General features: G+C 33.6%; 3 protein-coding genes across 6 annotated transcripts in view; 2 read left to right on the top strand and 1 right to left on the bottom strand.

Annotated features, from left to right (window-relative positions):
- Positions 1-45,918: 45,918 nt before the first annotated feature.
- Positions 45,919-49,150, top strand: LOC112773129 (axial regulator YABBY 5). 2 transcript variants are annotated; one of them, XM_025818172.3, is made up of 7 exons: positions 45,919-46,383; positions 46,834-46,953; positions 47,678-47,828; positions 48,167-48,215; positions 48,346-48,421; positions 48,671-48,742; positions 48,844-49,150. In XM_025818172.3, the coding sequence occupies exons 1-7, from the start codon at positions 46,300-46,302 to the stop codon at positions 48,895-48,897; spliced, it is 606 nt and encodes a 201-aa protein (XP_025673957.1). In that variant the 5' UTR covers positions 45,919-46,299; the 3' UTR covers positions 48,898-49,150. The 2 variants fall into 2 exon arrangements, with proteins under 2 accessions (XP_025673957.1, XP_025673956.1); XM_025818171.3 differs by having other exon boundaries at positions 45,934-46,383; positions 47,678-47,834.
- Positions 49,151-67,953: 18,803 nt separating this feature from the next.
- On the top strand, positions 67,954-70,890 carry LOC112772387 (equilibrative nucleotide transporter 8). 3 transcript variants are annotated; one of them, XM_072225473.1, is made up of 4 exons: positions 67,954-68,090; positions 68,374-68,470; positions 68,767-69,310; positions 69,810-70,890. In XM_072225473.1, the coding sequence occupies exons 3-4, from the start codon at positions 68,815-68,817 to the stop codon at positions 70,505-70,507; spliced, it is 1,194 nt and encodes a 397-aa protein (XP_072081574.1). In that variant the 5' UTR covers positions 67,954-68,090; positions 68,374-68,470; positions 68,767-68,814; the 3' UTR covers positions 70,508-70,890. The 3 variants fall into 3 exon arrangements, with proteins under 3 accessions (XP_072081574.1, XP_025673106.1, XP_072081575.1); XM_025817321.3 differs by lacking the exon at positions 67,954-68,090 and having other exon boundaries at positions 68,245-68,470; XM_072225474.1 differs by lacking the exons at positions 67,954-68,090; positions 68,374-68,470 and adding an exon at positions 68,511-68,628.
- Positions 70,891-71,117: 227 nt separating this feature from the next.
- The window catches only part of LOC112772388 (uncharacterized), a 1,673-nt gene continuing 701 nt past the window's right edge, over positions 71,118-72,089 (bottom strand). Inside the window, exons 2-3 of the mRNA XM_025817323.3 lie at positions 71,846-72,018; positions 71,118-71,559 (exon numbers count right to left, since the gene is read on the bottom strand). Coding sequence (XP_025673108.1) covers positions 71,412-71,559; positions 71,846-72,018 — 321 coding nt within the window. The 3' untranslated portion in view covers positions 71,118-71,411. The remainder of the gene's footprint in view (positions 71,560-71,845; positions 72,019-72,089) is intronic.

The following is a 72,089-nucleotide window of genomic DNA, read 5'->3' as shown; positions in this document are numbered from 1 at the left end:
TAATAGAAGTATTAAAGTTTAAGATGTTAATCTGTAATTAATACTAAAGTGTTAAGTTAGTTATAAATTAGTTTAGGGAGTTATGCCAGCTGGCATAATAACCAGCTATAAATAGCTTATTGAGTACAAATATACAAATATATTGTCAACTTTACCATTTCTCCCTTATAATAAAAATATCTCATTCTCTCTTTCCTCTCACCTAACTTATCACTTTTTTCTTTTTCACCCTCACTGTGCCTGGTACCTTATATGGTATCAGAGCTACAGTTTCTTCTCTATGACTACACCTACACACGTTCAAGATGATGAATCCCACAGCATTTAAGCTTAGTCCTCAATGACTCCGAATTTCACATCATCGCCAATTTCTATGAAACTAGATGAAAATAAATTTCTTCAACGAAAGGAACAAGCTGAATCCACAATTGAAGGTTACGGTCTACTCAGTCACATAACAGGTAAAGGAATTCTAAATCGGTTCAATATATCTAGAAAAGTGAATCCAGAATTTGTGAGATAAAAAAGGCAAGATGCTTTGTTAAAATTGTGGTTGCTAACTTCTATGATGAAGCCATTCACAACGAGGATAGTTGGATGCATATACACATACTAGATCTAGAAGAGACTGGAGGATCATTTTGCGTCACAAATCAGAGCAAAGATTATGTAGCTCATGAATAAGCTTAGTTGTATCAAGATTGGAAGGTTAGTGAATACATATGTGCTGGAACTAAAAGAAATAATGGATGCACTTGCTTCAGTAAGTGAACCAATGAGAGAGTGTGACTATGCCAACGTAATTCTTCATGGATTGAATGAAGATTATGCGCCATTAATCACTTCAGTTGTTGCCAGATCCACAAGCATTTCAGTGGGAGAATTGAAGACGTTTCTTCTCACACATGAAAGTATGTTAGAGATATTTAGGAGGTTAGATTCAAGAATACAAGTTAATCTAGCACAGAGTTCGAATTATAGCTCTAGAGGTGGCTTTCGAGGTGGATATCAAAGAGGATTCCGGGAAAGAAGTTCAAATAGAGAAAAAAACTTGATAATCAACAAAGATATAGTTCAAGATTTAACAATCAGTAGAGTTTTAATTCAAGATTCAATGATCTGCTTAACTATGGGTCGAGATTTAATGATAAGCTTGTTTCTAGTTCAAGATTCAATGGAGGCACCAAATTTGATAGCAGGTATCACAACGGAAGATGACTATCAAGTTTTAGCGGCAATGAGGGATTTGAAGCTCAATTAAGTAATGGAAGAGGCAAATCAGGCAATGAAAGTCATGTAGTATGTCAGCTGTGTAAAAAGATGGGACATACTGTCGTGAGGTATTGGTACATGTATGAACATTCATATGATGAACAAAACACTCACAACAACTCTAATTTTGGGTCATAGCAACACCAAGCACTTCAAGCACACCAAACAAATGTTGAAACCAGCATTGCTATACCAACCGCAATTTATTATCAGAGTTGGTATCCAGATTCGAGAGCAACACATCATATGACACTAGATCCACAAAATCCAATGGAAAGAGAGTGTTATGAGGGAGGAAATCAAGTTATTATTGGCAATGACTCATGTTTGCACATATCATCTATTGAAAAAGTTTATTTTGAATCTGATTTGAGCACTAGAAAATTTTTATTACAATTGCTTCATATCCCTGAAATTACAAAGAACCTACTTAGTGTGCATAAATTTTGTTGTGACAATAAACTTTTCTTTAAATTTTACTCTGACAAGTGCTGTGTCAAATCTCAAAAAATTAAAAAACTCATCCTTCGTAGGAGATACAAATAAAATGTATAATTTTCACAGTTTCAAAACTACAATAACTGTTGCTGCCTACATCATTACCATGACCACAAGTGAGGAATTTTTACTTTGGCATGCTAAACTAGGCCATCCAGCTTTTTTAATATTCTCTATAGTTTTAAAGTATTGTAATATCTTGTTTGATTTAAATAAAATTCCTTACACAACTTGCTGTATTGGTAAATCACACCAGTTACCCTTTCTTGTGTCATCTAATGTGTATACACAACCGTTAGAACTTGTGTACTCAAATATTTGGGGACCTACACCAGTCTCGGATCGTAATGACAATTACTATTTTGTAAATTTTAGAAAGATGAGGAAGAGGAGGGGGAGGAGGATGAGGTGGTGGTAGTGTTGGTGACGACGGTAATGAAAGTAAAAAATAATAATAAAAAAAAGGAGGAGGAGAAGACGTAGCATTAGGGGTGATGAAGAAGAAGAAGAAGAAGAAGAAGAAGAAGAAGAAGAAGAAGAAGCGCGAGGGGAGAAGAAAGCGGAAAAAAAAAGCATGTCACTCTAAATCACTTGGATAAATTTAGATGTTAAAATTGTTTGGATGTGGAGAATAATTCTTCATTTATTTATACAAAAATTTAAGTTTATTGATTGTAAAAGTTATATTATATCATAAATCATTTTTCTTAAAAATTTATACTTTAATCAGATCAACTAGTTATTAATATTTTTATTGTTCTCTTGTATTTATGTTATCATAATACTAATCACATACATAGTTACTGTACTAGAAGTTTCTGGTACGAGTTATGAGATGAATCGAGAACTTGCGAATCGAGGCGATCGCTGAATTATCTGGCTGGAGCACTGAGAGGTGGTACCTACAAAGACACTTCGACGCTCAAGTCAGAATGGATCTGAGAGGTATAAGGTGTGTAGAATAAATGACGTACCTGAGGGGCATCTGGCTCCCCTTTATATAGCTGGTGGTAGTTATCTCATCTTATCTTATCTGGCTAAGATAGGGAGGTATTTGAATTCGAATGTTGGTTAGAGATTGTAGGGCCGGTTTGCATTGTCATCATCTTATCTTATCTGACTAAGATAAGAGAGGTATTTGAATTTGCATATTGGGTCAGAATATCGGAAGTTATTGATCTGTCTTTGGACTATGAGGATGGCCCAATCTTGGGATTACCGGGTTCGGTGACCGTTTCGAGGAAGGACCCGAAGATCGGGTCCAGAATAGTTGCCCCTGGAGCATAAGAGCATGTTTGCTTGGTCTCAATTCTGAGTTGTTGGGGAGCCCGGTTCTCTGTAGTTCGGGAGACTGCAAGGGATTTAGAACGGACGTGACGTCATCCTACGCCAATTGGCAGAATGTTGGTGAGTTCCGCTTTCTATGAGTTGCAAAGTCATTAGTTTAGACCTTAATGCCGCTTTTGTTGACGAGTTTACTTTCTATTATTGAGATGCCGTGAGGGACTTGGAAAGAGTGTGATGTCATCCTGTGCTGATTGGCGGAATGTTGGTGAGTTCGGCTTTCCGCGAGTTGGAAGACCATTAGCTCATGCTTATTTTGTATGGCCTTTTTAGGTCATTATTTTGAACTTATTTTAGGACTCTTGGTGGGCTTTATTTATCTTATTTGGATATTCGTTTTATTGGCATCGGAAGTGATCGGTTTCTGGGGGTAGCCGTTTAACTTATTTGGATATCCTCTTTGTTGACTTCGTAGGTGATCGATCCCGGGTCACCACTTTTTGTTATTTGGATATTCATTTTGTTATTTGGATATCCATTTTGTTGGCCTCAGGGTGATCGATCCCCGAGTCGCCATTCTTGTTATTTGGATATCTGTTTCATTGGCCTCAGGGTGATCGATCCTCAGGTAGTCGTTTACTTATTTGGATATCCGTTTTGTTATTTGGATATCAATTTTGTTGGCCTCGAGGTGATCAATTCCTGGGTAGTCGTTTACTTATTTGGATATCCGTATTGTTCGCCTTGGGGTGATCGATCTCCGGGTAGCCGTTTACTTATTTGGATATCCATTTTGTTATTTAGATATCCGTTTTGTTGGCCTCGAGGTGATCGATCCCCAGGTAGCCGTTTACTTATTTGGATATCCGTTTTGTTATTTGGATATCCATTTTGTTGGCCTCAGGATGATCGATCCCCGGGTCACTGCTTTTGTTATTTGAATATCTGTTTTGTTATTTGGATATCCATTTTGTTAGTCTCGGGGTGGTTGATCCCCGGGAGTAGCCGCATTTATTTCGTGCCGTAAGATGGGACAATGCTTTTAAAAAAATGAAATTCATCTGAGGTTTGGGCCTCCTTAAAACCTCCTTATGTAGATATGAAAGAGTGCCTGATAAGAAAATATACGTTTAAACAACTTAAGCAATAAATAAAAGTGAAAAAAGAAAAAAAAAAGGTAAAGAGATAATCCTAAACGACATCAATCTTGTTGCTTTAGAAGGATGTTTTCTACGTATAGTAGTGCCATAAGTTGGTGGCATTCTAGGATCTCAGGAACTTGGTCTCATCTAGTCTTTCGAGCATGTAGGCTCCTTTTTCGATTACCGTCTTAATTCGGTAGGGACCTTCCCAGTTGGATGTGAGTTTTCCTTCTCCGGGAGTGGGGGACCGATGTCGTTTCATCGTAAAACGAGGTCTCCTCATCCGAAGTCTCGTCGTACCGTACTACGATTGTACCTTAGGCTTATTCTCTGTTTTAGGGCTTGCTCCTGTAGGTGTGTTATGCTCCTGACCTCGTCTGCAAGGTCCCGCTTTGCTTCTTCGTCGTTTCCTCCCACAGTTTTGTGCGGGCTGGGGTCTTGGCATGTATCGAGGTCGGTGAGGAAGATGCCTACCGCATCTCGGAATCTTTGGGACAAGATGGTGTTGTCACACTCTATCGTGACTTATCGATCCCCATGTATCATTTCGATGGTGCCGTTATTGGCCTGGAACTTCATGATTAGGAACTTGGTGAAAGTGACGGAGGATAAGTTGTTGATCGTCTTTCTTCCGATGATGATGTTATAGGTAGTAAAGTCCTTGAGGACCACGAACTTGGAGAGGATGGTCTTCTTCTGGCTTCCAATTCTGATGGTTAGTGGTAACACTAAGGAATTGTCCGGTTTGATGAAGTTGTCTCCGAGTCCGGTCACCCCGTTGCGGTGGGTTTGCAGATTTTCATTTCGGAGACCCAGCTTGTCGAAGGCTGCTCTGAAGAGGATGTTGAAATCACCTCTGGTGTCGACCAGTATTCTTTTCACAAGTTCGGTTCTAACTTTTGCCGAGATGATAAATGGGGCGTCTTCTGCCGAGGTGCCGTGTTAGCAGTCATAGTGGAAAAATGTGATCGTGTTATGGTGATCTTTCTCTTTCAGTTCTCCTAGGTTCTCAAACAATTTTGGCAAACTCGGAGAGTTTTCCATCTTGGATGGCTTGTTCAAGGGCGTCTTTTAGGTCGAAACAATCTTAGGTTTTATGTCTGTATCCTTGGTGGTAATCGCAGTATAGGCTCTTGTTGTCGCCTGTCCGTTCCTTCAGTTGTCACGCCTTCGGAAGGATGCCTCACTCCACTATTTGGTGGTAAATTTCTATGATAGGAGCAGGTAAAGGGTGTAGTTCATGAACTTTCCTACCCTGGGTGGTTGCTTGGGAATACGGGTCTGGGGTGTTCTTTCGGGGTATCTTTCGGTGGTGGGTTACTACAGGGTGTCGTGTTACAGTGCTGCCGTTTATTGGTGGCCACGACTTGGCTTACCTCTTCGTCGTTTATGTATTCTCTCGCGGCACTTTGGATTTCGTGCATGGTCCAGACTAGCTTGGTGGTGAGATGCTTTCGGAAGTCTTTGTTCACGAGGCCATTGGTCAGACAAAGACTGGTGACCAAGTTTGTGAGTCCATCGACCGTTAGGCACTCATCGTTAAACCTGTCGAGGTATTTTCTTGTGGATTCGCCTTGCCTTTGGGTGATTCCGAGTAGGCTAATTGTAACACCCTAATTACCCTAAATCTTACCTCATGCCGTAAAGCAAAGGATAATTAAAGGTCACGACAATTCTAAGGCTTATACAATAATATATATATATATATATATATATATATATATATATATATATATATATATATATATATATATATAGAAAGAAATAGTAATTCTAGAAGCCCAATGAAGAAATAAGCTCAAAAACAGAGTTTCGAAAGTGCATAACATTCACACGAAGCTAAAAGCATAAAGGTACAAGGTATAGATACAAGATAATAAGGCATATATAGATATAAGAGTATAATAATCATAAGATACTAGTCTCAGCCTGCGGAGTTTAGGCCGACTAGTTATATACAGACGTACAGAGTTTTAAAAGTTAAAACAGTATACAATATATCTCTCTCAAAGTAAGCCTCTAAGGCCAATATAAATACAAAAGTGAGAGTACTAAATAAAATATCCAAAATGACTCCAAAATGAGATAAAGATCCTCAGCTTTATCACCATCATGTAACTCACCGAGGTGGGTTACGACCTGCATTTGAAAAAAATAACAGAATATGGTATGAGAACCGTAGGTTCTCAATATGGTAACAGTGCCCAGTAATGTAAGATATAGGATTACGGGACACCAGAGGAAATCCCAAAACTTCACATCAATACAGAATATTCAAAATTAAAACAAATAATTAACTTAAACCGTAAACAGGGTATTCTAACTTAAGAAATTTCTAACTAACATGGCACTGCTGTCCCACAGCCTTCGCCATCCTAACCTCCATGCGATTCCATCGCCACCGCCTACCGAACCTCCTCAATCCCAACAGAAAATACAAGTAATGCAGACAAGTAAAGCACAAGTAAAGTACATGTACAGCAAGTAGAACAATTAGCAAGTAAACATGTGGGTCATTTAGGCATAACAGAAATTAAGCCAAGCAAACAAACAGGTAGAAGATACATATGATAAATGTCTTTCCTATTGGCTCGTGATATCACTTGTCGGTCTATAAATGCCAACCTGACACATCCTCCCGGATGTAGCCTTTTTGCCACGCCAGGGATATAAGCCCTGCACACTCATGCAGCAGAGAAAGTTATGCGAGCAGGATACCACCCCAGCACTCACATCTCAATGTAAGCAGGATTAACCACCATCTTTACGCTGGCGCTGCGACCTCGACAAGCGGGATTAACCAATCGTCCTTGTTAGGCGCATAACGTCTCAACAATACAAGTAATAACAGTACATCCATATTTCTCAGTGATCGCTTTCAGTATTCATAAATTCATTATTTATCTTCGAGTCCCAGACTCGTTACAAACATCATCAATTCTCAGTTTCATAGCTCATCCTGCTCATCATCAACATAAGTACTCTTCCAACCCACAAAACTATTCTATCCTCAGTACTCCAAAAACCTAAGGCTCCATTTTCTAAACTTTTTATCACAAAATATCTAATTAAACTCACTTAGAGCATTCTCTATATTTCGAAGCCTAACAACAAGTTAAGAAATCTTATATAAGTGTTATAGAAGTTTACAAGCTTGCCGGAAAGATAAAACGGTTAAAAACAAGGTTTTTATTGAAAAAGAGGGCATTGTGTGTACGCATAGGGGTGTGCATACACACGCCCAGAGGAGTTTTCTCAACTTGTCCGAACACATAGAGGTGTGCATACGCACACAAAGTAAAATGTTCTGTTTTGTGTGTACGCATGAATACATGCCGACGCCCCCAACAGAAGGCTCTTCCCAGCTTGTGCGTGCGCATGATGTTGTGCGTATGCACAACTTGCAAATTTCACATAGTGTGCGTGCACAACAGAGTATGCAAACGCTCTCAGCAGTAGGTATACCCCTGTGTGTGCATGCACACCAGAGTGTGCGTATGCACGTTTTTCTGAAAATTAAGGGTGTGTGTGCGCACACAAGTGTGTGTACGCACAAGTGAAAATATGGACCCTACTCAGAGCACGCGCACAGCAGCGCGTGTGCACACAAACCAGAACTCAATTTCTGTAACATCACAGAACTCAGATTTTTGACGCTAACTTCCAACGATTATATCTTTTTCTACAAAATTTCAATTTCCACAAAATCTATACCATTTTAAAGCTCATTGAATTATCTTTTGTTTGATATAAAATTCAATCTATTTTGAAAACTGAAGCTCAAGATATGATCCGCCAAAGTTGGCCCAAAATTCGTTTTTACCAAAAGCCTTAAAAACTCAATTTTACCAAAACTCTCAATTCACAACTAATTGCTCTACATCTAAACCAGTGCTAATGTATCTAAATTGTATTCATATACTCTCCAATCATTCCACAACCTATCAACATGCAATCTCATCAATTTCATCCAAAATTTCTCAATTACATACCTCCAAATTTCAATTACTAAAACTCAAAGCATCATTTCACCATCCTCAACAATTATCAACATCAACAAGCTTCGTAATTTATTATCAACACTCATAATCATCAATTTTCAACCCTACATCATAATTCAACATCAACATTCATCAAAATCATACACTCATCAAAATCATCATACATCATAATTATCAACAATCAATGTCAATCCTATCCTATGGTTCACTAGCCTAAGTGTCTAGAAATATTACATATTACATAGAGAAAACCGAAACCATACCTTGTCCAATTTCTAATATGTGCCAAACACCAAAATTTGACCTCAACCAAGCTTCCACAAGTTTTCAAGTTCAATCAAGCCACCACACCAATCCAAAAGCTCCAATAATCATAAATTCCAAGCTATATACAATTAATTCATCTTAATTAATACCTAGGATTTATTAAAATCATAAATCTATAAGGATTTAGGGCATTCTTACCTTATCCAATAGCTTTGGAGGTAAAACCCAATAATACTTCAATGCTACAACACCCCTAAACAATCAAAATCACAATCTATTCAATATCAAAACCTAAATTTTCGAAATTCTTATGACTGAGAACTGGGCAGAAATTTTCAAAAATCTTACCACTTTGGTTAGATGAAATTAACGGGCTCGGCAAGAGTTTCGCGTGGCCGCAAATTGTTCACGAATCGGAGCATCGTAGCTCAAGTTATGAGTGAAAGAGTGAGGAAGTGAATAGTGTTTTGTTCTTCTTCTCCCTTCACCCTTACCAGCTGCTAGATTTCAATTTTGTGAAGTTATGGGGCTGAAATGGCCTCACTAAAGGTTATATATGTGTTAGACTTGGGCCCAACTTAGGCCCGGTCCAACCCGTTAGCATTTTTGGTCCGTTTGGTCCAACTTTGGGTCAAACCTTTAGAATTAGTGCTCGGTTTTCAATTCTAAATATTTTCCTAAGATTTCTACTGCTTTTATTATTATCACGCAGTACCGATCAGACTTAAGCCGGTACTTCCGACTAACTTATCAGTACAAGTTTTTACGCAATTTTTCGCAGAAAATTATATTTTCCAACTCAGAAAAATCTACTGAGTCTAAATATCATATTTAAATTTTCTAATTAACATTCTAAATTTTTTTATTCTATTTTGGGTAATTAAATTATTTTAATCAAGCGGTTAATTAATTACGATTCTTGCACTGATCGGATGCTTTGCTTTGGTGATCTTGGTGGTAAACTGGGCCATAAACTTTTTGGAGACGTCGTCGAAACTGGCTATCGAACCGTTCGGAAGGCCGTTGAACCATTTAATTGCAAGGCCGGCTAAGGTTACCGGAAAGACCTGCCTCGGATCACACCAGTGGCTCCTTCCAAGTTCATCATGGCCTCGAAGGTCGTTAGGTATTTTTGGGGATCTTTGGTGCCATCATACTCCACACCGATAGGTTTGTCAAAACCTTTAGGAAGTTTGGTTTTCAGGATTTTCTCGATGAACAGAGTAGCTTCCATTATCACGTGCTCGCTCTCGTTCGCTTGGCCTCCCGATGGTTCCTTCGGTCATCCTCGTTGCGTCAGCGCTCCGGATCTCTGGATTCGCTCCGGTCGCGTCGTTTCCCGTGTCGCTCTTCGGGGGACCGGTCATTTCTGGTTTCTCGATGCGACCGAGTTCTGGAGGTTGCTTGGCTTGCGTGTTCGGGATGATATCACTCCTTGGAAGTAACTCGACCTTCGAGATTTTGCACTCTAAGACATAACTCTTGGATTATCTGGATTGCTTTTTCTTCTAGGCTGTTGGGGGCTCGGGCCTCAGTGGGTGGCCGGTTGTCCACCTTCGGTTGCTATCGGACCGGGATCGATTGGCCGTGCACGGTGCTTGTTATCCTACCGTGGATGGGGGGAATGCTATCCTAGAGTTTGGGTGTTGGACTTCGCCGGTCTGAGTCGTAGTGGTGGCTTGAGGATTGCTCTTCGAGATTCTCCGTCATGCCGCCACGAATTGGCTGTCCCCACGGACGGCGCCAATGTATTAGAAGTCTCTAGTACAGGTTATGAGATCGATCGGAGACTTACGAGTCGAGGTGGTCGCCGGATTATCTGGCTAGAGTAATGGGGGGTAGTACCTGCAAAGACACTTCGACGCTCAAATTAGAATAGATTTGAGAAGTATAAAGTGTATAGAATGAATGACGTACCTGAAGGAACCTGTGACTCTTCTGTATATAACTGTTGGTAGTTGACTCATCTTATCTTATCTCGCTAAAATAAAGAAAATATTTGAATTTAAATGTTGGTTAGAGATTGTAAAACTAATTTAGACTGTCATCATCTTATCTTATCTAGATAAAATAAAAAAATATTTAAATTCAAATATTAGATCAAAATACTAAAAATTATTAATCCGTTTTTGGGCCGTAAAATGGCTCAATCTTAAATTTGCCAAGTTAGATTACCACTCCGAGAAAGGACATAGAAATCGAGTCCAGAAAGGTTACATACTGATTTGTCATACACATAATAATTTTTATATCTCGGGGTCTTTTTAAATGCAGAAGCAGAAATATACAATAAAAATGTTAATAAACAAACTCACATTAATTGGGCCGCATATAAATGAGGGGTAGGGACCGTGGGGGGCCAATAACGTCTGGATAATGTTACATATCCAAATAAACTACTATAGTTATTTATATCAGAAAAAAATAGAAAAAATGAAAAATATAAAAGTTAAAATATTTATAAATTTAATATTTTAATATTGTGTTAGATATGTAATTTTCTCATTTTATGTATTTTTACTTTATTTTTTAGTTGTACATACTTTAACTTATTTTTCTAGAAATTGTGAACATAATTAGTTTCAATTAAAAAAAAAAACATTTACTTTCTTGGAAATAAATTTTACAATTTTCACATCATCACGCAGCAACTGAAAAATTACACCATGTGGAAAACGTTGCATGGTTTGTAATCAGTTATTTTGGTACTCAATATCAATAATAGCTGATAGGGATTATTGGGTGATTTGGGAATTTGATTATATATATGTTTTGTTTCCTCGTGGCTCTCATGCAATTTTTTTATTTTATTTCTTTCTTCTATCTTCTCTTTTCTTTTCATTAATTCTATTTCTTCTACGTCTACTCTCTAGTTGTTCCAATAGAAAAAAGGAGAAAGAATATTAAAAAATAAAAATGACATTTTTTATGGTTTGGTTGAAAAAACAAAAAACCAAGAGGTGAAATGTCTGTAGGACTCAACTCCAAATTTTTTTGCCGTCAAGGAACTAAAATTATTAGAAAAAAAATGTTCGAAAATTATTAGAATGTATTGTTTTTTTTTTTTGTTATTAATTATTTGTTAATATTTAAAAGTGTGGACTAAATTATGTTGTTGAATTACTAAATTAAAATAATTGGATTTATGACTAAAAGTGATAATAAAAAATAATAAATTCTAATGACGCTTTAACATTTTTCTTTAGAGAGCTAAATATAACTTAAATGACAATTATGCCTTCTCTCATAACATTTATATGTTATTTTGCTATAAGATTATATATGTCAATTTTAATTTTTTTTTATTATTTTTATTCTCTTATCTATTTTTTTATTTTTTTACTTTTCATTTTCTTTCTCTCAATTTTACCTTTGCAACCAATCAAACTCTTAATAAAGGTTTTATGCAATTCCAAATTCATATACATTCTTTTTCCCACGATATCCTTTAATCCATCGTTTAAGTGTTTATCTCCAACCAATAGATTACTTCATATTTGCATATACAAAGCAAAATTCCACTTAACTAACTACTTGACAATCCAAATTGGTTACTCACATACACTCTTGTATAGTTGCGTGTATTTTTGTCATTTTACTCTCCTTAGCAATCGGCGTTTAGTATGGGCCTAAGAAATTAAAGCCCAAGTCACAGTAATCGGTCAGTGCAAAAAGAGATCCCTGAAAACGGGCTTCTTTTTCTTTTTGGGTCTGCAATAGGCATCTTACAATGATCTGAAGTTTAAATCTTAATATTCCAGAAATAGTCCAGAAATAGTCCAATGATGCGCATATTAAAAAAAAAGAGTGAATATTATAGATTTAGCTGATGGATGTCCAATGATATATACTGGTTAAAAAAAACTAATTTGGATTGATCGAGTGGTCAGCTCACTCGTCCGCTTAAACAAGTGTCGGAGGTTCGAATCCTGCCTTATGCATACAGCAATCCATTGGCCAGCGGCAGACCCTTAAATAAAGTTCAGATCCACGACGGATTAGTTCTTCATCTGTAGGGTTGGGAGATACCATAGACAACCAAATAAAAAAATATATACTCGTTAATAAAGAACATGGTTAAAAATATTAAAAAATTTTTATCACTCAATATATATTCAAAACTTTAAATAGTCAGTTTTCGATCAACTTTTTTTTTCTTTTTTAATTTTCGTATTAAATATTCCATAAAAAAAATACTAGAAACCAATAGAATTTATTATTTTCCGCTAACAGTTAATCAGAAATTTTTAAAAGTGTAAACTAAAAGTAAGTTAGATTACTAAATTAAAAAAATTAAACTGATAACTAAAAATACTGATTAAAAATAATAAATTTTATTAGCCCTTAAATTTTTTTTTCATAAATATTTGTTTGCAAATTTCAAATAAGTATAGAGTAAAAACTCGTCATTCATAAAAATAATTATTGTTCCGCATAAACTATTTTTTAATTGCCAACAATTAATTTTGTGCATATAGCTTTTTTTTTTCTAAAAAAAATTTTAACAAATTTGAAAAACTAATAATGTGAAAAACTAAAACGTATTCGAAAAGGAGAAAGATTAATTAGAGTGTGTACACACAGAATTCCATAATCAAACGAGATATATACACATAAGATTAATCACAAAGCTGTGTGGACTAATCAATTCTGCATGGCTAGCTATAATTCTTTATGCTCTATTACTATTATTTACTAATACAATTATATTATTTATACAAAAGAAATTAACTACTAATCTATCACCACATATAGAAATACATTTTTAATATCTCAAACTTTTTTTTATTAAGAAGGCATTCAGATAAAAAACGTCTAAAACGTTTTTTTTTAAAGATATTTTTTAATAATTAAAATTTAATAAATATAATCAATTAAATCATATTATTTTTGTTAAAATTAAGCCAAACAAATTAATTTGACCGAAAAAATGATGAATCAAATTTTAAATTAGTCTAAATTAATATTATTTTTTATAGAAAATGACTACAATCTCCCTATTATAAAAAATGACTAAAATACTTCTATTATATATATTAATTTTGAAAATTCTAAATTCTAGCCTTTTTCATCTCCGTCGTCATAGGGTTAGAATTTAAAATTTTAAAATATATATATATATATATATATATATATATATATATATATATATATATAATAGAGGTATTTTTGTTAATTTTTTATAATAAAAATATTGTAGTAATTTTTTATTAAAAAAATATTAATTTAAATTTGTTCAAAATTTAATTTATTTGTTTTTTGCCTAAATTAATTTGTCCGATCTAATTTTAATAAAAATAACATAGTTTAATCGGTTATATATGTTAAATTTAAATTATTAAAAAATATCTTTAAAAAAGGATGTTTTTGACATCTTTATTTGAGTAGCTCCCTTTTTATTATACTTGCTTAAACAAGTATAATTATGTAATTAAAAAAATGTGAATATAATTAATTTGGTGGCAATATTTTTTATTCTACACGTACCATTTTTTTTTTTTTTTTGGAATAACATAAAAGCTATAAAGCTCACATTAGTGTATACACAACAGTAGCTTATTGCATTTTGAATTTTGAATTTTTCATAAGTGACCCCGACAACAAAATAATAAAGATGTATGTGAAGTTTAATTTGAACCTTAAATTTGAAGAAAAAGATGTGAATTGAAGTTATGAACATTATTGCAGCATGGATCTTGTTATGTACGAAAGACACGGTTCAATGTTGTTGTTGCGTTGCACGCACCCTTCCCAGACAACTCTACATACCTATCATATCAACAAGGTTTCTATGTATCTCTTAAACGGTGCAATCAAGAGAAATTAATGGCTACCCTTTCACAATTTTCTTCACATTTCACATCATCACACTCAGACCCTACTACCCTTTCACATGCATATATATCATTATTCTTTAATTTTCGTTTCTTGCAATGTTCATGTTTATAAATTTTTTTCCAATGGTGAAAAAAATAAAATAAAAGATAGAATTGAAGTTGTATGTGTTTATGCAAGTTTGAATGAGTCATTGATGTTGATCGTGTTGTTGAAGTAATTCCGAAATGCTTGCTCTAGAAACATCAAGAGGCAAGTAGCCATTTGTATAGAAAAAGAAATTAAATCACTTTTTCTTATTTGAAAGGTCATTATTTCAGGAATGCTATTCCTTCTAGCTAGCTTGGATTCCTCTGTTGAATTCGTAGCTTAGAGATTCCAAAGCAACATTATATATGTGACTACTAGCTAGCTAGCATTAGCATTATTTTTCATACAAGAAACATATATAGTACGTATAGGGAGACAAAGGTACCTACATGTGCTGATTTTAGTTTTCCATGGTACTTCACTTTTCCACAAGTTAAATATTAGTTTATCGCCAATCCAAACTTCATGGTCTATCGGTATTAGACTGCGTTTGTTTATACTTTACAGGCATATGACAATAAAATATGAATACAGACACATAAAATTGTGTTTGACAAATAAGATATAGATAAAAATATTATATTTAAAAATATTGTATTAGTGTATTTTATGTTTATTTAGAAATGATACAAAGATATTAACAAAAAATATAATTTATTTTTTATTTTTTATTATTTTTGTTAATTTTTTTATTATTATATTTTTTTTCAAATTTTTTGAATGAAAAAAAAATGAGAATAAATTAGACTTTTAAAATTTACTATAATTTATCACCAAACAAATAAAATACAAGAACACTAATTTTTGTATCTTTGTCGTTTGTGTCTTATTCTTAGGATCCGTTTGGATAGATTCATAAGTTACTTTTTTTTTAACTTTTAACTTATGAAAATGTATGGTATTAATGTATGGTATAATTTTCAAAACCAAATTGCAACTTTCTAAAAAGTTATTTTAGTGCTGATAGAGAAGTTAAAAAAAATGACTTCTTTCATAATAAATAGCTTTTTATAACTCTTCTTTTAAAATAAGTACTTTTAGAACTAAAAAATCAAATACAAAATAATTTATTTATAAGTTACTTTTAATATAAGTATTTATTGTTTAAGCTATTTTTTAAAAATGAGCTTAGGGCTTGTTTGGGTGAGCTTCTAAGAAAATATCTTTTTTCGAGTTATCTTTTTTTGAAAGATCTTATAGAAAAGTAAAAGTAATTTTATGTTTTGATATCTCATGCAAAAAAATCTTTTTATCTATCAATTATGTTTGGATATAACAATATAAAAGTACTTTTTTGTTTATTTATTACATAAAAACATCTTTTTTTAAGGAAAAAAGATATTTTAAAAAAGATGTAAATTACAGCTTCTCAAAAAAGATGTTTTTCTGATTTTTCTAGTACTTTTACTTTTATTATTCGAAATTTGCCAAATACGCTAAAAAAAATATATTTTTTTATTGAAAAAATATCTTTTTTTATCAAAATAATGGCGCCTAAACAAGCACTTAATTAAGTTGTTTACTCAAACTGGACCTTAGTGTCTTGTCTTATCCTGTTTGAAGAACCAAACGCAGCCTAAATTATTGTATACATAAAATAAAATTTAAATTTCCGACATTTATTTAAATAGACACAAAAATTTACTATTCGATTAACTTAAATTGGTTATATATATATAAAAGGGTTTTTGTTATTTGTACTTTACATTATATTAAACATTTAAAAATGAAAACTACATAAAGAAATAGAAGAATTCAAATTTAGAAAGTCTTGAATGTTATATTAAAAAAATGGTTTTTCAACATTTAGATATTTTATTCTATGCTAACACATTAACTTCATAATAGTTAGATTTTATAGCCTATTTTCATTCTCTCTCAAACTCTTTTTTCTTAATAATTAATTGGATCTTAGATGTCACTAATTTTTAAATGTTGAAATAACATTATTGTAAAACAAAGTAACATATTTTTACTACCAAAAAAGTAGTATTACAATATAATCGACCATCATGAAAGTTACTTTTATCCGCTTGGTATAAACTTTAGGTAAAATCCATGCTCAAGAGCTGTTCCATTGGTTCTTCAGATTTCCCAAACATATAAACAAAGAGAGGCAATATCAATGTTTTAATTTCTCACAATGTGAAAGGCAGAAAAATTTGGAATAGCTTAATTCAGGCTATTCTAGTTCCTATATATACAGAACTTAGGCTTGCATATTGCTGGTTAAATTATCGAAAATTTTTTAAATATTTTTGGAACAGCGATGTTTTAGTAATTTCAATAAATAATTTTAATTAATATGTATTATTATTATATATATATATATATATATATATATATATATATATATATATATAAAATATATTTTTTTATAATTAAAATTAACAACTAAAATTATTGAAATACCAGTGTTCTAAAAATATTTGAAATTTTTCCAAATATATGAGCAAAGCTATATAATCAATAAGTTTATTATTTTTAGTTAATACTTGAGTAACTTTAAACGTTAAAAATTAAAATTAAAATTTTAAATTCTATTAATACAAAAATAAGGATAAAACACACTAATAAATCATTTTAGTTTTAAAATTATATTAATGCCCTATTTTGATTTTTGTTACAAGCATGTCCTGAATGATTCTATGTAAATTGAATCAATTAGATTCGATCTATACTTTTTCAATATAAATCGAATCAATTGGATTTGATTTACTACTGAACAACACATATATAGTAAATCGAATTAGCTTGATTCGATTTAGTATTGCTATAAATTATTGAAATTTACTACCTTTTATAAACTTTAGATATCAATAATCTGTATTAGTATTAAATTAAATCAACTAAATTTGATTTACATGTATATGCTCTAGACGTAGTAAATTGAATAAAGTTAATTCGATTTACTATTGATATAGCATATATAGTAATTGCCAATGAGTAATAGCTCAAATGACATAGTTTCCCCATACTCAATTAAGAGGTTGCGAGTTCGAGTCTCATATCTTTGGTAAAAAAAAAAATAGCATATATAGTAATTTATATTGAAAAAACGTAATTCGATTTACATAGATTTATTTTAGGATATATATAAAGTAATTTATTTTAGGATATTGGTGTAATATTAGAGGCCATTTAATTTGTTAATATCATTTAAAAGTAAAGTATTAGATAAAATTAATAAAAAAAATAATTTCTAACATTTTTCGTTACATAAATGATCTTTCCTAAGGAACTTAAGATTATTATTACGCTCTACCTATTGAAGAAAAGGAGGAGCTAATTCAGAAAACTAAATATAATCTATATTTTGCAGCTAACTAAATTTGAGAATATACCTAGTATACCATCTTTTTGAAGCTAAATATACCGAGTTTTTAATTTGATATTGGATTTATAATAGTGTTTTTTAATAATATGTGAAATTTGATTTTTTTTTTTATACAGAGATCACAAATCTGATTTTTCGATTTGTGAAGTTTAATTTTTATTTTTAATTTTTAAAACACAAAACTTATTCTCCAATTTGTGAAGTGACACAAAATCTATCATCTGATTTGTGAACTTTAATTTTTTAAAATTTTTAAAACATAAAACCTAACATCTAATTTTTATTTTAGTGTTAATTTTTTTTTAAATGTGCAAATTGAATCTCCAATTTATGATTACTTCCATACTAAATTAAAATACACCATTTTTTCATAATAAAAAATAACACAACAATAATTTTTATATAAAAAAATAGCCAAATATACCACACTTTTAAATGTTATCAAAGTTTATTATGTTTTAATTAGTAGTATTGAACCGCTCTTTTTTATCTTAAACCTTTTTTTCTTTTTTGGAGATTAATAAAAACTGAATTTTAACTTTTTTATCATAAATTTTAATATTATATCATAAAATCAATTTTTAAAAAGTTTAAACTAATAAGTACATATAAATAATTATATTATAATTACAATGATAAACAATGAAACAATATAATGTAGGGTTGACTTAGTTTGAAAGCCTACGCAACCTATTAGTAGTGCTAAGTGCTAATAAGGCTGTCCACGGATCGGATCGGATCGGATATGGACGAAAATTCGATCCGATCCGCACAATTTCTATCGGATCGGATCGAATACAAGATTCGCGTTTTTTAGTGTCGGATCGGATTGCGGATATATCCGCATGATTAAGCTCATTTTTTTATTATCTTTTTAAGTAAAAAATTCAATAAAAAATGTTTCTTTCACACTTTTAAATTTATTTGTTCCTAAAATAATTTTAATCAATTTTTTTCTAAATAACAAATAAAACAATACAATACATAAATAACAAGTTTAACAACTACTAACTAAAACATACAAACTAACAAATAAGTAAATATAATAACAAACATTTCAACAAACACTTCCAATAAGTGAAAACAACAAGCACTAAAATACTAAAAGCCTCATTTAAAATAAAACAGCAACATTATAACACACTAAAATCTAAACAATCTGCAAATGCTTATCAACCATCAGCAGAAATAAAACAACTTGATCCAAGATTATAACACACTAAAATCTAAGATTGTTGAAAGAACATTGAGAATGAAGTTTCTTGCTACTTAAAAATAAAACAACTTGATCCATCCCTTCTTAAATCAGCAGGCAGCAGACATCAGCAGCAAGCATGAATCGTGTAGTCCTATTAAAATAATACATATTGAAAAATTAGTGAAACATGTTAGAATAAATTGAACAAAAAAATAGTCTAAGTTATTATACACTAATACAAGTACTTAGTTATAAACTTATAATACCTAAGATGGTTCAAGAGGATGTAATTGACTTTGAACTTCAGGATCTCCAGCACTAGTAACTCCAGAAAATTCTATTCAATTAAACAATCAAATATGTCAAAGCCAATGGGATAAAATAAAGAATAAAGAATGACGAAAAATAAATGAACCAATTTATTATATACCTGAATCAACCGCAGCATCTCCTTCATCAAGTTCAACCAAAATCTTAGCAGGTTTTAACCAATTTTGAGTACAAATTAAAGCCTCTACAGTGGTGGGACTCAAAGCACTACGATAAGGGTCAAGGACACGACCTCCAGTGCTAAAAACTGACTCAGACGCCACAGTAGAAACAGGAATGGCTAATATATCTCTAGCCATGCAAGACAGAATTCGATACCTTAGAGTCTTTCCTCTCCACCATCTCAATATATCAAATCCACTAAAATCTTCTGCCACTTCATCTTCCAAATACCTATCCATCTCATTCTTCTTGAGCTCACTTAACTTTATCCTTTGTGTTTGTTTCCACTTGCTCATAGGGTCTTCAATCATAATGCTATCAATGTCACTCGTGTCTAAACTAGGATTTGGTGTAGTATCGAAAAAAAAGCTAGTATCTTGAGTATCTTCAGGGGGGCAAGGATTCCATAAGGTATATTGCTCAAACAATTTAGTAATAATATCCTTCAATTTTTTGAAGATCCTTGAAGACTTTTCACCTTCAACATACATTTCAGACAAAGTGAACTGAATATATTCCAACTTATAACGGGGATCAAGGAACACAGCAACAAGCACTAGATAATTTAAAGATGGTTTATTGGCTTTGTCACTTGAAGTGAAAGAAGAAGAAGAAGAGTAACGGTGATCAGAATCATCCCAATACTTATCAAACTTAGCTTTCATAGCTGATGCCATCTCACGCAACACCAAATCATCACTTACAATCCATTTATTTAAAGTGCATAATATCTTACACAATACATGGAAAAAAGTATTTGAAGTAACATTCAAAGAACTAGAGAATGAAAGAGTTGCATGATAGAAAATTTGCAAAAACCGCATGAAAATACGAGCTCTACTCCAATCTTCATCACTAGGAGGCCCCCCTCATCGTCAACATATCTCTCAAAATGAGCATCTTCTCTCGCAAGACGAGCAAATGCCTTTTCGAACTTTTCAGCCACTTCCAACATCATATAAGTAGAATTCCACCTAGTTGGCACATCAAGAATAATCATTTGACGACTAGTAATGTTTGCCTCAAGTGCGCACCTCCTAAAAGTTGCTAATCTAGATGGAGAGGACTTAACAAACTTACAAGAAGTTCTTATCCTAGCAATAGAAGAGCTTAAATCTTTTAAACCATCACAAACAATTAAGTTCAAAATATGGGCAGCACATCTCAGATGGACAAATTTCCCACCCAACATAGTACAACCATTCCATTCTCGCATAATTTTAACCAAAGTATTCACAGCAACAAAGTTGGCACTAGCATTATCTACAGTTACAGTACAAAGCTTCCGAATACCCCAATCTTTCAGGCACTTCTCTAACGCTTTTCCTATGGTAGCACCAGTATGATCAGCAATCAAGTTAAAAGACAATATTTTCTTATTCAATGTCCATCCATCATCAATGTAATGAGCAGTTACACACATATTGTAACAGCCCAAACCACCCGCTATTCAATGTCCTTCGGAACTCAATGGTTTGAGCCGGCTGCAGAAGCTTGACTTGTCCAGAAATAACCTCTCTGGATCACTGACATTCCTTAACAGCAAACTACATCATCTTGTAACTATGGTTCTGTCGGATAATGCTTTAACAGGTAGTATCCCAAGTGGCTTCTGCTTATTTCATATAAACAATAACATGAGCAGAATTCTTTAAGAAACACAAATACACAATAACAGTAAGGGTAATTACAACAGGTTACTATTATGTATTGAAAATAAGTCAAAAAATTGAGTCCAAATACAGAACAGAGAAATAGAGCATTTCAATTTAGCAGGTTACTCATGAAAATTACCTGAAGTCCTGAACACGGTGAAGACTGAAGAGATTAGGGCCTAGGAGTGAGAGATTGGGGGTTTTCCACCAGAGAATCCAACCAGCTGCTGCTAGTATTGCTCTGGTTCTTGAGCATCAAGCTTTTCCACCAGAGCTCGCCGTCTTCGATTTTATCCAGATCCAGATCCAAGATTCAACACCATAACAGCCTGCTCAAGGATCTGAACATCGTCGTCAACGTTGTCGACAACACCGACCAGCGCAGGCAAGAACGGCGGGGGTGAACGCCGGATTGAACGGGGGGTGAACGGCAGAATATAGGTGAGAGTCTGAGAGATTGGGGGGTCAGGGGGTGAACGACGGGGTGAACGGCAGAATAGGTGAGACTCTGAGAGATTAGGGGTCAGGGGGTGAACGGCGAGGTGAACGGTTTCAGAAATTGGGGGTGAATGGGTGAGATTGGGGGTCTGGAGTTTTGGTTTTCACTTTGTTAGGCTTTCACATTTCAACGCCGTGAAGGAAGGAACAAGGAAGGGAAGGGACGAAGGGTGAAGACGTGAAGTGCAAAATGTGAAAATGAGATTAGGGTTAGGTTAGGTGGCTGCAACACAAAGTAACTAAGGTATATATATTTTTTATTTTTTATTTTTTAATTATTTTGTGCGGATCTGCGGATCCGCGGATATAACACAGAAACCCGCGATCCGATCCTTAATAGGTGCGGATCGGATCCTATCCGATCCGATCAGTCTGCGGATCGGATCATATCCGCAATTATCGGATCGGATGCGGATAAATACTGCGGATCTGCGGATATGATCCGATCCATGGACAGCCCTAAGTGCTAATACTATAGCTATAGTTGTGGAATGGGGATAGCAACCAATAAAACTATAAAAGTCAAAAGTGATCCAATAACATGGGTATTTTAATCGATAAATCTTAGTATCACCATGTTCATAGGACTATAGTACTTATAAAATATTGTTAATATTATAATTATATTTTTTATATTTTAATAATATTTTTTAAAAAACGTTATTAAACAATAAAAAAAATTATTTTAATTTTAATAATATTTTTTAAAATACTATAATAACCTTAATCATCATAATATAGATATATCAAAATGACCCATTTTAATTTCTAACAATTATTATTATTATTATTATTATTATTATTATTATTATTATTATTTGGTTTAATTATTTTATTGGTCTTTATAATTTCACAAAATTTTTAATTAGGTCCTTATACTTTTTTTTCTTTTAATTGAGTCTTTGCACCAAAAATTTTTTTTAATTGGATCCCTACACTTTTTTTTTTCCTTTTATTTAGGTCTTTGTACTAATTTTTTTTTTAGTTGGGTCCTATAAAAATAAACTAATTACTACTAAGAGGGACTTAATTGAAAAAAAAATTTTGGTGCAGGAATCCAATTAAAAAAAAATATAAAAATTTAATTAAAAATTTTATTAAATTATAGGATCAACTGAGTAATTAAATTTTATTATTATTATTATTATTATTATTATTATTATTATTATTATATAGCACGCACAATTTAACAACGAGGTTTCAAATCTATCTATCAATCTAGTCACGTAGTTGACTCAAAAAGGAAGGGACGAAGGGTAGTAGATTACAAGCTAAATTGATTTAGACAGATCAAACTTTCTGATAAGATCTAACTTTTTTGAGTTTAGCGGCATATTATTACAATGACTAGTTTTCAGGTGGTTAAAGCAATTAATAACTTTCTAAATTCTACTAATTAAGGAACAAACAAAACTGTCGTGATGATTGATGAATAATGCACAAACACATGCCAATGCCATCAAGTATAGTAGGTATTTTTTAGTTAAAGAAAAAAAATGGAAAAAAAAATAAGAAGAAGGATCTAATTGAAGTGGGTCATTAAATTTGAAGCTAGAGAGAAAGGGTTCTATTTATATGTGTGCTACACACTCAGTTGGATAATGACAGCTACTCTCCATAGACCTCATCAAAAGAACAACAAACAAAAACATCTCTATTCTCTTTCCTCCATTTTCATGTATCAAACAAAACACTAACTCACAGAAATAGTGAGAAGTCCCAGCAGCACCCCCCCAAAACAATTATTCCTTACATATATGCTAGCTAATTCAAAACATAACTTATTAATTGTTAATATATAATTTTAATTATACTATTATCTAAAAATATAACTTATTAATTGTTAATATATAATTTTAATTATATTATTATCTAATAATGAATTGAAGAAACTTATGATAATAATAATAATTTAATTAAATGAGCTTTTATTTTTTAGCATGAATTGCATTGAAAGTGAAGAAAGTATATATTATAGTTAGAATTTTCATTTAACTCTTAAAATTTTTTAATATTATAATTTTAAATGAGTTAATCGATTTTATAAAATTTATATTAAACTCAATAATTTTACAATTTAAATTTTAGAGAAAATAATAAATAGGTCCTTGACATTTTGACCCGTAGACATTTAAATCTTTAAAAATTTAAAAATATATTTAAACTTCTGACTTTTTTAAAATCTGGACATATTGATCTCTCATGTTCACTTAGGTCTGTCAGACCCAACGAAAAAATCAAACGTAATTCTAGTTATATTCCAATTGTACTGACCTAGTTGATATGGATACACACGTGAGATAATTTTTAAAAGAGTAAAGTATCGTTTTTGTCCCCAACGTTTGGGGTAAGTTCCAAAGTTATCCCTAACGTTTCAATCGTCCTATTTAAGTCCCTAACGTTTTAAAATTGGCTCAATGTTATCCTGCCGTTAGGGATCCGTTAACAGAATTGACGGCGGACAAAATTGAGACGATTTTGAAACGTTAGGAACTTAAATAGAACGAAAATGTTGGGGACAAAAACGATACATAGAAATAAATTTTAATTTTATCCTTCAATAATATCAATTTTTTACTGTATATAATATTCAATTATTTTTTAATCACATGTAAGTAAATTACACTTAATCACACTACTTTCATTCTAATAAAATTTTTTATATTTTCATATTAACTTATAACTTTAAGTGTAAAATTATAAAAAAATTAATTTATTTAGAATGAAAGTTATGTGATTAAGTATAATTTACTAAAATGTGATTAAAAAATAATTGAATACTATGTACAGTAAAAAATTGATATTATTGAAGGATAAAACTAAAATTTATTTCTATGTATCGTTTTTGTCCCCAACGTTTTCGTCCTATTTAAGTTCTTAACGTTTCAAAATCGTCTCAATTTTGTCCTGCTGTCAATTTTGTTAACGGATCCCTAACGACAGGACAACATTGAGTCAATTTTGAAACGTTAGGGACTTAAATAGGACAAATGAAACGTTATGGACAACTTTAGGACTTACCCCAAACGTTGAAGACAAAAACAACATTTTACTCTTTTTAAAATAAGACGAATTAGATTCAGAAATCAATATATCCAGATTTTAAGAAAGTCGAAAACTTAAATATATTTTTAAATTTTCAAAAACTTAAATGTTCGTGGACCAATAAATTAGAAATTGATTTATTCTTTTTTTCTAAATTTTATTATAATTTATGTTCGGTAAGTCGGTTACCGATCGGTTCGGGTGAGGATCTTGGGAGATGATAGGGGCTCGTCAGGTCGTGGACTACCAGTCAGAGGTGTACGAGGTCCCGAGTACTTCGTGTGGAAAAAGGGGGGGGTGCCACCTGCAAAGACACTCCGACGCCCTTGTCAGTAAATGTGCAGGCGGAAAGGGTGATGTGATATGTGACGTACCTCGGGAGAAGAGCCAATCTTCCCCTTATATATTGTCAGAGGTGGGCCCTGTGAAGGCAGGCCCACTATTCCCGAGACGTTTCCTTCATAGCCATGGGTGAGCTGTCACGGACGCGTGTCTGGGTCGGCGATGGAGCGCCCTACCCCCGACCGTCCGGGTCGGGTGGAGCTCGGGTCGGTCCAAACCAGCAGAGGGTTTGGGCCAGGCCGTAACAGTGCTCCCACGCGCCAGTGGTAGTCGTGAGGACTATTGGCGGCGCGTTTTTCTTTCTCTACACGTTGTCGCCAGATCGGCCGCCCGTGGGGGGACGTGCCCTCCTGCGCGCGTGTCTTTTGGTTACTGAGGTAACCGTTCATCGCTTCGTTCTCCGTGCTGAGCATTGAATGCTCATAATGGGTTGGAAAACTCCATGCGCAAAGACTATTTTGCCCCCAGTCTTTCGCGCTTCCTGGGAGGCAGTTTTAAATAGTTAGCCTCCCCCTTTTTTCTCTTTTTACGCTTTCATCTCTTTCATTCCTTTGCTGTCTCCTTCCTCTTCCTTTGGGAATTTCAGCATGTTGTTGCAGTTTTCTTTGAGCATCTTCCTCTCATTCCTCCAGCTTCAACAAATTCAGGTAATCCTCTAGCTCCTCTCTTTTCTGCTCTGTTTATTGTGTGTTTGTTGTATTTGCTTAGAATTTGTTGTTATGTGGCCTTTCGATGCTAGGTAGATATGTTAGGGGAGGGGTACCATTCCAGGGTAGGTTTTTAGATGACTTGCGGAATAGATGTAGCTTTGGCCATGCTTGATCTTAACTGTTGAGTGGGGTAAACATGGTTTTTGGGTTTTATCCGGGCTCCCGACCTCATAGACTAATGGAGTGGTACTCCCACTGTAGGTATGCCTCGCGTCATCTCCCGGACTTCTACCTCGGGTGCAAACTACGACCCCTACGCCTGGGTGACCTCAGACATAAAGGACTCGCCTAACCAGATGGATCTGAAAGAGCTGACGGAATTCCGGCAAGCCGGGTACTTATGTGGGGGGACAAACGAGGAGACCAACTATGAGACCTTCGTTCCTGCCCCCAACGAGCGGTTGTACGAGATCAACCTCCGTTCTCCCCGGGTCGCCGACTGGATCTGGTTTTACAAGGCCATGTTCACCCAGGTCGGCATTCGCCTACCCTTCTCTGACTTTCAGATGTCGCTCCTCAATCGGATATCCGTGTCGCCGTCGCAGCTCCATCCGAACAGCTGGGCTTCTATCCGCTGTTTCGAGATGGTCTGTGAGTATCTCGAGCTGCTGGCGTCAGTAGATGTCTTCCTCTTTTTCTTCAACCTCACCAACCCCTCCAAACAAAGGAAGGCGAGAAAAGGGTTCCTTTCTTTCCGGTCTACCCAAGGTCGAAGGATATTTGATCTGTTCGAGGACTCTTACCATGGGTTCAAAGACAAATTCTTTAAAGTTCGCCCCGCTAAAGGTCGCCATCCCTTTTGGTTATCGTTAGAGGGGGAGCGCCTCATCCCAACTTATTGGAGTTTTGGGGCGGGGTCTAATTCTTTTATTAAGGTTACGTACAAAGGGATGTCCCCTGTAAATAAGAAAATAGCTGATGTGTTGTTTGCTCTCTTCGGGAAGAACCCCGTGAACCCCCATCTCCTCATGGGTGAACGGGAGGCTGCCAGGAGCTATATCCGTGAGTCGTTTTGTTTTGTGCTTGTACTGTTTATCATTGCTTGTTTTACTTGATCTAGCGACTGATGTGTTTGTCTGTTTGCTGTAGTGGAGATGTCTGCCTCAGTAACGGGGCTTGAAAATTTGATGAAGACCTTCTTCGAGGATAGTGATGAAGAGAAGGCCGAAGAGAAAGATGCCGGGAAGTCGGAGGGGCCTTCCGGGGAGAAGGAGGATCAGGCTATGCTCTCTCCCCAAGATACCGGTACGTCGGATAAAAACCCAGAAGGGGCGCAGGCTTCCCCCTTCCCGAGGTGGTCGTTGGCGGGCATTCGTCCTCTACCCATCAGGAAGATGATGATGTGGAACTCATCCACACCTCTAAGAGGCGGAGGGCGTCTGCGAGCCTGGAAGGGACTCTCACCATTATGGAAAGAAATTTTGATGCTACAAAGTTTATTGACTCGCAGTTGATCCCTGGGACGGAGGAGCATTTTCATGGAACCGACCTGGATGGACAGGCGAGATGGATGTACCGGACTTTGCTCTGGGGGGCCGTGATAGCTCGAAAGGCTGAGTTCGAGTTGTCGGGAATACAGGCTCTCCGGAGGAAGCTCGAATCCTCTGGCAAGGCAAACAATGATTTCAAGGTACAAGTCGAGCTGCTCCAGAGCCAGTTGTCCGAGATGGGGGAGAAGCTCAAGGCTTCTGAGGAAAAAACGACATCTGCCGAGGAGAAATTGAAGGCTTCCAACGAGACGTTGGCCCGTTTAGCCGAGCGGGAGATGACCCTGGAGAGCCAGCTGAATGCCGTTCAAAGTCGGGTGGCGGTCTTGGAGCAGGAGCGTGACCAGACCGTTTCGTCGGTTAAAGCCGCTAAAGCCGAGGTCGAGGAGCTCAGGAAGAAGCTGAAAGCAACTAAAGAGTAAGGGAAGAACGCGATCTCCATGACTGAGGACGCCCTGAAGGCCCAGGTGAAGATCGTGGCTCCTGATTTCGACACATCGGCTATTGGTGTCTTCAAGATGATCCAGGACGGCAAGATTGTCGATATGCCTAGAAAGTGATTTCTTGTAACTTTGGGTTGTTGTGGGTTTGTTGAACATTTCGTTGTGAACTTGTTACTTTATGTTTAGTTGGTCGCTTGGTCGTCTTGTCGTTATTGTTGTTTATCTTGTTTGGCGTTTTATTTTTGTTACCGCCTTTTGGGGCGGGCTTATTGCTTGTGCCCGTTTTGCCGTTTGCGTTGGTAACCCGATTAGAACCGTTGTGGTTTTATTTACAAAGCCGCTTGATATGGCCATGGTTCTGTTGGCTTCCCGAGGTGATCAGTCCCGGGTTGCCGTTTACGAGTGCGATTTCGTGAGGTACGCATTGGAGGATAAAAGATGGAAGAATTTGGACAAGTAAGAATTAGTCGTTAGCTATACAAGTTTATGAACACAATAGGTATTTGATAAAAGTAAATAATTGGGAATTAACATTTGACCAAGGCAAAACTCTACCCAGCTTTTCAGGCTGCTTGGTTGGTAAGCCGAAGCTACGAGTAGAATCTCCTCAGGTTACCTGCGTTCCAAGTTCTCGGGATCTCCCTGCCATCGAGTCTTTCCAGCTTGTAGGCGCCTTTGCCGAGTGCTTCTTTGATTCTGTAGGGACCTTCCCAATTTGTCGCCAGTTTTCCTTCTCCTGGGATTGGTAAACCGACGTCGTTGCGTCGTAGGACGAGGTCTCTTTCCTCGAAATCCCTCCTGAGGACTTTAGTGTTGTAACGCAGAGCTATTCTTTGTTTTAATGCCGTTTCTGACAAGTAGGCCATCTCTCTGGTCTCTTCCACCAGGTCCTTTTCCACCGCCTCGTCTACACCTGCGAGTAGTAGCCGTGGGCTCGGTTCACCGATTTCGATGGGTATCACTGCATCGACCCCGTATGTTAGGCGGAAAGGGGTTTCCCCCGTAGAGCTTTGTTCAGTTGTTCGGTAGAACCAGAGGACCGATGCGAGTTCGTCGGCCCATGGGCCTTTTTTGTTGTCTAAGCGCTTCTTGAGGCCGAGCAGGACGACTTTGTTTGCGGCCTCCACTTGCCCGTTTGTCTGGGGATGTTCCACCGAGGAAAACTTCTGTTTTATCCCTAGGCCGGTGAGGAACTCCGTGAACTTCTTGTCAGTGAATTGCGTCCCATTGTCCGACGACTTCGGGGATACCGAAACGGGTTATCACCTGTCTCCACATGAACTTCCTGCAATTGGAGGAAGATATGCTGGCTAATGACTCAGCCTCTATCCATTTGGTGTAGTAGTCGATGGCGACTATGAGATATTTGACTTGTCCCGGGCCAACCGGGAAAGGTCCTAAAAGGTCAACTCCCCATTGAGCGAAAGGTCGTGTAGACGTCAGCAGACTCAGCTCGGAAGCCAACGCTTTGTGGAAGTTAGCATTTTGTTGACACTTTACGCACTTTCTGACAAATTCCCTAGAGTCTTTCATCATTGATGGCCAGTAATATCCAGCTCGGATGAGCTTTCTCGCTAGGGCCTTGCCCCCGATGTGGTGGCCGCAACATCCCTCGTGGATTTCTCTAAGTACATAGTCCGTCTGGTCGGGGTGTAAGCACTTCAACAGGGGTTGGCTGAGCCCCTTTCTGAACAGTTGCCCTTGTATGACTGCGTATCTGGCTGCCTCCCTTCTCAATGTTTTGGCCGCCTTCTCATCGTCGGGTAACTTGCCAAGTTCCAGGAAGTTCGTGATCGGGTCCAGCCAGGAGGGGCTTAACTCCGCCAGATGGAGGGCGACGGTCGGTTCCTTCACCATGCCCTGGATGAGAGATCGGTTACCCGCTCCTGGCTTCGTGCTTGCTAGTTTGGACAGGAGGTCTGCCCGTGTGTTCCTTTCTATTGGAACGTGTTGGACTGTGACCTTTTGGAACTCTCTTGTCAATTCTCTCACCTTTTCCAAATATTTTTGTAGAAGGGGGTCCCTTGCTTGATAGCTTCCGTTTACCTGTGAGGTGACGACCTGTGAGTCGCTGCATACCTTCAGTCTTGTTGCCCTACCTCCCGAGCTAACGTCAGTCCTCCTAAGAGGGCTTCATATTCCGCTTGATTGTTCGACACAGGGAACTCGAACTTGGTCGATTGCTCGTATATGACTCCCGCCGGGCTTTCTAGGATGACCCCGGCTCCCCCGGACGTCTGGTTGGAGACCCCGTCTACGTGGAGCCTCCACCGTGTGCCCGTTTCCTCGGGGGGATCACCGGTCACCTCTACCAAGAAATCTGTCATTGCATGTGCCTTAATTGCATGCCGGGACTCATACTGCAAGTCATATTGGGAGAGCTCGATGGCCCAGGTCATCATCCTGCCGGCCAAATCAGGTTTTTGGAGTACTTGGCGAATTGCTTGGTCCGTCCTCACGACTATACGGTGACCCTGGAAGTATTGCCTCAACCTTCGGGAGGAAGTTAGGAGTGTCAGCGCCAGTTTTTCCAGTTTGCTGTACCTCAGCTCTGCTCCTTGTAGTGCCCTGCTCACGAAGTAAATCGGTTGCTGAGCTTTCCCTTCTTCTCTTACGAGCACTGCTGCAAGTGCTTCCTCTGTTACTGCTAGGTAGAGGTAGAGTGGCTCTCCGTCCTTGGGCTTTCCGAGCACCGGAGGCGTTGCTAGGATCTCCTTGAAGTGGTTGAATGCTTTCTCACACGCTGGGGTCCATTCGAATGCTATCCCCTTTTTCATCAGATTAAAGAAGGGTAGGGCTTTTGCTGCCGATGCGCCTAGGAAGCGGGATAACGCCGTCAGCCTTCCTGCCAACCGTTGGACGTCTTTGATACAACCCGGGCTCTTCATCTGGAGGATCGCTTGGCATTTTTCAGGATTGGCCTCTACTCCTCTTTGGGTGATCATGAATCCTAGGAACTTCCCGGCCTCCATGGCGAAGGCGCATTTGAGCGGGTTGAGCCTCATGCCGTGTTGTCGGAGGGAGGCGAACACGCTCCCCAAGTCGCTCAGGAGATCGTCGGGCTGTGCGGTTTTTGCAAGGATGTCGTCCACGTAGACCTCTATTGTCTTGCCTATGATCTCATTGAATATCTTGTTCATCAGTCTCTGGTATGTGGCCCCGGCGTTTTTCAGACCAAATGGCATCACCTTGTAACAATAGATCCCTCCTAGCGTTATGAACGCCGTTTTGTCCTCGTCGGGTCGGTGCATCGGTATTTGATTGTACCCAGAGTAGGCGTCCATGAAGCTCAGATACTGGTACCCCGCCGCTGCGTCGACGAGTGCATCAATGTTGGGCAGGGGATAGCAGTCTTTAGGACATGCCTTGTTGAGGTCGGAGTAGTCTACACACATTCTCCACCTCCCACTGCGTTTTTTCACCAAAACCACGTTCGACAGCCAAGTCGAGTAGTCCAGTTCTCGGATGAACCCTGCTTCAAGTAGGCTGGCCGTCTGCCTGGCCACCTCCTCTGCCCTTTCCTGTGACATCTTCCTCCTCCTCTGGGCCACTGGCTTGGCCTCCGGCTTGACGGCCAGATGGTGTGACATGAGCTGGGGATCTATTCCTGGCATGTCGGCTGGTGTCCAGGCGAAGAGGTCGGCATTAGCTCTGATCATCTCCATCAAAGGTTCTTTTAATCCGTGGGGGAGGTTTCTGTTGATGAATGTGAACTTCTCGTCCCCGTCACCGACCCTAATTTTTTCCAAGTCCCCTTCTGGCTCAGGTCTGGGCCTGTCATCTATCCTGGCGTCCAGGTCGGCAAGAAAAACCCCCGTTGCTTCTTTGGACTTTTTCCTGAGAGAGAGGCTGGCGTGGTCGCAAGCGACTGCCATTTCTAAGTCTCCTCTGATGGATCCCACGGATCCGTCATCAGTAACAAACTTCATTACGAGTAGCTTCGTACTGATCGCCGCCCCAAGGTCGTTGATGGTTTTTTTCCCCAGGATGATATTGTAAGCTGTGGAGTCTCGTAAGACAACAAAATCGGCCATTATCGTCCTTCGCCTCTGTCCTTGTCCCAGGGAGGTCGGGAGTGAGATGATTCCATCTGGCTTGATGAAGTGGTCTCCCAGCCCTACCACGCCGTGCTGATGGGTCGCCAGATCGGCATCACGCAGTCCCAAGGCATCAAAAACGTTGCGAAACATGATGTTCGAGTCTGCCCCCGTGTCTACTAGGATCCGTTTGACGAGTCCGGTTCCGACTCTGGCCGTGATAACCATGGGGGGACTTTCCGATACCTCGTTGAACCATTGGTCCTCGGGGCCGAAGGAGATTGATGGGAGTCCCCGGGAACTTCTAGCAGATGAGGAGGAGACCGCCAGGATCTTGGCGTGTTTTTTCTACGCCGATTTCGAACTCGGGGCGGAGTTCCTCGCTGTTACTACGTTCACCACCGTGAGACCGTGGTCGTCCCCCTCGGGTTCTTGACATCGTCTTGTCGCCCGGGACCTGTCCTCGCTATCTTGATCCCGATTCCGTCTCCTCGGTTCCCTTATGAGGTGGGAGAAGTCGGCGAGCTTTCCATCCCTGATTGCTTGCTCCAGGGCATCCTTTAGATCGAAGCAGTCTTGGGTCTTGTGCCCGTATCCCTTGTGATATTCGCAGTAAAGGCTCTTGTTTCCCCCCGTCCTGTCCTTCAGAGGTCGGGGTCTCGATAGTATCCCTTTCTCGGCTATCTGTTGGTAAACTTCCGTGATCGGAGCCGTGAGGGGGGTATAGTTGGTGAATTTCCCTACTCGGGGAAATGGCTTTGGCGCCTTGCTCGGACCGCCGTCCCTGGCGTGTTCCTTCTATTTTTCTCCACCCTCGTAGTGTCGGGCTTGGTTGTAGGGGGTTGCCGTTTATTGGCAGCCACGACCCTGCTGACTTCTTCCTCATTAATGTACTCCTTAGCCACGCACTGGATCTCCTGCATGGTCCATACCGGCCTCGTGGTAAGGTGCTTTCTGAAGTCTTCATTCAGGAGCCCATTCGTTAAGCACAGACTCGCCACCGAGTCCGTCAGCCCGTTAATTTCCAAGCATTTGTCGTTGAAACGATCTAGGTATTTTCTGGTCGGCTCCCCGGCTCTCTGGGTTACTCCCAGCAAATTGATCGGATGCTTGGCTTTGGCGATCCTGGTCGTGAACTGAGCCAGGAAGGCGTGGCTGATGTCGGAGAATTGGGTCACCGAGCCCTGCGGGAGGTTATTGAACCACCGTATTGCAAGTCCCGCTAGGGTGACCGGGAAAGCACGGCACCTTACCTCGTCTCCCACTCCTTCTAGGTTCATTCTGGCCTCAAAAGCCGTGAGGTGTTCCAGCGGGTCTTGCGTTCCATCGTACCTCATGTCCGTTGGTTTGTCAAAGTGTTTTGGCAGCCGGACTTCGAGTATGGAACGGTGGAATGGGGTCGCTCCCATTATTACGGGTCCCCGTGTTCCCGTCGTTCTTCCCTCGTCGCTTTCCCGACGAGTGTCCTCGTCTCCGCGGTTCCCGGTACGCCGCCCCTCACGTCTGGCGTAAATGATGGGGTCACAACGTCTTCTCGCGCGCCCTCTCCCCCCGGTGCTTTCGGATTCAGCTTGGGGGCTAGGCGTGCGTCTGGAGCGACTCCTGGAGCGAGAGCGGGAGTGACTCTGCTCTGGGGTGCGTTGGTCGCGTTCCCTATCTGCTAGCCGGCGCTCCAAGTCTTACATCCTGTGGCGTATCTCTTGCATTATTCTGGCGTGGTTGTCTCCAGTCCCCCCAAAGGGGCGTCTCTCATGTGATTGGGTTGCGTCCCTCGGGGGTGACCTTGGATGTTGTCGGGTTCCCGTCCCGGCGGCGTCGCCTCCGGGTACGGCCTCGCGGCCTGTCTCCGTTTCGACTAACACGAAGTCCATGGACGAGTCCCCACAGACGGCGCCAATGTTCAGTAAGTCGGTTACCGATCGGTTCGGGTGAGGATCTTGGGAGATGATAGGGGCTCGTCAGGTCGTGGACTGCCAGTCAGAGGTGTACGAGGTCCCGAGTACTTCGTGTGGAAAAAGGGGGGGGTGCCACCTGCAAAGACACTCCGACGCCCTTGACAGTAAATGTGCAGACGGAAAGGGTGATGTGATATGTGACGTACCTCGGGGGAAGAGCCAATCTTCCCCTTATATATTGTCAGAGGTGGGCCCTGTGAAGGCAGGCCCACTATTCCCGAGACGTTTCCTTCACAGCCATGGGTGAGCTGTCACGGACGCGTGTCCGAGTCGACGATGGAGCGCCCTACCCCCGACCGTCTGGGTCGGATGAAGCTCGGGTCGGCCCAAACCAGCAGAGGGTTTGGGCCAGGCCGTAACAATTTTATATTTTACATACATAATTTTTTTTTTATTTTACATAAGATTTGGATTTTTTTTTTTCCCTAGCTTGGAAGGGAGAGCAAATGCGACCCACGGCGAAGGGCGAAGGCTAATGCGAAAACAAAATAAGTAGCTAGGCAGAGATCAGAAACCCTACTGCTATGCATTAAATGACTCTCTGAAACCCTCAATTCTCTCTTTACCTTAGCTTTCACCACCTACAACTCATTCACCCCTATATTTTTTATTTTTTGACTTTTGATTTTCGTGTCTAAAATTCTAAACCATTACAGTTTCATTTTAATAATTAGAAAATTAAGCAAACTATTATATAATTAAAGATATTGTTACTACTTATAATATTTGTAAATTACGAAAAAAATTAATTAATTATTAATCATGATCGATTGAACTTTTTAGAAAAAAAAATTGGTAATTTAGCAATTCATTTAACAACCATCACCAAAATCATTTTAGTTAGTTGCTAAATTGATTACTCGGTAAATTAAAAAAATTAGTGGTTAATTTAGCGATTAAAAAAAACCCAAGTTTTCGAGACTTTTAAAAATGTTTAGCCACTAAATAAATTGTTAATCTTTTATTTAACGATCAATTTAACAACGACTAACTCAATATTAGATTGAAAAATTATTAGTAAATCGATAGTTTTTTCAATAATTTTTTGTAGTAGCATTTCTTTTTTTTATTTTTAATATTTGTATTTCTGAAATTTTGTGATAAATGAAAATAAAAAGTAATTATTTCTATTATTTTTTTCTAAAAAAATATTAAAAATGAAAAAATACAAATTAAATACACTTTAGTATTCACCATGTTTTCAGTGTAGATGAACACATACATACAATAAATATTTGCATACATGAGTATATGTTTCACAAGTTTGTTAGTTGAAGTAGCTTTAAAGGGCCTACACATTTTCCAACATCCCTTAAGAGGTCCTCTCCGATCACTTTCTTATGAACTAGCAATACAGCTGCATTATAACATTGGAAGAGTTTCAAGTGTATCGGGAACATCGGTGTTCTAATTGTTTTAACTGTTGATTTGAATTATAAAAAATATATATAATATATATTAATTAAAATCAACGATTAAAACAGCTGAAATATCGGTGTTTCCGATACACTTAAAATTTTTCTTATAACATTAATTATATTTTTTATATTAGAAAAATAGAAAAAATAAAGTATTATTTTAGTTCTCAGTATTTAAACTAAATTCTAATTTAATTCATAATATTTTAAATTAATATTTTATTTTTATCTAAAAATTTTTTAAATAAATTTAATGTTGTAGAATAATTATAAATACATTAGTGTTCTAAAAAAAATTATTTACGTACTGAACTCTTAAATATAATAATTATTCATATTAAAATTTTTTTAGGACTAAAATAAAATATTTAAAATATTAAAAAATAAATTAAAATATAATTAAAATATTAGAGAACAAAATAATACTTTACAAAAAAATAAAATTTTATGCATGTTTTCTCAATTTGGCCACCCACCCTTTAATTTTACTGATCAATCATGCAACAACAAAAAATCCCCCACATACATTGCCCTCTGAATCATTCAATTCTTCCGTACTACTTACCCCCTTTTTAATTTTTTCTTCTTGTGTTTGGGGGTCCATTATTTTCATTGTTACCGTACCTTGTTAATTAATATCATTTACTTTACCTTTCTCTACCATTCTATCTGTTTCATATCATATATTTATATATGAATAAATAAAAATAGAGAAAGTCTAGAAAACCAGTAAATTTTGTGGTTTTTAATCATCAATTAGTTATCAATGATGTTTTTAATGGTGTGAAATTGCATCTAATAGTATAGAATTATTCAATTTCCTTTTAATAATTAAGTGTTGACCAAAATTTAACGAAAGTGCTAGTCCCTAACACTCCTCAAATAAATATATAGAATAGAGCTAGTAGCTAATATATAAGAGTCTCCATCACGCATGCTACCTGGCTTGGCTGCTACTTATCAGTGATCTCTTCTGCGTTATAGTATAGAGACAGTGCTATGTATATGTATTATTCATGCATCCACATATTTATCTATAAAATTGTGTTCCCGTGAGGTTATTTTGGTTAAATTCAAATAAGCTCCAATTACATAATGTGATGTGGTTTTACATCTTTAATCTCTAATCATTATATTGTTTTACAATAAATTGCATTTTGACATTAAACATATTAACGTAATACATCTTAATACTAATATATTTATTTCTCTCTTTTGTTTCTTATTTCTAAAAAGTATAAATTTTAAATAATTATATTTATTAATTTTTAATAATTAATTGTGATAAGATTTATCAACAATCATAATATACTTTATATCATACATTTTTAATAATTATAATAATTCTTTTTTTATATCTCAATGAGTATTATATATAGAATATTTTATTTATTGATAAGAATAGAAGTCTTAGTGTCAAAATTTTTTATTTTGTTTTTGAATTTTTGTTTCTTCTTTAACTATTTTAATAATAATACATTTTTTGTTTAATTGATCATTTTTAAGGTGTAAAATAAAATTTTGTCATTTTTTGTTATAAATATAACCTTACTTTTATTCTTCTAATTATATAATGAGTGTTTTTATTCAATTTTTTTCTTTTGTCATTATAGTAAAATTATCTTTTATTGCAATCATTTACAATGCATCACATTCATCATGTTCCATCCCAAGTTGTTTTTGTCGATTTGGATATTAATTATATGGATGTAAGAATTCAACACAATAAAGACAGTGAACTCCATTTTACTAAAGGATGGTTGGATCTCCTTAATTATATACTATGACCAACTTAATAAAATGTGGATGAAGTTATCTTTGGTAGGGAGCTAAATTTATCACTGAGATAAATGTAGTTATTCTTGCCTTCCTGCCTTACATGAATGATGAGGCTTATTTAACAAGAGAATAATCTAAATTCGTAAGAATTCTACGTATTCAATCTGATCAAACTATTTTCATTAGTTGTCGTTACGAAAATAATTTTAATGTATATGCATCTAAAATCTAGAATTGAACATCTTAAATATTAATTAAATAATTTAATTCTAATATTAGAATTTGATTAATTGAATTTCAAAGAAATTTAGAAGTCGATCTGACTTTATTAGTAAAATCTATTGAATTTAAATATGTAATATTTAATTTTTTTTAATTTTGTTTATTAGTTATAAAATTATTTTATGAGTAATATATCTAAATAATTGAGTAAAAAAATATTGCTAATGTAATAGTATGTCATATAATTTTAATATACTTTCGATCTATCAATAATTAAAAATTAAATTATTTAAAATAATAATATTTCTTTATCAATAATACTAAACGTGTATAAGAAAAAAATGCTTTAAATAAATGTCTTATATAATACTTTATGTATATTTATATATTATATAATATTTAATAAATGTGAATATTAAAATATTATTATGAAAAAGATAATATTTATATATTCATTAAAATTAAAATATGTATATTAATATTTTAAATTTAATATATATGATTATATTATTAGAAGAAAGATAATATTTAATTTAATACTCATTATACTAAATACAAATTATACTACGATTATAAATTGTATTATTTTACAACAGATTGCATTCTAACTTAAAGTATGCTGATGTAATATATTCTGGTATCAATATGTTTGTCTCTCTCTCTTCTATTTTTTATTTATGAAAAGTATTAATTTTAAATAATTATATTTGTTAATATTTAATAATTAATTATGATAAAATTTGTCAATGATTATAATATTTTATATCATATATTTTTAATAATTACAATGATTATTTCTTATATCTCCATAAGTATATAAAGAATATTTCTAAAGTTAAAGTTTTTTGTTTTGTTTTTGAATTTTCTTTTGTTCCTTAATAATTTCATATAATAATAATATATTATTCATTTTTTAATCAAAATTAACCTTTTTAAGGTATAAATTAGAATCTTGTTTTTTTAACTAAATTTAACCTTATTTTTATTCTTTTAATTATATAATATGTGTTTTTACTCGTTTTTTTCATTTGTTCTTGCAGTAGAATTATTTTTTACCATAATTATTTATAATGTATTACATTTCTCATGTGTTTATGAGTTTATTTCGAATTGTTTTCGTTGATTTGGATGCTAATTATATAGATATAATAAGAGTTCAACATAACAAAAATAGTGAATTTCATTTTATCGAAGAATGGTTGAATTTTCTTATATACTATGACCAACTTAATAATAGTTTCATAACATGGTATTATAATTCTATGTCCGAAAGGTCAAGAGTTCGATTCTTGGTGAACTCCAAAGTTAAAAAAAATCGCATAAGGTAAATAAAAGAGAAAAGAAGGCCTATGCAAAATCAAACAAACTCAAAAAGAGGCTCTTGTTTGAGAAGGAGTGTTAAAGATATAACTATTAATGTTGTCTTCTCCCATCAACTTAACCTTTTGGGATGAGTGGTTTCATAACAAATAGAATGTGAGTGAAAATATTTTTTATAAGAATAAACACATTAGTCTATCAAACATAACTAAATATTTATTATAATTACATGGTAAATACATTAGTCTATCAAACATAATTTTTAAAGTGGGAACTTTGAGAATAAAATAATGATTTAATTTTTTTATTGTTAAAAATTTTGTAATTAATTTGTTTTAGGTAGTTATTATTTTGAAATTTTTTTCTGATGTATTAAATATAATTTTATTTTGATATTTATTTTTTTCTAATCTTAAAAACACTATCTTATGCATATTAATATATGATTATAAAAAAAGATAATATTTATATACTAAAGTCAAAATCTGTATATTCATATTTTTAATTCATTAATAGTGGTAATCTATATGGTTATATTATTAGAAAAAAATAGAATATTCTAATTTATTGTTAATTATACTAAATATAAATTATACAAATTATATTATAATTATATAAAAATATTTATTCTTAAATTAGATAATTAAATTATTATATCATTAATTAATAATTTATTTTTAAATTTTAAAATATTATAATTAAATACATAAATTCTAATTAAGAAGTAAATATATTAGTCTATTAAACGTAAATTTTAAATTAAAATTTGAGAATAAAATAATATTTTAAATTTTTTTATGGTTGAAAATTTCATAATTAGTTTGTTTAAGGTAATTATTTAGAAATTTTATTTTAATATTTTTTATTATATCAATAATTAATATTTTTTCTTTAATATTAAAAGCATTATACTAATGAAAAAAACGTGTATATTAATATAAGACTATAAGAAGGAAAATATTTATACATTATTAAAGTTAGATTACGTATAATAATAATCTAAATCAATTAATGATAAAAATGTATATGATTATATTATTAGGAAAAATATAATAGTCTAATTTATTATTAATTACAATAAATGTAAATTATATAAATTATACTACAAATACATAATTATTTGTTATTAAATTAGAGAATTAAATTATTATATTATTAATACTTTTTTTAAACTTAAAAATATTATAATTAATTTTTTATTATAAAACATTCTTTTTAATTATAATTTCTTTTTATAAAATTTAGTATTTAAAATTATGATTTAAAAATTAGAGATCAAGCTTTAAAATTGAAGATAAAACACAATTTTTAAAAATTGCCTGTTAATGACCGAAAAAACTTAATCACTTAACTATATTATTTGCCTGCTTTAACTTATTAGCTTAGTTATATGTTGAAATTATATTACTCCTCCTAAAAATTTAAACAATTTAAACTAATAAAAGAATACAGATATCTCAAATATGTCTTTTCACGCAAAAAATTTTTTTAGAATTTACGTAAATATTTTAATTTGCACAAAATCTTTTCTTTTATTTGTCGTATATTATTATTTTTTTTAGGATAACGAAGATCAAATTTTAAATTTTTTCGTAATAAAAGTTTTAATATTATCTTTTCTAAAAAATTTAACCTAACAATAAAAGACACGTAAATAATTATATCTCTAACAATTAATGTGGGCTCCTTGCACTATGATATAAATGATATGATGATGATGATTACAGGATATGGACTTCATCATAAATTACAGTACCTGCAAAAAACAAAGAAGTTCAACGAAATACGAATTAATTTTTAATATGAAAACTCTTAGGTAACAAACAATGCAATAAGCCAAAAAGTACAGCAAAGTATCCATGTGTATGTTAAAAGAGATAAAGAAGAAAAGTTGTCCTTGTGCTATATATAGCTCTTTTAATTTATTTCAGTTCATCACACTGACAATAATTAATTAGTCAAGGGAATGTGATCATCGACCAACTTTTGGTGATTCAAGATTATGTAGTTTACGCATTTCATTCTGATTTAGGAGGCCCATCCATATATTCATTAGTTCTTTCAAATCACCCAAATATTATTGAAGTTGGATTTTCATTCCCTTAATTATTGCTTTAATTTTGACCTATATATGAACAGCCAAATTAGGAAAGAAAATATCATCATGAATTATGGTAGCCATGAGTGCATGAAGGGGAAGATAAAGTCATAGATATACCAGAACATTAAGGAAGTGAGCACAGCCATTAAGAAAAATAATTAGTTAGTACTAAGAAATTTTATAGAAATTATATGTATTGTATCTCTAGCCCAGGATACTAAGGATTAATCGAAACTCCAATTAAAAATTTGTCATTGATAAATGAGTTGTTACATATAAAATGCAGAATTCGTAGAAATTATATTTATTTAAATCGCTCTTTGATATAATATATATAAGATAATTCTTTTATTTTTATTATTTTATCCGTCACTACTTAGCTTTAATAACGAAAATGAAAAATATAAGTGATGATGTTTATAACAATCTCAAACTTCTAACTTCTGAGCATAGTTTGGATTTGGTCATGAATTCATAATTAAGTTCGCATTCCTATACATTGCATGCATTACCGTAATATATTAAAAAACAAAAAAAATTAAAGAAAGTAAGCGGGGCACATATATATACTTGGACTAATCACAAACAAATAAAAGAGTTTGTTTGTTACAATTTAATGATTTGAAAGACTTTAAGAAAAGAAAAATCTAATTATAAGTACTAGTTTTTTAATCAAATATTTTTTGTCTAGATTTTATATTTTCAATAAATCATCTAAAGATTTTATTTTTGAGAAATGTATAGTTTATAATATATTCACTTGTTCAGTAGCTTAAATAGTCTAATAATATTGGATTGGATATATGCTGATATGATATTATAATTGAAATTAAGTGGACTTATCTCAACTAAAAATTAATTTATAATATAAAAGATGTTTTATATTTATAAATTATTTAAAAATTTTATATTCAAGAGAGGTAAGATTTATAATATAATAATTGAGTAATTTTTTAAAATACATATTTAAAAAAATAAGGAATTGAAAATTAAATAGCATAATATATATTAATTTTTTATTAAAAATATTATGAAATAAACTAATTATTAATATGATATAACATGATGATCCAAGTGAGTTGGATATTAGAATGCGGAGCAAAGAAAATGAGAGAGGGAGGTTGTGAAGAAGGTGCATAGAGTAGCATCTATCAATAATTTATAATATGAAAAGGAGGGTGACGAAGCAAATTAAAGTGAGTTATGTAGAATTTATTACACCAGAGACATGGAAAGGGACTGAAGCTAAGTGGGCAATGAAACAGTATTATTATTGCAGTATTAAAAAATTTTGAAGGCCTAAAACGACAAACAACATATCCTAATTAATATTATGGAAAATCACTCTCTTTTCATCGTGAACATCTTATTTGTCATATGTCTTATAAACTCTTTTGCAATAATAGAATAATTATTTCTGCAATGTAACTGTTTTACTTTATGAAGAATAATGTTAGAGAGTTAATATTTTTGGTTTGTAATAAAAGAATGAAAATTGATTAGTATTAATTTAAATTTAAATGTAAGATAAAATCAAGAGAAAAGTACTTATCACTTAGCATTTCTTCTAAAAAGATTAGTAAAACATTTTTGATACACCAAATTTAAACCCATTTTTTGTTCAATATGCGAAAATGAGTTTAATTTTGACGTACTAAATTATTATTATTTATATAGTTAATATAAAATATAGTTATTTTTTTATAATATCACATTTTATATTTAAATGTATGTATAAAATTATTTTATTATTTTATATTGATAGTATATTAAAATTAAATTTTATAAAAACAGCCAAAAATAATATTTTTATAAAATGAGATGAATAAATTAACAATTTATTAAGAAATTAATTTTTTTCTAATTAATAATCAACCAACTAAATAATAGACAAATAAAATTAAGAGGACGAAAAAGAGAAATTCGTAAAACAAATTAACTTATTCAAAATTGTCATATCAAAGGAGTTTAAAACTTAAATCTAGATCATTATTTTAGCAACCTTCATCAAATATATAACATTATTCAACAACAAAAGACGACTAAAGACGCTTCTAGCTAGCTAGGTCCCGGGTCTATAACAAGAGTTCAAAACTTTTGTTAAAAAAAATATGAAAAAAAAAAAGCAGCAACAGAAGCAAAAAGCAAGATGTATAAATGAAGCATTTTTTATGGTGGTCCTTAGGGTTTTGAGTGTCATATTTATATATATTTGATGTAACTGTTCCAAAGTTTTATGATTGATTTGCTTAGCCCTTGGAAACAAATAAAGCTGCTAGAAAAAAAGTCGTTAAAGGAAACGAAAGACATCCCTCACTTTTTACCACCCAAATTGACAGCAACATTATAGTACAATTATCTAATATGGGATATGAAATTCAAACACCACATACGGTATGCACACACAAACTCTATTATTACGGATAATTTAAGGTTTTAGTAGAACAAAAATGCCTTTTTATTTTTTCTACTTTAATTTCTTTTCATAATTTTAGAAACATGAAGTAACAAAATTATATTATTTTCTTAATAAGTAAGAGAAAATTGTCATTCTTTTATTTTGCTTTATTTACTAATCTATCACATATAGTGTTGTACCTTGTACGTGTAATAAAAATCTATCCTATATAACTACTTCAGAATGGATAATTTGGACATTTTGTGTGATATGATCAAATTAATTGTTAAGAAGCTGAATTTGAAATTCTTGAATTCAAGTCTATCTATTTAGCTTTTTTTTTTTTAAGAAATAAAAGAAAAAAAATAGAAGGTATATAATTAGAGTATAGAAGAAGTGAGACTGTAGTAATAAAATTTCGCCCCCCTCGTCCGCTGTGGACTTTGCAGGTGTGTCTTCTGATCGAGTAGTGCAAGTGGTCACTCTCATATTCCAATCCTCAATCATAATAAATTCCTACTTCATAATATTATTATATATTTAAAAAAACCCCTTTAAATTTATTCATATTTTTACATATTTAATTAAATATTTTAACGTAACACTACACGTATTTAAATCTTCATGTAAAAATATTTTCAAGTGAATAATCATCATCTCAATCTTCACTTTTATTTTAAATATAAGTTTATGTATTATTATTCACGCAAAACTTTTCCTTTTTTTAATAATTTTTTACCGGGCTAATTTTAAAGTGTTTAGAATGGGTCTGATTTTATTTGTCATAAAAAGATTTTTGTTTTAAATTTAAAGGTGGTGTTGTCATTAGACAGACTATGATATATAGAACAATATTTTAGATAATAAAAAATGGACATAAACATAAGTTAAATGTACGAAAAATAAAATGTTAAAAGGGATGAATTGTCAAACTCATATGAACAAAATAATAAACGAAGATATAAGAGAAAAAATTGAAATAGAATTATTGCTAAAAAAATGATAGAATCTTATTTTAGGTGATTTAGATATGTAAAAAGAAGATTGATAGAAAATCTAATAAAAAAAGTAGAATAGATGAAAGATAGATATGTGACGAAAGATAAAAGATAGAAGAAGATAAAAAAATAGCTATACATATACAAGATAGTCATAAAAAAAATCTATTATAAACATGACAAATAATATGGTTTAATAACGTATTAGTTTTATTCGTGTCTTCCATAATTGGATAAAATTTTAAAAAATAATAAAAAATTAAACTTAGTGTATAATAGACATAGATATGTTAAAAAATATTGTTTATATTTTTATTTTTAAATTATTAAACCATATTAGTCTTTTTATTCCAGAAAACAGAAGTTGATTTTTAGAAATATTTCTTAAAATCTCTCTACAGAAATCAGTTAATAATCAATCAACAAAAATTTTTCACATTTCAAAGAAAGTACACATTCTAAAACTAAAAATGACACATCTAAACTCATGTTGACTAAGTTTTATTAGTTTCTTATAGTAGTTAATTATCCTTAATTATAAATACTAAAAAGCATATTACATAAGCACCCCGTTGAATCCAATTCCTAGAATATATATTCTATTAAATATCTTAATTGTTAAGCTGTAATAGTTATAGTTTAGCTTGCAGATGATGTCTTTGTAACTTTAGATTTGGATACACCCTCCAGCTTAATTCAAGGGAAGTTTGAAGAAATAATACTAAGCAAACCCTAAATACACAACTAAGTTTCTCTTTCTATATATTAATTCCTTTTCTTTCTTTTATTTTTCTCTTTGTAACTCTCCCCTAATCTCGAATTTGGATAATTTTACTACTTAATGATGCTAGTTCACCCCCCTTAATGAATACTTATTGGCATAATCAAACCTCTTATCACTCTTGCTGAATTATATATTCCTATTTTTATTTTTTGATAACATTTTTTACAGTATATGATCAAACACATTAAACTAATTACAATTGAATCATATCTAGCTAGTAGTTTTGATTCTTTTTCGAAAAGACTAACTGTACCCTAAAAAAAAAAATAAAATCATAACCACAAAGTTAAAAGCCCAAACAAATCTTTAACCCTTACCTTTATGCAAGTTACACCGCATATATATAGTGACTGAAAAAATAATATTTATATATTAAATATTTTTTATATTTATATAAAAATATAGTTATTATTAATTAATTATGTATTTAAATTATTTTTTAATTAATAATATAAAGATATTTATTTAATTATTTAAAAAGTATTCATATTAAAATAGTATTTATTATAAAAGATGTAGCCTTAACAAAATTAGAGTGAGGATGAATACAATTTATCATTTCATCACAATAGAAGAGTTACTGTTACCAAAGATAGGACCGGAAATTAAACTATTCTAACATATAAATCTTCGACTAGAAATTGAGAATTAATTTTTTAATCAATCACTAATTAATAAAAATATATAAAATTGATTGAATATCAATTAATTTTTTCCTTTTTCTAATAAAAAAAAAGGAAGAAAAGAAAATTATGGCGTGGAGTAGCGTGTATATATATTATCTTTGATTCTGTGTATATATATTTTTTATTTTTTATATTAGAAATAATTAATAAAATATAAGTACAAAAAAAGGTTTTATCTTTTATATTATAAAAAGAAAATATACAAGATAAGTATTTACAAAAAATATTACAAATAATTTTTTTGATATAAATAATTTGGAAGCCCAAAAAAAAAATAGTACATATGTAAATGGAAGAATTATATATTGAGGTATATTTTAAATAAAAATATTATTTACACATTAAATTAATGATCAAAATTAATTACTATATATTTGTATATAAATATATAAATAATTTAATTAATTTTTAATATGTATTTTATATTTTAATATATATATATTTTAGTTAATAATTAATTTTAATATGTATTTAATATTGTTATATATATTTAAAATAATAAAAATATTATTTATATATTAAAATTAACTATTAATATATTTGTATATAAATATATATATAATTTAATTTATTTTTAATTTATATTTATATTTTAATATATATTTTATATTAGTAGTTAATTTTGGGCAAATAATTTTAAAGCGTAGAAATGTAAACTTAAAAGCAGTTTTGTTTTGGTTTAGCGGTCGGCCCCAGCATTCCCTCTCTGCCTTGTGCCCTCTTCCTCTCCATCCAAATTCTTCTCAGAACATCACTTAGTTCTTCTTTCTTTCTTTCTTTCTTTCTAGTATTAATTAATAATATTATTATTCATGTATATATATATCCCCGGTATCTAAGCAAAGAAGGAGAATAAAAAGCCCCTTGCCCTCTTCAACTTTAATTTCCTGTGTGTGAGAGAAAGAGCTTAGCTTGCTTCATCTTCTTCTTATTCTCTTCTTGTTCTTTCCATAGAGAAGCGTAGATCAGAGACACATCATCATCAACATCATCATCATCATCATCATGATGATGTCGAGCTGCAGCATGGATGCTGGACCTGAGCAACTGTGCTACATACCCTGCAACTTTTGCAACATTGTTCTTGCGGTATGTATATATTACTTTTATTTCATCCTCACTCTTTTACTTCATCTTATAGATCTAATTATTTATTTGATCCTCCGATTAATTTGCTTACCTTCTTCATTCATATACATACATACATATTTTCATTCATTATTTCCCTATTTAATTAATTTATTTTTTTCTTGTTCATTTATATACACATACAAGGACTAAAAGGAAATTAAGATCCTTAGCTTTGTAAACCACAAGCTATATATATATATATATATTTCTTTTTTTTTTTTGTGAACCAGTAGTTATTATTATTATTATTGTTTCTGCGCGGGGGGGTTGTTTATGATAGATAGAGTGAGGTCTCCATTTATTGTTATGGACTTTTCCTTTTTTGCAGTCAAAGAAAAGTCATAACCCTCATGAAGAAAATTAAAACCTCCGAATCTTCTTAATCATCATCTTCTTCATTGAATTCAGGTGAGCGTTCCATGCAGCAGCTTGTTCGACATGGTAACGGTTCGATGCGGTCACTGCACCAACCTCTGGTCCGTAAACATGGCTGCGGCCTTTCAATCACTGTCATGGCAAGATCTTCAGGTCTCTATCTATCTCTCTTCATTCAATGAAACCTGCTTTTAATTCAATTTCTCTTGATTTGATTTCAATTCAGGATCCTAATTCCTAGCTACCTAACTTTCTAGGGTTTCTGCGATGTTGTTATTTATTCCTTTTGAGAAAATCGAAGCCCTCTCTCTTTCTCTTTCTCTCAGGTAGATAAGTTTGTCTTTGTGTGTAACAAAATCGAATTGAATTGGTCCTAGCTAGCTTCACTAGTGGTGGAAGCTATTACTATACCTGCAGCCGCCATAACCAAGGAACCTATATACTATGCACACTTTTTCTCTTTTTCTTTTTCACACTTTTTACTATCTACACTCCTCTCCTAAACCCTAACCCTCCATATACTATCACGTATATACAAAAAAGGATCCAAATTTATTATAATAATCTCGTTTCATTTGATTCCAAATTTCGAATCCCTAGCTAGGTTTTTCAATTTTTAATAATATGGTGTAGATCCCTAAATGAGGGGTTTTTGTTTGATGAGTTGTATTTTTTGTCCAACAATGCTCAGTGATTTTAAAGCTGCTTTGTTTTTTTTTTTTTTTTTTCTTTCTGACTATAATCTGTTTTCATTTCTTCACCAATCTCAGCCACAGATACCTATCTACCTATTCTCTACCACACCCTATTTGCAAATTAAAATTGAAGAGGGGGTGATTGCAATAAATAAAAAAATAAAAATAATTTTGTGATGCAGGGCCCTGGGCAGTGCAATCAGGAGTATAGGATTGACACAAATATTAATATGAATAATGGTGGCTCCTCTTCCAAATGCAACAATAGTAGTAGGCTTGCATCAATGCGTGCACCTACCAATCATGTTACTCAGGAAAGGGCTGTCAACCGCCGTGAGTGTATTTACTATTTACCCATTTACTATTTTTGTAAATTTTCGTATTATTATGTATATAATGTCATCTCAGAAAAAATAATTATTTTTTTATATTAATTATATAAATAAATATATAATTATATAAAATATTTTATACTATCAGTATATTAAAATTAAATAATTAATTTGATATTAATTTTTTATGTTATACGGTATATTAAAAATTAATTATCAAATTTTTTATTTATATTAAATATATAATAATTAATTTAATAACGAATTTTTTTGTGTATATGTATTTTTTTTAATAAATTGGGGTCATGATTATGATGAATTGTTATTTTCTTTTTCCAGCACCCGAGAAAAGGCAGCGCGTACCTTCTGCTTATAATCAGTTCATAAAGTAAGTAATGCTTTATTCATTTACAAATAATAATAATAATTTACCGTGATAATATTTCTATTGAATAATAATAATAATATATTTGCAACGTTAACTAAAGCATCTTTGAAATGTCTTTGTTGAAATTCAGGGAAGAGATCCAGAGGATTAAGGCTAATAATCCTGATATCAGTCACAGAGAAGCATTCAGTACTGCAGCAAAGAACGTATGAATAACAAGATTAAATTATTATATAATTATCATCACATATACAATTATTTGTCTAATTATTACATTCATCATACAAAAATGATTACTATTTTAAAAGTTATACGTGTAATTTGATAATTAGATTATTAGATTTTATATAATATAGAACTATATTGGCAATGTATATATAAAAGAATTGCATTAAGATTAATTCTTATATATATGCATAATAATTAACCTGAAAATTATTTCTTTTTACATACAGTGGGCACATTTTCCTCGTATTCATTTTGGGCTAATGTTGGAGAGCAACAATCAAGCTAATAAGATGGATAATGTAAGTACTAAACCAAACTATACATATTATTATTATTATTATTATTATTATTATTATTATTATTATTATTATTATTATTATTATTATTATTATTATTTCAGGCCTCTGAGAAGCATTTGATGTCAAGGGCTGCACCTGCACTGTTGAATAAATGAATCTACATATATAATATAAGGCTATGATCTTCAATATATATTTATGATGGAGGGTGATGAAGGATTTCAGTTTCATGTGAGTCTGTATGTCAAGTAAGGAAAATATGGTCCTGACTTATTATGATACTTAAGGACAATATTATATTTAATTAACTCGTTGTTGTTTTCTTCTTCTTGTATTAGTAGTGTATGTACTATTTACTCCACTTGTTCAAGATGATTTTACTTAATTTCAAGTATGAATGCTATTTAATTTCCCCTTGTCATCATATATATACTTGACTATATATTACAACTTCAACCTTCTTGCCTTATTTAGCATTAATTAATTATCGCAACAATTAATGAATGCTAAATAAGACAAGTTATGACTGTTTTTGTCTAATTTTCTTTGGTTACCAAACATTTCCGTTCAAATAATTCATTATTTCTTAGAATTTATCTCTATTTCAATAAAAAAAAAAAAGAGTTTCGATTATAATTATAAGAGTAAACAGATTTCAAACAATATCATTATTATCACGTAAACTTTATAATTATAAAGGAAAATGAGCAATCTTACTGTATATATTATTATCACACTAGCTCATTATTTTTGTCAGAAAATAAATATAACAAACTCTATTTCTCAATTTACTAGAAAATAAAAATTTGCTTGATTATTTGTTAAATCTTTCAATTATAAATGTGCTTCTATGTCAGGAGATGGGAGGATATGAAGAAAAGAGGCTCTTATATTTGTTTGTTAAAACTAAAGCATTATACAATATATACATAAAGATAAAGCAATATTATCAAAAATTATATTCAAAACAATGGTTGCATGATCATAGAAGATTTAGGCAGGTTTATGTTTTTATTTATGTTTTCTTTTTGAATGTTTTTAGGATTTTGTAAAAAAATATAATAATAAAAAAATAAAATTTTGTCTTTTTTTTTATTTATTATTTTCTATTTTCTACAAAATTATATAAAAATATTAAAAGTAAAAACAGAAAATAATGAAATCACAGTCCAAAAGCATCTTAGAGTTTGTTTATTTATTTTCTTATTTTTAAGAGAAAAGCTTTTACAGTTTGATTTTTCATTTAGTTGAAAAATACTGAAATTTGATTTTAATAAAAAACTATCTTTTTTTTTTAATAAAAGAAACTGAAAATATTTTTTGTTATTTATAAATATGCAAAGAAAAGGTTAAATAAAATACCTGGATATGCAAACACACTGTTAATAACTACAATTCGGGAAGGCGTATATATAACTTCAAAATAAAATGGAAGTCCTAAACTTTCATAAGGGTAATCTAATTAATTAATGGAATTTCTTAATGATGGATAAATGAAATGCTTATACGGTTTACTATTAATTTACACAAGCTTGAGATATAATAAATTAAGAATAATATATGTGGAAGCTAAAAGACATGAAACGTTGTTCCATTTTTGGTGAGACAAACATTCTTCGTTTGAATGGATGATAGCTTTAATTTCTAACCAATCGATGTACTATACATACTGTTTTATTGAGTTTGAACATTTTGTCATAAAAGTGTGATTGTTGATCAATTTATTGGAGCAGTTCTCAGTGCATGCGAGGGAGAGGGAATTCTTTATTTTAATTTCTTTGGTATATTCTCTTTATTAATTTATACATATAATTATTATATTTTTCATGAAATCAACTTTTGAAATTAAAGTAAAATATCCAAAGAAAAGATTGGATCCTACTGAGTACAAGTAGATAGACTCCAACTCATAAACTAACGAATGCCTTTTAGAAAAGGAATTCATGGACCACCATTTTGGCATTATGGCATCTTCCATTATATATATTACAACATATGCACAGGAATCTTTGATGAAATAAAGCACTAAAAATGAAGCAGCCACTTTTGCAGATCATTATTATATATATTGTTTGAAAAAATAAATATGCTACATATATATAAAAAATTAGTTATCAAATTAGCTATTTGTATAAAATATATATTAAAATATAAAATATATATTAAAAATAAATTAAACAATATATATTTATATATAAATATATAATAATTAATTTTAAAAAAAATATATATAAATATATATATAATATTTTTATTAAAAAATATTACTATAATAATGGCTTACTATATATACTATTGATTATTGGCCACCATCCTAAATGTGCTGTTGTCCCTTAATCACAGACAACAGATAAAACATATCATCACATAATAAAATTGAATCATAATTAGTATGTGAAAGTTATATTATTGTTCTCACATAAATATATTTTGGGTATGTTTATTTATGACATTAGTTTTTATGGGATATTTTATTTTATTTTTTAAAATATAAAGTCGTCCATTTTACTTTCACATCTTTGATAAACTTTAAAATGACCTAGAATCTCAAGAGAATTGTTTACAACAATTAACAGAAGTTGAGGGGAAAAAGCTTTAGTTCGTTTTCTTTTGTAAAAAGTGCCTAGTTTTTAACTATTTAAAGAATTGTTTAATGTTACCGTAGTGTCTATTGTTTAATCAAATTCACTTTTTTTTAATGGCTATTTAGATATAACATGTTAAAAGCTAGTTGTTATTATTATTATTATTATTATTATTATTATTATTATTATTATTATTATTATTATTATTATTATTATTAAAATGATTAAATTTTCTACAATTTTAAAAATGTAATTAATTAATTTTCAAAACCTTATTTTTTTACTTGATCACATATAATTAAATGATGGTTTTTTAAATAAATAAAATAAATATTAAAATTATACTAATAGACATACTAGAATTTATTTATATTTATACATTTTATTACATATTCTGTCTTGGCATGGATGAATTAGTTATAAAAGTAACTCATTTTTGGCATGAACAGGATAAATAATAAATGATTAATTAGCATTATATCTATTCTGCAGATGACACTGCAATCTTTATGAATGTTTTTCGTTTGTATCAGGAACGAAATATGTTCATAACTAACTCGTTTATGATGAGGATGAGATACATCTTTTATATATGGGATGATAATTTTTAACTATATAAACATACTTAATATAAGCACAATAAAGTCCATTAATACAAATAAGTATGATCTCAAATTATACATTTAATATAAACATAGTCTCAAACTATACATTCAATATAAAGATGTTGTCGATACAGAAATTCCTGAGCTTCGCTGCATGCTCAAATCCGACCTCCTTAAAATACGACGACAACAGAATATCTGGAGGAGTCATGATGTGAGAAATTCACCTAGAATAAAACACCCTCGAGTACAAACATATAAAATAACTAATGATTTTGGTTTCTTTAAAAAATAAAACAAATATGAAAAGAAATACTAAAAACAATAATATAAATCCTAAACTAAACAACAATCAATATTATCTAATCTAAAGTAGTGTAATTAATAAAATCAGTCAAATAACAATAATATTAAAATAATCGACTAATTCGATTACCAACTTTATAGTCGAGTCCTGCAGCAATGTGTGTAGTCGCATTTAACTGATTGATGTCTACGATTTGTGTTTGCTGCGTCATCATTAATAGGCTGAAACTAATAATGAGATATTCTATAGGGGAAAGCATGTAGAGATTTGGTGAAATATGAAAAATGAACTTGTCTACCAATGAGTTCATATATATAGTAGATTTTAAATATGTATCTCGTCCTCAACATAGATGAATTAGTTATGAATGTATTTTATTTTTGACATCGACGAAATACACTGCTAATTTTTTTGTTACTTATCTTGTTTATACTAAAGACGAGATACGTAATTAAATATAAAAATATAAATAAATCATAATAATATATTTATTAGTGTAATTTTAATATTTATTTTATTTATAAAAAAATTTATTAAATGATTAGATTGTAAAATTAAAAAAAAAGTTTAGGATAAAAAGAGAAAGAATAATTTTATTTTATTTTTTAAAAGATGAAGAGAAAAAAAAAGAAGGTATATATTATGGTGAGGAAAAAAAATAATGATGAGAGAATTTTTTTTATAAGTAATTAGATATTTATTTAAGAATATATATATAATATTCATATAATGTTTTAATTTTATGATTTGTAAATTGAAGTTATTAATTAATAATTATTAAATATTTCTGACAATGAGAATCTGAAACGTCAAAATCATGTCTGTTAAGAGCATTGATTTCTTTGTTTGTGAATGTGAATGTGAATGTCATTTCATCTCTCTGACTTTCTACTCAGCTCCCTCACTGTACACACTCAGAACCCACCCCTCTCCCTCTCTCTTAAACAATAATAATAATCCATTTAATTTATTGATAAACATAATCTAATACTTGATTCTTATTATAAATACGTTGAATATGCCAATAATTGAGATCTTAAAATAGATGACATGATTTTTCTTTTACGGTATTTTTTAATTTGATAAATTAAAGATTAATATGTTACGGAACTAAAATTTTTTATTAAAAAGATTTATTATATATACAAAATAAAATTTAAATTTCTATACTTATTTAAATAGATTAGTAATTAGATTAACCTAACTTAATTGGATGATATGATTACCTTGTAACTTGTAATGGTTATGGTTGGATCCATGTGCACGTGATTCCAATGGTTATGGTTATGGTTTTGGTATGTCACTATTCCCTTCCATTCAAACCGCAACTTTGCTTTAATTCCATCCAGGCTTACAATAATTCCTCTCATTTTGTGATTCCCATTTTAAACACGTGGCACTACATTCTTACTCCTCTTTCCACCGCCAAAATATAAATTAGTTTTCAATGAAAATTCAGATGAAATGAATTTTAAGTGAAATTAATAGTTAAAATTTGTTAAATTGATTTGGCTATATTTTTATTTAATAATTTTTAATTATTAATTTTACGTAAAATTGATTGTACCTAAATTTTTATCTTCTAAAAATAATTTTGTCAGATTGGTATATTTTTTTATATGTATTTTTTATATTTCTCTTTTATTATATAAAAAACAAATATTTTATCTTCCTTCTTATCCATTATTTTTACAAAAATATTATGTTACGTAACAAATAATCATCAAATTGATTATCATAATTTGCGTATAAATATATTTATTATTTTTTATATTTTAAAATATATTTTATATTTTAATAACTGATTTATTTACATATAATAATAATAATACTTTTTTAATTTTAATACTAAAAATTAAAAATATACACAAAAATAATGTATATAATATTTTTCATTAATTTTAAATTAAACTTGATATCTCCATATTGAATTTGGTCTTTTTAAATTTATTATTTTCAGATTCTTTGATCTTTAATTAACCAATAAATTATAATTATTTTTATTATATTATATAAAAAATCAATAAAAATACAGTTTAATTGACGCTAATATATATTACAGAATCACCTATTAAATGATTTATTATAAAACTCGAATGTTTATTATAAAATTTAAATTTGTTTAAACTTAATTAAGTTCATTATTTTTAGCTAAACGTAAAATATATCATTTTTTTCTTTTTAACTTATAATATAATTGCATATTTAATTAGGACATATATTCAATCGAAACCAGCTAATAATTACTAAGTGCTAATCATCAATATTAATGTATTATTTTTTTTTTTTTGGTGAACTAGGGGGTCAAGGACCCAAAAGAAAAGGAAACAAACAAGCAAAGCAGATCTAAAGCTCAAGACCCCCTTAACCGGAGGGTCTCGAAACAGTCACAGAGAAGAGCAAAACTAATAAAAGGGGGGCTTGATCAATTATGTGCAAACCCACAGGGAGTTCCTGACCCTTCTTAGCAAAGAGATCAGCCACAGAGTTAGCTTCACGAAGAGAATGTAGCCAGGCAATTTTCTGGATTCTAGCCGTCAAGACACGGATATCTTGAATCAGTGGGGCACAAGGGGGGGTTGGGCGGCATCCGCGGTTGATGAAGTTAATGGCCTCAGCCGAGTCAGATTCCACAATGAGATTCTGGTAGCCATTAGTAGTAGCAATGTTAAGACCATGTATTACTGCCCATAATTCTGCATGCATAATTGAGCAGTTTCCCAGATTACAGGAGAACCCTTTTAAGAATCTCCCATTCGAATCTCTGAATACACCACCACAAGCAGTATTATTAGTATGTCCAAACCATGAACCGTCGACATTGACTTTAACACAGCCTTCCTCAGGCCGAGACCAACTTATAAGAGAGACACCGGCAGCTTTGATATTATGTGGTTTCAGGTTGCTTCCAACAATTCTGAAAAACTCCTCCGATCGCGCTCTAATCTGGTTAACGGCCGTTGTAACATGGACCGATTCTCCATTGAAAACAAGCTTATTTCTGAGGTACCATATAGACGACATCGCAACACCAAAGAGGCAATTCCAACTATTATTGGCCATCAGGTTTTGGAATAACCACTCATTGAGGTCTGTACTGAGAAAAAAATCCATCCCAATAGGGGGGATAAGCCTTTGCCAGATGCTTTTAGCATAGGGGCAGTCCCGAAGCACATGTATAGCTGATTCTTCTTGGCACCGGCACCTTGGGCAAGAATCATCATTGGTCAAGTGTCTTCGTCTTCTCTCTGAGTTTGTAAGAATAGCATTGTGAGTTACCAGCCATAAAAAAGTTCTGACACGTTCAGGGCCCTACCAATTCCACACCAACCGGAAGTTCTTATTTGGAACCTGTTGGTCCTCCATGGTTAGCTGGTATGCTGACTTTGTAATGAAGGATCCGTCAGAAGAAGGCCCCCAGGCTAGGTGGTTAGCTTCCTTCCAAGGGGACGGGGGAGAAATAGCTACGATCTTCTTAGTGATCTCCTCTGGCAGCATCCTTTGTAGTTTGTCCATATCCCACTGCCCTGAGATATCAAAAAAGTCCATCAGCATCTCAGAAAAATTAAGACTATTGCTTACCTGGTTTGTGGATTCACTTAGGCGGCCTACTCCCGGAACCCAGTAGTGATCCCAGAATCGAATTTGGGATCCATCGCCAACTCTCCAAATGCAGTTGCGTTCCACGTTGTCCCAAGAGGCACATATACCCTTCCAGAGGTTGGAATTACTTCGCCTTCTAGCCACTTTGGGCATAGTGTCGTCGCCGCAGCAATATTTTGATCGGAGGACCCTGGCCCAGAGATCATCCTTCCTTGCTACAAGCCCCCATCCAGCCTTCATCATAAAAACTTGGTTCATGTGACCTGCATGTCTAATGCCCAACCCACCAGATTGTTTCGGCTCACATAACTTTTTCCAATTAAGGAGGTGAACCTTTTTATTTTGATCTGTGTCGCCCCAAATAAAATTTCTGCAAATACGATCAATAGAATTACAAGTAGCAGGAGGTAATAAGGCAGATTGTATTATATAAAGGCATAGAAGAAAGGACTGATTTCACCAGAGTTGTTCTTCCGGCCAAAGAGAGAGTGGAGGCTTTCCAAGAGTTCAATCTGGCATGGAGTTTGTTGATAATACCCTTAAAAGTGTGCTTTGTTACTTTAGTGTGAAGAATGGGAACTCCTAAATACTTTCCCAAATCGTCTGTTCTGGCAAATTGCAAGACATTACTAATCTCTGTTCTCACAGTGTGACCCACATTCCCGGAGAAAAAGATTCTAGTTTTATCTTTGCTAACATTTTGGCCGGAGCTTTGACAGAAAGCTTCAAGACATTTATTTATGATGTTGGCCTGGTTGACACTGGCTTCTGCAAAGAGAATAATATCGTCCGCAAAGCACAAGTGAGAGATAGGCGGCCCATCCTTCTTTAGACGAATAGGCTTCCAGACATCTTGCTCCACAGCTGTACTAATGAGTTGGGAAAGTTTTTCAATGCAAAGAACAAAAATATACGGAGAGATGGGATCTCCTTGTCTGATTCCTCTGGTTGGTGAGAATTCCTCCAGTTCCTCCCCATTCCACAACACCCTCATTCTGGCAGTTGAGATACATGAGAGGGTTAGATTAATAAAATTCTGGGGGAACCCAATATCCATAAGGGTCTCCTTAATAAAGCTCCATTTGAGCCTGTCATATGCTTTTTCAAGGTCAATCTTAATGGCCATCCAGCCTTTTCTCCCTTTTTTTTGTCTCATGGAGTGAATGACTTTTTGTGTGATGATGATGTTATCTGAGCTCTGTCTTCCGGGAACAAAGCTGCACTGGTTAGGCATAACCAACTTGTTCATGACACTTCTCAACCTGTTAGCCAGGATTTTTGTAATCACCTTATAAGAAACATTACAGAGGCTGATGGGTCTCAGCTGCTTTAGATGTGTCACAGGTTCTATTTTTGGGATAAGATTAATAAGCGTCTCATTTACCTCTTCAACCTTATCCGGGTGCTGAAAAATGTTTTTAGTCAGATTGCGTACATCACTGCCAATTTTGTTCCACTGACTTTGGTAGAAGATAGCTTGAAGTCCGTCTCTGCCGGGGGCCTTCCAATTACCAATGTTGAACATCGCATCCTTAATCTCCTCATCTGTCACGTTACGGCCTAAGGTGTTGTTGTCGGAGCTATTCATAGTAGGAAACATGTTCGTCAGAATAAAGGGAGTATGGTTTGTGTTGTCTGTGTAGAGATTATAGAAAAAGGAAGTGGCCATGTGTTCAAGCGTAACCTTCTCAGTTATCCAGTCACCGGTGTCATTCTGGAGGGAAACTATTTTGTTTCTGCGTCTTCTAATCATAGTGGAGCCATGGAAGAATTTAGTGTTACGATCCCCAAAATTGATCCACTTGCTTCTAGCTTTTTGGAACCAGAGTAATTCTTATTGAAGGAGAATCTGTTCATACTCCACCCACAGCTCTTTTTGAAGATTATCAAGATAGGAGTTATGAGAGTGCCCCAAACTAGAGTTAATTCCTTGGAGTCTTCTGAGAATTCTATGCTTTCGTCTGAAGATGTCACCAAATACCGACTTGTTCCACTCCTTGATCCTATTCTTAAAGTTTGCTATGCCCTCAGCCCAAGAGCCCTGAATATTCCAAGACGCACCAACAGCATTCCCAAAGTCAGGGTGTGTGATCCATGCCGCAAGGAAGCGGAACGGCCTTCTTCCTCTATTCTGCTCGCTAACGGGAGAAAGTTGCAGGCAAATAGGAGAGTAGTCTGATTTTAACAGGGGCATATGTTTAACAATAGCCTCTGGGAATGCAAGTTGCCATTCCAGATTGCTCAAACCCCGGTCTAACCTCTCAGCAAGATTGCCCCTCTTCCAAGTGTAGGGCCAGCCCGCAAACCCCAAATCAATCAGGCCACACGCTGCAACACACTCCTGAAACTCTTTACAAGCACAATGGTTGTTACTCAGCGCTCCACCTTTTTTACTTTTTTCATGGTTGTGTAGCATAGCATTAAAGTCACCCACCAGACACTAGGGGAGGTTAACGTTAGCAGCATATGATTTAAGAGATTGCCATAGCGTTCTTCTTGTTGCCCGCTGGGGGCTACCATAAACAGCAGTAATAAGCCAAGGATTGGAGTTATTACTAGAGACTTTTAGGTGTACGAATTGTTTATCATGCTCTAGCACATCCACACTCCAAGCAGAAGAATCCCAGAGACACCATATTCCGCCAGCATGACCCACTGCATCCACTACAAAGGACTTGTCAAAGCCAATCTTGCCCCTAATTTGGTTGCCTCGAGCGCCACTCACATGAGTTTCCAAGAGAAAGAACATATTGGCTCCATATTCATATCTCAGATCACGTATAAGATAAGGAAAGGCTTTACTGCCTACTCCCCTGCAGTTCCAGCTAATGATGTTCATCATCAGAATTTAATTAGGAGGAGAAGCCAAAAGGCTAGATTCATTTACGGGTACGGGCCCCCGACATCGGACCCCCCTGTTCCTGAGAGGACGAGGCGTCCAAATTTCCACCCCCACCGGCATCAAACATGGTTACGTCAAGTTGCTTCGCTTGATTTCTCCTGTGTTCTTTATCCCCCATAAGTGCATTTTGAGGTTACTGCTGCTTGTCTGGGTTAAATAGCAAATTTTCTCTTACCCAGTGCCCTTCCAGAGTTGTTCGATTCCCCTTCAAAGCCTCGAAAGCTTCCCATTTGTCAGTCTCCATCCTTTTCATATACTCATTCACAACCATTTCCATACCTTCAAGATCTGGATTTTTCTCCTTCCTTTTCGCTGCTTTCATAGCGATTTCTGATCCCTTAGGGTTAGATGTAGAGAGCCCTGGAGTTCTGGGTTTGATCTTCCCGTTATTCTCTTTCCTACTGGGTTCGATTAATGATTTTGGGGAGGGAGTAGGTTTCTTTTGGGTTTGTGGGTTTTTGCTGGCACCCGGTCTGATGATCTTTTTTGGCATTTGGGTTTTACCCGCAACACCTTGGGAAAAGGTTAGCTGTGGCCCATTCTTACTTATTGTTTCCTGGCCCACTTCCACTTCATTCACATTTCCCTGGGCACTTCCCGGATTCTCTTCCTGCAAAATAGCAAATCTGGATCCCGAATTGGAATTTTGTCCTCTTGGAGAGATTCCTTCGTCAGTATTATAGAAAGTAGTCGCGTCTTGGTTGGCATGGGGATATTTTTGTCCTATTTGGGATTTCTTTCTATTATTGTATTTTTTTACCAACATCCAAGGCCCAAAATCAGGGTTGGATTTCTCGTTGCTGAGATTGCGGTGATGATGTGGGTCAGCGATCCTTCCATTTTCGTCAGCAGCACTGTCAGCTGGCATCTCACCTTGTGGATTGTCGCCGGCACAGTTCGCTTCCCTATGGGCACCGCTATCAGTACCGCTTTCCATGCATTGCTCCGATCTATGCCCATACTTGCCACATGAAAAGCAAATTTGGTACAAACCTTCATATTCAAGGTTCAGCTCACATCCAAGCACAGCTATACGTGGTACTAGTTGTTTAGCCAGATCAATCTCAACACATATCCGGGCAAATTTCTCCCTCGAGTGGATTGAGGTAGTGCGGTCAACCTTGAGCATATGTCCAATGGCTGAGCCAACCCTCCAGAGAAAATTGTGGTTATAAAGTTCAATCGGAAGGTTTGGGATGCGAATCCAGGCGGCGATCTTTTTAACCTCTGTGGATCCAGAGAGGAAGAAAGGCCTCCATCTTTGCACGATGAGGTCATGACCAGCAATCATCCAGGGACCTTCCATAAGGGCATGTGCGTAGTCCTTCTCGTCTGCAAAATGAACCAAAAAATAATCACGATTCATATCGATAACATGAATCTTACCTTTCTTTTCCCAGTCTCTGTGGAGTCGTTGTTCCATAAACGCAAACGTGACACGTTTCCCCAGCACTTTGACCATGAGGGCATTCTTCCATGGCTTGCACCACTCTTCAAATTCCTCTTTAGATACAGGAATTGTGGGACAAGGGTTGAAGGGTTTCTCGTCATTTTCTCGGTCATCATCGTTTCTATACCACTTATCCTCAGGGTTGGGATCATCATCATCCATGTCCAGCGAGGTGGTCTGGTCTTCTTCAAGTCCAAGGCTAGTCAACAAAGTATCCTTGTATGATCCCTTCGCGGGACTGGCCGTATTATCCTCATGTTGGATAATTTCCATGTTCTCTGATGGTTGATTCAGATCCACCTCTCCCCGAGTTTTGACCTTCTTAGTGCTTCTTTGCACTAGGTCGTCCTCCTGTGTGGAAACCCTAGCAGAGCTTTTTTCTGACATTTTTATTAAGTGTCGAAGAATTTGAATATCGTCTTGTGCATAGTATTAATGTATTATGATTAGTGCATGGCGAACAAATTCTTTTTCACGGTTTTTCTTCAACCAATCTACATCGATTAATTAGTAATCGAATTAAAATAGAAAACTTGTAGAACAAAGTATCATATATATTTTAATTTATAAGTCAACAATTTTCTTCTTAAAAAAGCCACTCATACTTAGGGGTATTCGCGGTGCGGTTTAGTTCGGTTTTTTAGAGAAAAATCATCCGATCCGATCGTTTAATTAAATTGCGGTTCGATTTGGTTCAGTTTTTTTACTAAAATCATCTGAATCAAACCAAACTAATTAAAATCGGTTTGGTTCGGTTCGGTTTGTTCGGTTTTTTCAATCATTTGAAAATTGTAAAATTCTATCCCTCCTTACCTAACAAAATTAAGCCATAATACGAACATATGAATTATAGTATGAAAAACTTAAACTGTAAAAAAATTGACTAAATCATAGCAAAATAAGGGTGGTGGAAAGCAACAACTATTATCAATCAATCACTACTTCTATACGATGTATATATATCAGGTGATTTAAAACTCTAGTCTTCCAAAAATTAAAACAACATAAATTAGAACACCAAACCACAAATTCAAATTAGATAATGAACCTGACTCAGAAAAATCAAGAAGCAAAAGGAAAAGCAAAAAGGGACTGAATCAGAAATAGAACCAAAATGAATAAAAAATACAACCAAACTAATTTCAAAAATTTTCATGTGGTGCACCAATTCCACAAATTCTTCCTCTTTCACTTTCTCCTTTCCTGTATTATCATTGAGTAAACAAAAAGTTTAGAATCAATAAGAATGAACCAAAACTAAATAAAATAGAATCAGAACAAAAAAAAAAAAAAACCTAAGGCTTAGGGAAGAGCTTTCTATGTTAGGGACATCCTTTGAGCTTGAACACTGAACAATACATTGAATAATGAATAGTTAACAACAAAACAACAATCAGAGCAATTTCAGTAAATCAACAACAAATAAATGAACCATAATCAGAAGTAATTTCAGTAAATCAACAAAAATTAAATTAAACAATGAAGAACAATCAGCAACAAATATACACTGAAATTATACATTGATGATTGAACAACAAAACAAAATTAATAGCAATTATAAATACTTTGAAGTTAGAACAGAAATTATTCAAACAAAAGCGTAAATTCAAACAAAATAAAATTATTAACCATTACCAGAAATTCAAACAAAAATACACTGAACATAGAAGTTAGAATAGAAATTATTCAAACAAAACCAGAAATTCAAACAAAATAAAATTATTAACAATTACCAGAAATTCGAACAAAAATACACTGATTATAGAACAGAAATCATTAAAATTAATACCTGAATGTCGCTACTGGGTGCCTGGGAGGGGCTGGGTTCGCAGGTTTGCGCTACTGGGAGGGGTTGAACGTCGCTTCTGGCTGGCTGGTCCGGCGCTGCTGGGAGGCGTTGGGTTTGCTGGTTCGCGCTGCTAGGAGAAGCTGAATGTCGCTGCTGGGTGGCTGGTCCGGCGCCACTGGGAGGTGCTGATGGGAGGAGCTGGGAGGCGCTGATGGGAGGAGATGGGAGGCGCTGGTTCGACGGGATTAGGAGGGGCTGCGAGGCGTTGGGAGGCGGGGTTGGGAGGGGCTGGGGTAATGGGGCTTCTGTGAGAGTGTGGCTGCACTAGGTTAGGAGTTAGGAATGTTAGGGGATTAGGTTATCCGATGAGTGATAGGGGTGGGGTGGAGTAATGGTCTAATAGTTTTTTTGGGTTTTTTATTTGACCAGTTCGGTTCGGTTCGGTTCAGATTTTTAGGTATAAAACCGAAAACCGAATCGAACCGCAACAAAATATAATTTTTTCGGTTTTTTCGATTTTCGATTTATTCAGTTTTCAATTTTTTCGGTTCAGTTAATCGGTTTTGTTCGGTCTGTATCGGTTTTGAACACCCCTACTCATACTCATACATGTCTTATCCCATTCGGATGAAAAACAAAAAATTAGCCATGATCTCTGATTTTTTTTTTTTTTTGGTTCGGATAAAAACAGTAGAGGAAATCACATGCTGAGAATCATAGAATGTACTAATGTGTGTTGGGCCTAAGCCACAAACCAAAAAGGAGGCTTCTAAAACGTTGGACATGGTTGCCGACAGTAACAATATAGGCCCCCCGGGTTGATGGCCTAATATAGCATCCTAATTAATATGAATAACAATAACATGTTAGTAATCAACTTGTATTGGTTGTGTTCAACTTATTTGTTTATTTAACTAGATGTTAGGATTTAAATTTCGCTTTGTCTATAATGCAATTTATTAATCAGTAATAAACTTTATCTAGAACTCAGATTTGTAATATCGTTTAAGTTGAATTAAAAGCTATTTATTTTGTCTTATACATAATATCTTAAATTTTTTTTATGTTATTATTTTCTTATAATTTTACCTAATTGTGAATATCTGAATTTTTTTTAATTTTTTTATCCTGAATTTTGAATATTGTATTTGTTTTTATATTAAATAAAATACTACTATTATCTTTAAAAAAAAATCTCTCAAATTTATAACAAATTAGTCATTAAAATTTGAAAACAGAAACAAAAAAAAAAAAACCAATAACATGTCAATTTAGGTTCTATTGTATTTTTTTGCCATACTAATTAGGTTCCATTGTTATATGAAAATGACAGCAAGATTTTTTTAATTAAAAAATTGACATGAGGAGAGCAAGAGTTAATAAAAGTAAAAAATAATTAGATGATCTACATAATTTTATTTATTTGACTCTCAAATTTAATAATAATTAGATTAAAGGGATATATAAATAAGCTTAGGAACACACAAATTGATAATGTTTGAGGGGATTAACTCCTTGTGATGATTTGAATCAAAGTTGATGACTTTATGTCAACACTCAGCAGCAGCATCATGATTCATGAATTGTGACTAGACCCACCCTTAGCTTGTTTTTTATTTTTCTATCATAAATCATGATATAAAATAGTTTAGCATATCCATGTATGTATGTATGTAGGATTGATAATTTGATATTCATGTTGGTCCCAAAGTGGATTGATGATGTTGTTGGCTTGCACATCACATAAAAAAGTATTTTAAAACAGTGAATAATTGAAGGGTGAATCACAATCACAGTAATATGACTATAGGAAATAGGAAATTTATAAGGTTAATTATTATGTATCTTTTTCTTTATTCGACAATTTTTTGAAGCCCACATGTGTTTGTGTGTGAATATTAGCTGTGTCTTCTGTATTATTATTCTTTTCATTGTGCATCAATAGCAAGGACCATTGCATCCTTTTCCTTTACATGAATTTAGAATCAATCAGCTCATCCAAATTAAGGAATTTTTTAAAATTCAATGAACACTTGTAAGAAACTTTTACAGATTACTTATTAAAAAAGTTGTCATAATAGCAAATGAGATATTGTCTCTTAAAGCAATTTTTTTTTTTTACATGATTTATCCATAATTCTATATATACATTCAGCAGAGGCATTATTTGGTGCATACGCACAAAAGTTATTATTGTATGTAATTCAAAAAATAAAAAAATCAGTGAACTTGTCAATGACTTCAAAAACTCAACAACATTCACACAGGTTTCAATTTTCCAAGCACAAATGCTCTTTATAACTACCATAACGGAAAAACAGAACCAAAAACTAACCCTGGATACTTCAATCAGCAGAACTGAATCAACTCATAACTAACCCTCCCTGTAACTAACTCTGCAACAACTCTAACAAAACTGTTATTCACTGTTCTAAGTTCTAACTAACTACCTGTGCCGATTAATCTAATTTTATTTTAATTTTTTTTATTTATGTTATTGTTAACGTGTGATTAGTAACTAATTACTATTGAAAGAGTTCAGTGCACAAAATCTACAGAGGGAAGTGGAGAATACAACAATATCTTAAGGGTTGATTAAAGCAGTTAACAAATGCCAAAGTTTTCATGCCATGACATCATTATTTCCACTTAAGCACAGAAACATCAAAGGTGGTGTATATATTCATAAAACCCTAAAATAATTAGTGGTCAACTTTCAATTGCACCAATAAGAATGACCATGATGCATAGTAATCTCTCTATTCATACCCAAATTCCATATAGTTTCAGAAAATATCAACTATCAGCATTAATTGATGCACCTACGTGTTAATATGTAGCAGACTCAACTATCAACTATCACAGCAACAGAAGAATTATATATATATATATATGCTACGACTTTAAACCTTAAAGCAGGACTAATTATGACTGCTACATACACCTAAGAATGCATTATAATGTGCATAAGCTTTGTGAAAAGTAGTTGAAACTATAGCTTTGTCAACAATGTATATAAATAAATCAATCAAATAGTTGGTTATGGTCAATTGAGGCGAAGTGGAAGATTTGTTCCTTTCAGTTCTATACTATGCTAAAACAATGCAGATACCTTGAGAAATGAGAAAATAGTATCACTAAGACTAATGGCAATGATAAATAAGACAAATAGGGAATAAAATCTTGGTGGGTGTATGTTTTGTTTCATGTAGGAATTTTAGAACTTGAATCTCTCCATGTTTTTTTTCCCCTAGTAATAGCAATACTATAGTCTATCAAAAATAATTTTTATTAACCTAGTTTGTCTAAATTAAGTCCAAAGATCCTCTCTTTTTTTGACCTTTAAGGTGCACAATATTGTTTAGTACTTATTATTTGAATATTTAGTGATATTGAACATGCCTAATTCCATCCACTAAAATGCTTAGGAAGTAGGAACATACCGGCTGTGTACAAAGCTAAAGTAATCAAAGAAACTAAGAAAATAAATATTGTGTGTAGAGGGAGAGTTGACTGAGAACACTTTGCAATCAGTTGAGTGGAAGCTTTAGAAACATTGGTATGATTAGGGAAGTAGGCATTGAATTTGGCACCCCATGACATCCTACATTCATGAATCAAAATTCATATTTTTTTGTAAAATGTGCCAAGCACTTAACAAGTTTGTTATCATGAGATGCAAGAATTTGATCCTCCATATATATTAAGAAAATGAATATTTTAGCAGCCAAACAAAAATGACATGGCTTTTTCAAATAAACAAAGTGGGTATCCACTATCCACAAAGCCCCTAAGTAAGGCCACAAATCCTAATGATTCTTAAGAAGTGGTTGGCTACCCCTCTCTTTTTGGTAATGTGACTTTTCTTGTTATTATTATTATTACTATTATCTTTTTTTTTTATCAATATTGTTCAAAGTTTGAAGGAGAGTCTTAAAACAATAGTTGAGTTGTCTCTGAGTAATTTTAAGATTATATGTTTAAATCATGGAATCAACCACCGAGATAATTATTAGGGTAGGTTGCCTACATTACACCCTTTGGAGTGTGGCCATTTTCTATATCCTGTGTTAACGCAAGATGCTTGTACATCAAACAACCTTTTAAACTCAAAATCACAAGAATGAAGTCTAATGTGACCTTATACTAACTCTATACAATACTTTTTTACTTCTTTCTTTTGAGGGCAATGGACTTTGCTTACTTCTAACATTGGACATCATTCCAAGGGAACCAATAATGTTGTAGGAAAGAATATTCTATTTCACTGGCCAATGATGTCTTGGCAGAAATGTTTGATACTATGAGTATGAGATAAGAATCCTTGGCATCTAAAAGGACCAAGGGGAAGTTCCTTTTGACAACACAGCTTAGAACAGCAACTTTTCCTTCTACCATTGATGCTGCCTTGTGCAAATGGTTCTAACATATAATCATGAATAGCTTATCCTTAAGTTATGCATAATTGCATATCTTACTATTTTCAGATATTACCATAATCTTGGACTTATTATGTTTATGATAAGGGATTAGAAGCAAACAAAACAAGGCTTATTAGATATTAACATCAGTCAAGTCATAATCAGAATCAGGAACTGATAAACTAGAATCACGGCAACACAAAAACCAAAATCTTAAAGCTCATTTAAGTCTTTTCCTATGTCCTTTCTCAGCTTTTTATAACTTTAAATGGTTGAAGGAAAGAGACATGGTAAAAAAGCTATACCCTATTACCCTCCAAACATAACCTCCAGCCAACCAACTAAAGATAGCAGATCCTCCTTTGGGAGAAAATCTAGTAATTTTTTTTTTTAATATTTACCTATGTATCATTGTCCTTCCTCATTGATTTGAGAATATATTCACAGAACAACTATGAATGACTACCACTCTTGTCATCTTCTCACCCCGGACTATCAATACTAGTTGATGATCTTATTCAAATCAATTATGAAGTTCAACTTTGCTCTTTAAAAAAAACAAAATATCTACATGGCCTCCATTTTAAGGACTTGTGTATGCTTCATAATTATATCTTTCTATCTTACCATTAAGCAAAATACAAATAATTAACTTCATTCCCGAATGATAATTGTTTTTTACTTTTTCTTTATACATCTATAAAGAAAAAAAAGTATTTACATGCATTAATTTATAAATAGACCCAAAAAAAAAAAATCAAAACGACCATCACTAGGAAATTGAGATTGTAATTATTAGAATTTGATATTGATACCAATAAGTGTGGTAGACCCTAGATAATGGCTGTAAACATGGTGGGGAGGCATTCTATTGTAGATAATGTAAATCTTTTACGCCAAAACTCTGTCCCTTTTCTTGTTTCCTCATTCAAGATTTACCAATTATGTCTATTGTTGTGTATTATGTTCTAAGTGACAAAACATGACTGATGAGACTGAGAAGGAAACGCAAGATTTCCATGCTGCTATATCTTATTTTCACTTCATTCTGCAGCTACTATAAATAGCCTATCTGATTTTAATTTTAGAGGAGGGGGCGGGGCAAAGAAAAACAAAATGAATTTAAAATCTTAACTCATGTCAGATAACTGCAACATGTTACTGCTTTTTAAAACCATGATTTCTGTCCATCCACTATGTATTACTTTGGCAGGTTTGAGCCTCATGGCAATCACTGTCACTGGGGGAACTTGTGTGTGTCTCCTCAACTTGACAAGCTGACATACAGAGAAGCTCCATAAAAATGTTATGCCTGCTAGTTTTTAGTGATTTCAGCTTTGCCACTTCATCCCATAAACCTTCTAGTGCTTTAAAGACTTTATGCTTCTAGTGCTTATTGGTGAATATGGACCTTAAAAACCTACCATTATGTGAAGGAAAAAAAAGCCTAGAATAACGGCAACTGATAATCAACATGACATATGTCAAGCCGAGGTACATGATAACCACTACTGTATAAATTCTCTGAAAACAGTATCAAATTCTATCGAGGTACAATGTGAAATTAGTCCAGGTGATACGTTCTTTAGTCTTTTAACCGAAAGTTTCGACTTCTAGTCATAGGAATTGAAAGAAATTCCTCATATGGAGACCACTTAACCATTTATGTGACCACGTTTAAGTCAGGTAAGGTTAACTGGATGTAAATATATATAACAAGAACCTTGATGTCAGTAGTTCAATCGAAAAAAGGTTGGTTTTTCCCAAGGTAAACCGGTAAATGACCAAGGGGGCCTCTTTTCTTGTTTGAAAGGTCATGTTGACAAGCCCATTTGTGTCTGTGCTTCTCTCCATGACTCCATTCACTAGTCTCACTAACACAGCCACTGATTGGTGGCTTGATATTATTATGGATTTACTCTACCTTTTAATTGGTTTTTAAAGACCCTTTTTTGTGACTTGTATACAGATAAACTAATAGGGTTCAAGACAAGACTTATTTATACAGAAAGGATCATTATCATGGATATCTATCTTCCAATTTTGTGTTAATCAATCAAGTACTGGTGAGTGATTGTAAGACAGCATTCGCATGTGTGAACTGTTACTGTATATGACCAAATGGTATATCTAATATCACCCATCCATTGCTGTCCCCACACAGCACAATTTTTCTTCTTCGTACATTAAGCAAATCGATTCCAAGCCCATCAATCACTTATGTGTAAGACTGTGTGTGTGTCTATATATATATTTGAATATGCAAGGTGTCAACTAGTCCCAAAGACCCAAACTAGCACTAGCATATAAGTAAAGCTACTTGTATCAGTCACTTGTTTGACAATGTTAACAACTTCTGCAGGGAACTTTTAAGCTAGAGTTTTTAGCAAAGCGCAAAACATAAAATAAAATGGAAGCAGTCAAGGTCTCAATTGATCAAGATGAGAGAAGAGACACATGCAGAGTTGCTTACATAATCCATTTCTTGCTTGGTGCTGGCAACTTGCTTCCTTGGAATGCTTTAATCACTGCAGTGGATTATTTTGCGTACCTCTATCCAACCAAACACATAGAGAAGGTTTTCTCAGTGGCTTACATGATTTCATCAGTTCTAGTACTTCTCATGATGATGAGCTGGGGAGGTTGGAGCAGAACAACGTTGAGGTTGCGAATGAACGTCGGGTATTCAATGTTTGTTATGTCTCTCATGATACCTCCTGTCATTGACTGGGCCTCCAGCAGCACCAAGTTAGAAGACAGACCAAGCGGCGCCTATGGTTTGACCGTTGCAGCAGTGGTGATTTGTGGTTTAGCAGATGGCTTGGTGGGTGGAAGCTTGATAGGATCGGCCGGCAAGCTCCCAAAACAGTATATGCAAGCTGTTTTCGCCGGAACTGCATCATCAGGTGTTTTTCTATATCTGAATGTTAAGTGATCTAATGAGATTAACAGATCCTCTTGTCTATAAAAATTCTACATAATATGAAGCATAAATGAAGTAAAGCAACTCTGAATAAAACCATAGTGCGTACTTTATTCTTTTAGGGATATACAAGCTTTTGAATTTAAAGGTATTAAAAACTAGTAGATTCCAGAGTCTAGTTTTCTTGGTTTTTAATTGTGCAGTGTGTGTATCCTAGTTATGCGACAACATATTGTTTGTGTGTGTGCATGCATAACACTGCCTAGCATATTCCTTCATATCTAGGTAACCATTTCCTTCTACAAAAAACCATGCTACAACTAAGGACACTCAACCATTTTTCTTATATATATATAGATAGAGCAACAACTAAAGCTGTAGCTAAGGTACAAATGAATCTCAAATATGATATCTATATAGGGAAAATCCAGTTACATAGTTGACGCTTAAACAACTAATCAGAGTCTTTTCTTGGGGGACAGGTATTATAATTTCAGTGTTGAGGATAATAACAAAAGCATCACTTCCACAAACACCAAAGGGACTACAAATAAGTGCTCACTTGTACTTTATGGTTGCTACTGTTTTCCTACTATGCTGCATAATCTTCAGCAATTTGCAGTACAAGTTACCAGTCATGCAGGAGTATTATCAGAGCCTTCAACACGACAACACCTTATGCTCTGGGACAAGATTTTGGGCAGTTGCGGGGAAAATCAAGGGGCCAGCTTTTGCAATTCTCATAATCTACGTAGTGACTCTGTCTATCTTCCCAGGATTCATTGCAGAGGATCTGGAATCCAAGCTTCTAATGGATTGGTATCCTATTTTACTGATAACAGTTTATAATCTTGCTGATCTTATTGGGAAGTCATTAACTGCCTTCTATGTCATACAATCTATCACAAGGGCAATATGGACCTCCATAATAAGGCTACTATTCTATCCACTCTTTATCCTTTGTCTTCATGGACCAAAGTGGCTCAAATCAGAAGTGCCAATGATAGCTCTTACCTTTCTGCTTGGTGTTACTAATGGTTACCTCACCAGTGTCCTTATGATTCAAACACCCAAGTCAGTGCCCTTCTCAGAATCAGAGTTATCTGCTATTGTGATGATAGTGTTCCTTGGATTTGGTTTGGTTGGTGGTTCAGTCCTAGGGTGGTTCTGGATCTTATAAAGGTCTTTGTTCCATTGTGTAATAAAATGATCCTAAAGGTGTGTTTGTGAGTTGTGTCTTGGAAGGAAAGGGAGGGAATGGAGCTCTATGAGTAAATGGACTCTACTTTTCTCATCAAGCCGTTCACATTCCTCCCTTCTATTCCAATATCTCAACTTGCAAATACACCTTAGGGCAATGCACACTGGGCAATAAAGGAATAGCTCTGCAGCATCAAGCATCAAACTTCACCATTCCAGAATATGAGAAACCGTAGAGACCATTAGTAGATATCTAGGCAAGTAATATGTAATATATGGTATCCAGTATCCACAGCCAGTAAATGACATTAAAAATCTGTGTTCGGCTATTTACTAGAGCAAAATGCATCTTAGTCTCTGAAATTATTGGTCGTTAAAAGATTAATCTCTCAGGAAAATCTCATAAGCATTAGTCCCTAAAGTAGCTTTAGATTTTAAAAACCTACTCCGTACTCAAAAGTTTTTTGAATTATTAAGATGTGAACCATTCAGTTATTAAAAGGTCGTTTCACTTCGTATTTGGCTAGTTGCAAACATATCTTTATATACCTACGGATTTTGATTTCTGTTTACAAATAAATGACCGCCAATAGGTGCACGTGTGAATGATATAACTCCAAAAATGTTTTGCTACCATTATTACAATATTTCCACCATACAAGGTTGCTAGAAGAGAGATCTGAAATGCACATGAATCAAATGGGAAAAAGAGATATCCCTCTCTTCTAACTTTCTCTCTCTTGTCTCTCATCTTTCATTCTCCTATACATGAATGTACATTTGAATAATGGCAACTATTTTCATGGACCAAAATTTTACAAGGTAAAAGGTAACATAAGCAAATGTTAGAAACTTGTATGAAAGCCAGCACCAGAACATGAAGCTTAAGCAGCTGTGGCTAGAGGAGAAGGAGGAGCTGGTGGAATACCTCCATGGAAGAAACTAGGAGAATTTTGAGAGGAATCTTCTTCCCCTAGCTCACCCGCTTCCGTGGCATCCCAAAGAAAATGAGCATAGGATGCTAGAACATAACTACAATAACAAGTTAAACAATAATTAGTTTATTATAGTTTCTACAATTACATTTTACAGCAAACAGAATTTCTGATCTAGACCTACCCCATCCCAACTAAAATCTTCTATCTGGCTAAAGCATACCAGCGTGTTCTCGAAATTAAGTTAATTGCAATTTGCACCCTTGAACTTTACAATCAAATGATGTAAGGTTTGATTATTTGAAGAAAGTAAATCAAGATACATACCAGAAGAATCTCAAACAAAATTATAATCCAAGAATAAAATTGTGAATGGTTCTTACCAATCATCTGGAGCAGCTTTAACGGCTTGATCATAGTAACACTCAGCACGAGGAGCATCCTTGTGGCTCTCCCATATCAAATCTGCATACAAGGATAACACCTTCCCATCATTCTGGTCAGCCAAAATTGCTCTTGCACAATACTCTTCTGCTCTAACATAATCTCCACAAACCTGCCATCACCACAAAGTAGATCAATGCACAATCGTAACTGAACATGTTTCAATCTTTTGAGCATAGACTT

The sequence above is a fragment of the Arachis hypogaea genome, chromosome 18 (genome assembly GCF_003086295.3).
Source record: "Arachis hypogaea cultivar Tifrunner chromosome 18, arahy.Tifrunner.gnm2.J5K5, whole genome shotgun sequence".
Taxonomy (NCBI): domain Eukaryota; kingdom Viridiplantae; phylum Streptophyta; class Magnoliopsida; order Fabales; family Fabaceae; genus Arachis; species Arachis hypogaea.
Note: the sequence above shows the minus strand (reverse complement) of the source record. Positions and strands in the feature narration are given on the sequence as shown.

What these genes read in the sequence shown, in the direction of transcription:
- LOC112773129 (XM_025818171.3), top strand. Translation starts at nt 46,300, where the DNA reads ATGATGATGTCGAGCTGCAGCATGGATGCTGGACCTGAGCAACTGTGC. An exon ending in GGCTGTCAACCGCCGTGAGT is followed by an intron (nt 47,835 to 48,166) that starts GTATTTACTATT and finishes TTCTTTTTCCAG; the next exon opens with CACCCGAGAAAAGGCAGCGC. An exon ending in TCAGTACTGCAGCAAAGAAC is followed by an intron (nt 48,422 to 48,670) that starts GTATGAATAACA and finishes TTTTACATACAG; the next exon opens with TGGGCACATTTTCCTCGTAT.
- LOC112772387 (XM_072225473.1), top strand. Translation starts at nt 68,815, where the DNA reads ATGGAAGCAGTCAAGGTCTCAATTGATCAAGATGAGAGAAGAGACACA. An exon ending in CGCCGGAACTGCATCATCAG is followed by an intron (nt 69,311 to 69,809) that starts GTGTTTTTCTAT and finishes CTTGGGGGACAG; the next exon opens with GTATTATAATTTCAGTGTTG.